At 30.2% G+C, this 59,352-nt stretch overlaps 1 pseudogene; it reads right to left on the bottom strand.

Annotated features, from left to right (window-relative positions):
- Positions 1-15,616: 15,616 nt before the first annotated feature.
- LOC128201706 (uncharacterized) lies at positions 15,617-41,588 on the bottom strand (annotated as a pseudogene).
- Between the last annotated feature and the right edge of the window lie 17,764 nt (positions 41,589-59,352).

The following is a 59,352-nucleotide window of genomic DNA, read 5'->3' as shown; positions in this document are numbered from 1 at the left end:
TATTTGTTTTTAAGTGAAAGGACTAATAAATACTTATCTGCCACACCTGTGTTCCCATACTGGTTCGATTTTGTTGAAATTTAAGTTATTTTAATTAAGCGCTCGGTTGGATATTTGGATATACTGGCAATAGAAAAACTATTAACTATAATCCTAAGATGGTGTATAATCGCGCAGATAATTTTATAATTTCAAAATATACATCCAAACTCAAATAATTGTGAAACCTCTTGTTTTCAGCTACTTATAATAATAATAAATCATTTATTCAGCTACAAAACAACAATAATAATTACAACTTTGTACATTAAAATAATAATTATGTGGTAGCAGCTGAAATGGTCCCTACTTAGCGTAAGCTGCAGCGTGGTGCTGCATCGCTGATTTTCAGTAGGGCCACCACTAGGTAACACTCGAGAAACAGGATTAAATTTATAACACACTCGACCTTATAGAAGATAACAACATTATATATGATTATATACTTAACCCTCTATCAGTTTTCAAAGCCTTTTAACAGGACAATAGAGAACAGTATCGTAGTATTATATTATCTGTGATTACAATATTAAGCTTTATACACACAAATATTTATGATAGTATTTATATAGACAATCTTACTGGTCGACCGCACTGTCACCTTTCGATGGTTGCAGTATAGTTGGTTGTACAATATAAACACAATTCATGAATGTAGCTATTTGTATTAGTCTGGAAATTTTCTATTTATATGAATGGTTTTAAATATATCTGGGCATCTATTTGTTTGTTAGATTAATACCGGTACTCTTTTTTTCAGGACCATTTTTATTATTTATTTTCTTCATCAATTTGGTTTATAAAAGTTAGTTATCTATATGTATTTTTTTTTCAACCTATTGTAAGTGTATTCATTAGATTATATTCGATTATTTTTATTCACTTTTGTTATTATGAACAATACAAATGTTTATTTTTTTTAGCTGACAAGCAATTCAATACAAACAATAACATACATGTTTAGACTTCGCAATAATCCAAATTGCTCCATGCAATTACTTTCTAAGCATTTAGACGTAGTCATCACACGAACAATGAACTCAAATAAACAACCGAAACGCTCTCAATTAGTGACATATTATACGTATTCGATTCAGTGGAAAACTCTCAATTTCAGTTATAAACTCCAGTAATGAAATGAAATAAATCAAAACATGATATAAGGGTACAAGGGTTCGGATATCTAATTTTAAGTTCGAGCAAAGGTCACCCGTACGTGAAGAGGGACTGAAAGTGAGGTTAGATATAGAGAATAATGTATTATCACGTTCTATATTCCGGTATCAATAACGCTAAATATTAGAAAGGAGTTATACCTATTTAACATATTTTAAAAATATAATTGGATATTATACGTGGCTCTCTCTAAAAACTTGAAAAACGAAATAAAATTTAAAATTCCAAGAATAATACGTTTTTAGAATTATTCGATAATAAAAGAAAGTAAGAGAGTCGCAAAAAAAATCGATTGTTAAAATTCATAAGTGTTTGACAGCTTGCCGGAAACAATTTTTTTTAATTAAAAAATGAATTATTGCCTCCTCTGCGCTATTTATATTGTATATGCTGGTGGGATACCAGTGAAGATAAAATCAGATCAATTAGGCCATCGTGACAGGTTCAGCAGGAATTGACTACTATAGTTTACAAAAAGAACTGCATAGAGGTCAAGATGAGCTATTATTATATCTTGTCTCCCTATGAACGCACGCATAACACAAAAACTTACAAAAATCTTTTAAGCTGTTTAGAGCATATTTTGCGTCAAATATCTGTAAACATATAACTGCTTAGGAAATTTTTTTTTTTTTTTCAGTTTAAAAAAATCTTTACCCAAAAAATATTACTTTAAATATTAATTAAATATTTATATTATGAGTCCGCATTTGATCTTACTTTACCTGATAGAAAGAGATAGCAACATCTAAGATGAAATCCGCTTATCCAGAAGATAGGTTTATGATAAGTTTAGGTTTGACTAAACAATTGCCAGTTCCTGGCAAATTACCCAAACGTTAAGATTAACATCACTACAATTAAGATCCAACAAGTAAGTCAAATTAGTGATGCAACATCTTTGCTAATTGATCTTTGGCTAATAAATCTCTGGAAGGGATTCAATGAAAAGCCGATATAATACACAATCAAACAAACTAACTGCGTAAATACCATTATATACGAATGCGATTGACTGAAATCCAATTTACGGTCTTTCAGAACCGTAGCATCTTGGATTCAAAATCGTTTAAACAAAATATACCAGTCAATGTTTACTATAACAGATCATTTTTAAAGTAGGTACCTATTTGCCAAAGTTGAGTATTATTTTTTGAAAGCGAGTGACATGGGTAATACGAGTATTTTCACCGTAATTCCCTGAAATCACAGTAACAAAAGAGTTATATTGATAGATTGATTGAAGTTTGACTTTTGATAAATAAATTAAATTCCTCTGATTGTTACTTAGTTTGATTATAATAGATTCAAAATTATTAAATTGATAAACTCAGTAACTGTTTAAATCGTATAAATAGCCATCTTAACTAGCTGTAACTTGCCTCTTAATTGCTTGAATTATGTAGAATATATGCTAATGAAATATATTCTTTCATCTATTTAGTATATTTTATTCAAATCTACCTAACTGTTAAAGTGTATTGAATAATTAAGTAATAAATATCTAAACATCTAAACACTTTGTATAAATAACCTTTAATATTTACAATATTAGCAGAATCATAAAAATTACAAATATTAAAAAGGTAGTATTCAGGTTATGTTAAAATATTTTCATACATAGTTGTCAGTTGAGTGGTCATAACTTTATCTGTTTTCCTATTGTAATTAGATTTTGTTGCAAATATCCGCGTCAAACTAGCTTACTTGTTTTTTTTTTTTTTTTATTTAAAATACTCAGAGCAAATAATAATAACAATTTAATTCAAATATCAAATATAAACATAAAATATATTTATCTTCTTAATTTCATTCATAAGACGGTAGTCTCCTGCACATACATGAAATTCAAATAAAAAGCTTTTAGCTTCTGGTACCTAGCATCTATATCTAATATATATATAGTCTTATATATTAAGATATAAATACCAAATAAAATCGTCATGTTTGAAAACCCTGTTCATGAATTTTGCTAACGTTGGTTTTATAACTATATTGATTCTATCTGAAGGTTTATTACTTCATTTCGAGGAAATGTCTGACTTTTACGTAAGTATTTTTCATAATCTTATTCGATAAGCCAATGTAACAGATTGTCGTAATAATTATATCTTTAGCCAGTGCTGATATCTCAGTCGAACATCGTTCTGTAACAGAATTTCTCCGTAATGTTAGGGAATGCGCTGATGAGAATTCTAACTCAACAGTTTGCCTGTGGAAGTATGCTTTGTCTCGAGTTAGTTACGTTCGGATCTTGCCGAAAATAGACAATCCAACATTTGCCATATTTTAATATCACATATTAACATAAAACAAAATTTAAATTAAAATAAAATATTTTTTAAAAGACATATTCTTTCGGCCCTGTAACAGTTCAAAATACATGCATACAAAGCGAACTTTTGATATATTGAATCCTTGACTGCATTACACACGAACAGTTACTTATTTGTTTGTGAAATATTAATTAACCCGTTTACTACATATTTATTTGTTATTTATCAACCATATTACAAAAGAAATGTCTGTAATAACAACATAATAAGTGCTACTGCTGTATATAGACATGCTGCTGTAGTAAAGTCAGGGGCTAATGTTTTCCGCCTCATGACGTCGCCAATTCTCCCTTTTGAAAGCATTTCAGCATCATTCAATAGAATGGTTGGTCAACGCATGAACATCCGCTTCCGAGATATAGTCTTCCACTTTGTCTTAAATTAGGTATATAAACGACTTATAGATAATTTATCCAAATCGATTTTAGGGAGTGGGGTTAGGAGATTTAGGGTCAGTTAATAACTTACTAGACCCATTACTAGTCAGATATCCTATTTACTTGATGATTTCCCCTAGAAACTACCAAGTTCAGTTCTTGTTGTTGTCACGATAATGGATGTACTGACCTATTTTCATCTTCATCCATCATCTCACACTGGTGCCCCGCCAGCGTATACCAATACCGCAGGCGAGATTACCATTCTATTTTTACCAATTAAAAAATTTCTTTTTTAGTAATATTTGTTAAGTCATACAGGTCTTGACTTTTCATTTAGAACACCATTTCTTCATATTTTATCTAGATTGTGTTTGTTTGATACTATCAAACTATATTTTATAATTTTAACAATTTTAACTAACTACCATACCTACCTATAAATTCAACCACCATGCAAAATTTTTGAGCACGGCTAGTCTTTAAATAATATATCAAAATCTTTTTTCTATTTTACGCCTTCTAAAATGGTTAATATTCCCAAAACTAAACTGTGGGTAGTACATTAATGCACAATGGGACCATAGTGATGGATTAAGATTCGCGACCTTTTGTTGAAGGCACGTCCCATGGCTTCTGCCCTATGGGACTACATAAAACTGTTACTAAACTAAATATTTATCGAAAATTATATGCTGATATACACAATGCATAAAAATATTATTTTTCTATATAAAAAATAATAATAAATTATTTGTTAAATCTAAAATAAATCGGTATAAAAACATAAAAGGTAACCAAAAACAATAAAAACAATGTTAATTTATAGTTAATTAATTATTTTTATAAAATTATAAAATGTAAATTAAATTATAAATTGTAAGTATAAAATGTAACTGTAAAAGTTAATTAAAAGAAACTCGTAACGTCCATTATACAGAACATACAATAGAATTGAAATCCCACTGCCTTATGGCATTGCTTAAAAACTGAATTAAAACTTGTCAAATTAATCTGAGACAATTAAAAAGAAAAACATCACTTTCTCAAGTAAAAATAAATAAAAAAGACAGTAACTAAGTTTTCCAATTAACTTCTAGCTAAATATTATTTCTATTTTATACGGTATCTACGAATAATTTATTCATCATATACGAATAGAAATCATTGATATTTTATTTGCCTACAGACTTAAGGGATTTTCATATGTTTACGGAAACTTTGTGTTAGTGGTTTTATCGCAGCCTCATGGGTATCATTTATCATTTTGCCTTCGTCTTAATGGGACAAGGCTATTACAAAAAAGATAAAACTTTTTGCAATACACACGCAACTTAACATTTACAAATTATATTATTTTACGAAGTACTCAGTATACTTGTATTACTACGATTATAGAAAATATACAACCTCAGTTACGAAAAACATAATATGGAGAATTAAAATAATAATCAGGAAATTGAACTATGATTCAAGTAATATTATAACCTGTTCGCCATTCTACGTTGCATAAAAAATAAACAAATACAAAGGCACATTTATTAGTATTAAGTTCTATTGTAATAATTATATTCTCTGTTGGTTCATACGTGAAAAATGGAATATTTCTTTCACGTCAAAACCTGTGTGATTTCTTTCAGTGTTATAATATAGGAGTCTAGAATAGTGTAGAGTACATTTTATTTCGCTATTATAACCAAATAAATTAAAAATAACACATATATATACAGATTTCGCAATTTCCTAAATGAGATTTTTAATGTAGAACAAAAACAACTGCATCTAAATACTTTATATTTAATTCTAAAGATAATATAACAGATTATACTCTTATAATAACGATTAGCACTATAAATGGGTGAAATCGAAATAATAATGCACTCTTTTAAAGGAATAAGTGACTAAAAAAATAATGAAAAAAAACAAATAATCTGTAACTAATGACGTACTTCGTCATATTGTGTGTAATGAAGCGTTGAAAGTCATTTAATATCTATACAAGCACTCGAAATTCTGTGTTAATCCCGTTATTAAAACTTTAGAACTCGTTAAACCTACACAGGTTGAGGGCAATTAGGCTATTTTCCCTAACTTTTGATGTTACTTAGATCATTATTACAGAACAGCGATTACAGCGATGAACATCCTTACTCAATATATTGTATAATCAATATATGCAATTTTAAATGGCAAACAAGCTGACGGCCTACCTAAGGAAGTTAGTAAACATCGTCTATAGTCATAAAGAGCATCATGGACATCAACAATTACAATATAATGTTGTCTTATGTAATTATTATAATGTTCTGTCTGTAATTTTACTGCCATACCCCACCTCTTCAACTGAAACACAGCTATACAAGAACAGCTACTTCGTGGCAGAAACACAAGCTGGAGAAAAATACCCAAGCGGAAAATTTTTGAATTGTCTCCTTCCTCACATTCATTAGGAATGTGAGTTTGTTTCTTTCGTCTTGGCGTCATAATAGTTCAATCAACCTTATGAATTAGGGTATGCACATAGTATTTTAAATGTACATTTTATACCATAAATAAATATATGCACTATTACGACTAGTATTCTACTACAAAAAAATGTGATTGACGTATTAATATTCATATCTAATTTGTTGACTGTAAAATTCATTTTTGTGTAATGGGGAGAAAATAAACAATCTTATTTTTTGAAAAAGGAATCCAAATTCATGATTTATAAAAAAATGGTATAGGAATTAATAATCTTAAATACGATCCAAGAATTAATAATTCCCTCTTTTTGAAGACGGTTGAAAAATATACTACCTGCTCCAGTAATTATAACGTTAATGATAAAATAATTAATCGAGTCTGGATTTATTCTTTATGAAAAGTAACTAAATCTATCCATAATCGCTGAAATGTCAGAGTCTATTTGCATTTTAATATCCATTAATCTTCTTTGTATTTAAGGCTTTATGAAGTTTAATTAGACTAAGGCTAGTATAAAACTTAATACTAAATAATACTTAATACTTTATTCTCTTGTTGTTTCAGCCCTTAACTGTCCACTGCAGAACATAGCCTACCCCATAAGGGAATGGTTTGCCAGTAGTTGCCACATTTAGCAGGCAGGTTGGCAATCGCAGTTTGGCTTATGATAATGTTTTAAGAAGGACGCTGCTGCCCCTCCAAAAGCTCTCTCCTCTAATGACACTCACGGGAAAGGAAAAGGTAATCTTTTCGATGCCAGGACCTACACGACTTAGAAAGAACCGACCTTTCCTTTCCACTATTCTCGTATTACTTACTTATTTTATAAAGTTAGTAGTGACTTTGTTTGTTGCGTATTGGTGCTTTAACGGTTTCACCAATCGTAACGAAATTTGGCAAACATAAAGGTACTAGTCAGAATGGACATGGATATTGACTACCTTTTCTCTTGGGCCGTCACCAAAATCCGATGACGTGGACAAATTTGAAGATTAAATCTAATAAATAATAATAATGTCCATTTATATATTATTCCCTGAAATATTAGCATATTATTTTATATTCCATTTTTCCGCACAGATTGACATAACAAAATATTTAATTAGGTAATTTATTTCATTATATAAATTTATACTAGTAGGTACTAGTGAACTCAACCATACTAATTTGTAAAATTGGAAGTAGGCGTATACGAGTACCTATTTACATGTAAAACACTAAATTTTACCTAACCATTTTAAGGTATTCAGACTCGAAACTCCATAAAGATCGGGTACTAAGGGAATTATGTTTTTAGTCGAAATAACATTTTGATTATTAAAAAGTGTTCAGAGATAACAAATAATTATTTTAGGTGTCATTATTTAAACGTTATTTAAATTTGAATTCTAAAATTAAATCAATTTATATTACTACTAGCGATGAGAACAACATTCGTTTTGAAATAAATCAACCTATTATTTTATTTAAATACTTGAATCTTCCCACAAAAAACTTGATCTTCTTTTCTTACTTTTAGGTATGTTTAAACATTTATTAGTAATTTTTTTATACCACGAAGGTGGCAAACAAGTATATAGCTCGTCTGATAGTAAACGGTCACGATAGTCTATAGATGCCTACAGCTTTAGGGTTATCACGTACGCATCGCCAACCCTGAAAAAATTTTAACAAGCCTTTTTGAAGAACCCCATACATCTCTAGGGTAAATTTCCGCAGGGAGCTCATTTCACAGCCTGAGCGTTTGCGGGAGGAAACTTCTATAAAACTACACGATACGTGATCCTTTAGGTTTTACCTTGTAAGAATAAATTATCTGTCAATGGCAAGCAGTGCAATGATAAAGAGTGGCTGTAGCATCATTTTAAACAATTCTTTATAATATAATACATTATTCAAGCGGTAAAACATATACGAGTAACATAGCCATTCATCATGATTGTCGAGCATGAAAAATATAATATTTATCAATATTTTTTTATAACATTGGGGGCAAACGAACATGCGGCTCACCTGATTGTAAGTGACTACCACTGTACATGGTCATACACAACACTATGTAATTTACAAAAACAGAAAAATTAGTTCATATTTTTTTTTATACAATGGCAAATAATTTGACGGTCTATCTGATGGAAAGTGGTAACCATCGCCTATAAACATGAGCAGTACCATGGACATAACAGAGTATACTGTTTCGCCCGTGATACCCCCCATGCGTTGCCATTCCTGAGGACTCAGGTGTTATTCCTGTGTACCCTGTAAATTAACGCCATATCCCACCCTTCAAACCGAAACACAGCCATGCAAACACAACTGCTTCACGGTAGAATTCCGAATGGGACAGAGGTACCCAAGCAATCGACTTTTGTACAAAGTCTCCCTCTGGTAATTGCAGAAAATATATAAATATCCTACGTGTTAAGTAAGAGACAGTCTAATTGTGTTCCAAATTACATTCGACATACCAACGAGTACATTCAATTAAGTACCAAACATTTACTTTACAAACTCATATTTATAATAATAGGATACAACAAAAAAGAATATACAAAGACTTGAAAACTCCTGATTTTTAATACATGTTACATACACACATACACATAAACCTGTGTATAAACTTTATTTGTGTATGTATACTATACATTGTATAGTCACAACCATGGATCATACTATTTCTATATAAAGTACCCTCAGAGAGGTTTAACTGAGATATTTCTAAATGTAAATTATCTAGAAACTCGTTATATTGTTCTCCAAATAAAAACAAAAAGGGGAACTCTCGTATTTTTTCATGCGAATTATTTTAATTGTAGATAGATAAATTATTTGTTTAAAGTTCTCACTTCATTGACTTAATCCAGATTTGTTAAATTGAAAACACTTTATTCAGCCAGTTTTTCTTAAAAATACGACAATGCCTTATTTCAGATACTTGTATAATAATGTTATTCATTACTTATCCTGTATAAAATTTTAATGATTTCGATTTGATGATGACGAGTGCCTACCCTTTTATCATTGTGCTATAAACCATCTCAATCAATGCTTCTTCAAACCAGTTCCGTAAATTTTCTTTAAAAATATTGTCAATACTCATTAAAATTCAAAGAATAAATTATATAGACTAAAAACTAAGTTTAAAATACCATACACATCCCTCACTAGTTGTATTCTACAGCTCAGCCTGCATGAAGTAGTACATAAAGTATTCTATGTTCTAAAGTAAGATATAATCTGCTCGTGTATCAAATTTAATGTAAATTCGTTCAGTAGTTAATACGTGAAAGATTAACAAATATCCATCCATTCATTACAAACTTTCGCAAAAGGCTTACTTAAGCATGTGTTTTTTTATTTCGTTGTATTTTTTCTTATGGTAAAAGAGGTCTATATTGAGTAGATAACAATGAATGGATAAAATAATGATGATTTATTATTTATTAACATGATATTCATCGCGACATATCACTGAATTACAAACAAACACGTAACTTATATTTTACCAACACTTTCGTCGGTACTTTGCATTTCTCAATATTCTCGCTGTGATCGTAATATTGTAGTGTGTATAAAGTAACAGATGTCGTAACCATAACGTAGTATAACGTGTAATTGTCCAAAGTTCAATAGAAGATAAAATTACACGAGTCATATCTCCAACTGGATGGAATGTGTTCATTAAAACGCCCATAAAGCAGTCTATTGCTCTACCAAGAACTGCAATAGATGATCTGCACTTCGATTGAAAAGAATTTCATTAATAATCTTCCACTGTTATCTTAAAAATACGACCAGAATGAGTGTTAAGAGTCCGGTTAAGAGTGTATGATTTAAGAGACATATTGGCTTTTCCTTTTTTATGCAACTTAGTATGGCAAAGTACTCATGTCGGCTCGTCTGATGGAAGGCAGTAACCGTTGCCCATACTTGTGAACAGTACTATGGATTGCACAAAATACATTGTGATGACGACGGTAACTTTTATGCATTGCCATCCCTGAAGGCTTGTTTATATAACAATAATAGCAAAAATAAAAACAGTCATTTGGGATAATGTTTGCCTACAGAAAACGAAATAAAAAAAACCTTTTCACGAAGGTAAATAAATTGAGCATTAGAGAAAACCATGAGACATCACTCACGCATTCCGGTGCAAAACATCCCAGCAATATGTTCCAGGGTGTACGGAATAATCCCGGATCACCGGTGCAATTTGTCCAGGATCTCTTGACGGCGACGTGTCTACAGTGAAACGACGGTTGCGCACCGAACGTGACCACGGTTTGGAGGACGTAACATAATAGTCTACATACACATCAACATAAGAAAAGGCTGTAATCACTTAAATACCTTTTAGGGTCCTGTACCATAAAAGATCAAAACGTAGTTCTTATAAAATTGTAGATTATATATTGTAAATAGTGTAATATATATTTATACACGTATTATTATGTACAAATGATTATCATTGTTGCTTATAGCGTCACATTAATAATGATTTGTTTTTTTATCTATAAAATTCTTTTCCAAGAACAGCTCAAATTATAAAACTGTAATTTGTAACTACTAAGGTCAAAGTTCTTATTATTACTACATTAAATTATCGTCCATTGCTGGTTATAGTCGTCTGGAATTACCATCAAGAATGGTCTTGAAATACTTGCATCTGGTTGATTTTTATTGAAACTAATATTTCCTTATGTAAGATTTTTTTTTTGATTAAGTTTACGTTTTACACGTATAAAAACACAAGATTATTATAACTTTAAGCTACATGTTGCGTAATTTAAGATTGTGTTTCACAAAAAAACCAACTTTAATTATAAATAAAGTAAAACCAGTTATTTTGATTTAAAACCTATACTACTAAATCGATTATATTAAAATTTGTATGAAACCAGTCTGAAAGCATATCCTTTTAGATAAAAAGAATTTTCTAAATCGGTTTATAACTGACGAAGTTATGAGGTTATATAGAGCATTAAAAAAAACATCGAGTTGACAATCTACTTTTTGAAATCGCTTAAAAAATCCGGACACTTTTTTTTCCAGTCGCGCAATAACAACGGTGATACTGTAACCCAATGTATCTGGAGGGTTAAAACCGTAGTGCCTTAAAATGGGATTTAAAGGCTTTGATCAATGGAGCTATCTTGATTTCTGTTGGAAGCGAAAAAACGTACTTTCTGAACGATAAATTATTTATTCATCCTGTTGAAGGATGTATTATTTATATTTATCAGAAACTTTACTCCTGATATACTCGTATTGATTATATTTATTTTATTCTAAGAAATATATATGTTGCAAGTTAATATAGTACCAAGAAACTGTCGTATATTTTACGACTTTTGATATCAACATATATTATTACAATCAGAAATTCGAACATTAGAATGTTAAGAATGTTCAAATTCATAACTTATTAACTTCACAAATTATAGAATAAACATGTTTAAGAATATACTTTTCGATTCAACGATATTGGATATTTAAATAGCACATTCTTAACGCTCATAAATGGTTTCTTTAGTAAAATGTTACAAGAATTCTAACTATCAGCACACATAATATAATACTATACTAGTACTATCGGTAAAGCACAGATTTACAAAGTTTCAATATTATGTATCCGTAACATTCCAGAAATAGTAGAGAAAATAAGGCAAATATAAACTTTATTTAGTTTTCATGAATTGACGACTCGTTCGAATTCATTTTATATGATACAAATTTATAAACATTTGCAAATCTCAAAGAGGTTAATACGATAACAATTCAGTATTCACAAAGGGTGTTTTTACACAATTCACTTTACTTGGATAATATTTATGTAACTTGTTTAAAAGATGATTGTAAAAGCCAGTAACATACCTGTAATTTTTCTGATGTTGCAGGCACTCGCCTATGGATGGCGCTAATCGCTTACCATTTTCTTTAATGGATGATAATGGAATGGTAATCCCGCCTGCGCTAACGGTATACCCTGGCGAGGCACCAGTGAGGGATGATAGGTAAAAATGAAAAGGCAAGTCAGGAATACATCTGGAATTCAGTACGATGGCCTCCAGGGAGGGTACTTACTAAACATACATACCACATGCTCGTTGACTCTTATATTATGAAATAATTAAAGATTGTGTAGCACAAAAAAAAAAAACAACTTCAATTTTCACAAAACCATTTATTTTGATATAACAACTAAACTATTTTGATAAAATTTCTATTGGATCAATTTCAAGTATATCTTTTAAGATAAAAAAAAAATTCCAAAAAGGTTCAGAGCTGGCTGTTATCAGTTAACAAACTTAAAAAATGCAACCGAATTGAGAACTTCCATTTTGAACTCAGTTGGAAAAAAATGCTATTTCTCTGTTTGTATAAAAAAGAGACAGAAGACAAATAGAGAGAACAACTGAAATTATGACAAAGATGTAAAACATGATTAATACACAATTCCATATTATTTTTTATTCGCTATTGTATTTTTATACTACAAAAATACTGTACTGAATTATTTCAATCCAGTGATTAAACATCGATTTTTTTACAGATGATGTTATGTTTTATTCAAAAAATATATTAATTGTAACATTTGTGCTCATACATTAACTAAAATATATGATATTTCGCAGTCTGAACGAAGCATAGCAATATATCGGACTCGCTATGAATCTATAAGGGCGAAGCTTGTGTTTAATAGGCATAACGTGCTGCTACGATCTTCAAGGAAGGAATAGTGGAAGTTTTAGATGAATAACCACTCAGGGAAACTAATCAATTTATTAATTTCACTTATCTATTACTGCATCTTATCTATTTTTTTAGGATATACATACATTTTAGGTAGTAAAAAATATAAGTTTATAATATTGTATTTGATAAGTAAGTAAGGAAACATGATACCTTTATTGTATCATGAATACAGTAGAATCCCGATTATCCCAATCAAATAAAACCAGGGGTATTCCGTATAATCGAAAATCAACACAATCGATTTTAAAGTCACATCAAACAATCATTAAATTTTATTATTTTTTTATTATGTAAAGGGTTTTATATACGTCATTTAGACAATACGATATAAAAATACAAGCCAATTAATACATAATACCATTTCTAAATCAGTAATTAGAGCTCTAAAGAATAAGTCCAGATAATCAAATAATAGGATAATCGAGATTCTACTGTAATATAAAAATAGCTCATTAACATTTGACTGCTGTCCGGTACTATACAAATCAGACAGGATTCATATATTATTCATGTCTTCTATTACCAAATATCCTGTGTAAATAAATCTAAGTCAAGACGAAAGAAAGCATGGATATAGAGTACCTAGCTACCTAATAAGATATTATAGGTACAACAACTACACTTTACTTGAGAAAGTTCTTTTTTTCATTATTTGCACCGATAGACTTCGTATGTATTCTGTCAAAGTCACTGTAACGATATGGGGGATAACTAAACTAAATCCAATAATATTAATAACTAACTCTGTACATCTATTTATAGTCTATAGTCTATTTATAGTATATAATCGATCTACGGTGATTCAGAGAACAAAAAAGAATTAATAATGAAAACACAGATCAAGAATTTATAGAAGCGTATTGGCTTAACTTGGTCATTAATTATTATAAATTATTAACGTATAGTTCACTCTCATACTTTGGTTTTCATATGGTGCGGTTTCAGCCAAACTTTCTGCCACGATCGATTAGTTTGCGGAACGAACTTTGAGATTTTCCTTGGAGACTGCATGGGATTTTTTAATATGTATGTCATTGAGTATCTTAATGGTCGGTGAGACGCGACATTATTAATATTATAAATAGAAATGGCACTTTGTTTGTTACCTTATAGCGTCTTAAGGGCATAATCAATCACTATGATTACAATTTAATATATATAAACTGTAAGAGATAGAAAACTCTTTTATCCCGGTCAGTAAACAAATCCCGATCACGCGAACGAAGACACGGGTAAATGTGTATACGCAATAAAATATTAACTCAGACTCTGCTTCTTTTGCAGAAGTCTAAAAATCATGTAGTGTCATGATACGATAAATTATAAAGTACTTGAATGTAGCGAAACAATAGCCACAGTTGGTACTTAAGTGGAGTTAGTCCTACTCATATAATATATAAAATTCTAACATACTAATAGCCACCTATATTAAAACGTTTTTAAATATTTTTTCTTATTTAAAATTTTATCTAAATTAATACTAAAACTATTTTAATCGTTTAGTTTAGCTTTGAATTTATTTCGCAACAAAATCTCGGAAGTAAAACGTTGTGACATAGACTCGGAATATTTTCTTGGAATACTTTCAATCAAAGTTTCACTGACTCAAAGATGAATAGGAACCTTTTTTTATGGACGATTTTCTGCTTGTTGACAAATTATATTTTCTTATTTGTTATTTTCTTTATTCTTTACCATTCGATGTAAACATATTGATTTAAGGGTGACCTCTTCCATAAAATGTTTGATACCTCACTACCTATTTTATCTTAGATAGATTTCATAACCTATGTATAACTTATATATATATATATATATATATATATATATATATATATTGCAGTATTTTATTTATGATTTTTATTTTGTTATAGTACTTCTCAGAAGAATAACAAATAATTATTGTGCGAGAATTTTTTCGTTAACTGGTATTAATTGACAATACGAAAATCATTTATGATAGTCATGTATGTACTGCTCTTTTACTTTACGAGTTACAATATACTTCAATATACAAATCTGTAATACGTAAATTTGAGTCAGGTTAGTTTTAATTGTTTGATTATAACTACTTAGAGCGTAGGAGATTATTGACTCGCCGAATGATTTGTATAAAGAGAGCAATACAGGGTAAGGCATATTATGTTTTATAATTGCGAAATTATAGTAGCTAGGATTGCACGCAGTTTGTCACATACATATTGTATAAGGACATTTCATGACAATCTATTGTTAATAATTAACCCAAGCAACAATCTTTTAACAACTTCTACAGCACTGCACCCACATGCACAAATATTTGTGTTAGTATGCAGACAACCGTGATTATGTGCAATTAGTTTTATTTGAAATATTTTTCTGTTTTGTCTAGTGCTTATATACATTATTTGAGTTTTAACAGGATTAAGTACTAACCCCTGGTCGTGAGACCATTTAATGACATAAAATGTTAAAATCTGCTTATAGTTTGTCGAGTGCTGACTTTATATCACCGTCGGCAGCGAGTAAGCAAGTATCATCTGCAAATTGATATACCTTACAGGACTTAATCGCAGTTATAACATTGTTTACATATATTATATTGTGCAGTGGCCCAAGTCCTGATCCCTAATCTGGTCCCATCTTAACTCAAACCTTGTCACTGATAGCTTCATCAACTTTAACATGGTAAGCTCTGTTTCACAGATAATCCTTACACCACTCCAGAAGTTGACCTCGGAATTCATTTTCTTCTAGACTGTCTCTCAGCTTGTCATGACAAAGCGTATCGAAAGCTTTGCTGTAGTCTATGAATATTACAAGAATATGTTATTTATTATTTAGATGTTTGTTTATGAATAATAGGAAAACAAAAGTCTGAAAAGATGTTTGTATGTTAATGTACTAAAGTTTGAACAGTCTTAATAGTAAATAGATGAATAAATACAATTGTTTATAGTAATTGAAGAGCTTAAAACTTGTTTAATCTCCTCCACTATGATAGTTCGCGTCGAAATCGTCATGTTGTGTGTGGAGATTTGCTGTGGATATGCCAGAGTTATCAACGGTATCAGGTGGCGACGATCATTCAGGTGAATTTGCACAATTTCATATTATTATTATTATTACATTATTCGCCACACTTTTACAGGTTTTAGTAATATTATAGTAATAGATTTTTGCAAGCTACTTCGTACGCGTTGATTCTAGACGTGGTACAGATGACAGAGAAAAACGACATGTTTATAAAATATTGCTGTGGCGTTTATTCATCTTACCAAGAATTCTTATATAATTTTTTCTTATATATCTTTTACGTACAAACATCGTCTAGTTGCAGTTATATATAGTTGATAATTATATAGTAGATAGTGACTCACCCGTGAATCTCAAACCGGGAAGGGAAGGTTAACGGTATTTATTCGCTTAAAAAGGAGCGGCAATGGCCACGGCCAAGATTTTTTGTACGAGGGTGACTGGTAAAGCGTTTGGATACTTCTGGAAAATACGGGCCACTAGCATGGCCCAGGAAACCCCACCCAAGAAGCCCAGGCTATTCGAATAGATTCCTCGACCTGTGAATATGTATAACAGCATTTAATTGGTTTGTTACGTAGTCGTTCCATTATTATTTACTCATTCCAGACTGTATTTCTAACTTGACCGATTGAATTCTTGTTTTCTTATTGTTGGTGGTAAATACACGGTTTATACATGTATGTATATGGATCTCTTTACTCCATTCTAATTTGTAAATGCCTGAACAAATTTGGATGTATTGGGAATCGTTAGAATTTTAGAAATCGAGGTTGACCAGTAGATGACGCCACTTTTCATGGTATCAAGTTTGCCTGTTACATTGTATATAAAATAAATAAATAAATATTCCTTACGTTTTGTCTACAATTTTAAGGCTTTGAGCATGAACCTGAAGATTTAAATATTGGGCACTAGGTGCAGAATTTCATCTGTAACTCGGCAACCGTTGAGAGACTTTACGCACCTCGGGTACAAAATGTTTAAGTAACATGTCATTCTGGAGGTCTAATGAGTCTGAAATGTGAGAACAAGTGTCACACAACTATACCAATTACCTAATCGTAAAGCTAGAGTACTCTACGTTATGAATTAGTATCGTAAGTGTATCGGATATGTGGTGTGTTATAAGAAACCAACCAGTTATTATTAATAAAGAGTATTTTTATATACCTATTATAATAAACATCAAAAGGTAGCTTACCAGGTATTTCTTTGAATACGAGCCTCGTGAAGAGTAAACCTATTTCGATTTCATCGAAACTCATCTTTATGACTGGGACGTAGGCATCCTTGATGGCGCGTACATCACTTACCTACAAGAATATACTTATCATTGTATTATATTTTTCAGGTGAAGTAGATTGAGTGTATTCAGGTATTATAGCTGATTATTTAGCAGAGTGGCTCGAGTGGCTAGCGAAATTTTTTATCCAGCATTGCAGTTAAAATGGTTGAAAATAATTTACTATTATTCTTTTATTAACAAACTTTTTGTAAATTCCTTTTCTGTTTAATTATAATGGTAAAATTATAGAGTACTTAGGAATGGCAATGCATGAAGCATCATGGATATTGAGTTTTTTTTTCATACTGATTATTCTATATTAATATATTCTTGATAATCAATATATAAATATATACTGATTACCAAGAGCAAAACTGCGGGAAATAGTACTGTACTATATCCTGTAATATATCCAAACAACTTATCATAAATGTAAACTGAGAATATTATTTTGTGTTTAGCAACTCATGTAATAATTACCAGCTCCCGCATTGGCAACGTCCCAGTTCTCATTAATACAAGTGAGTAGTGCGTTAAACTTACGTTACATATAAGCTGTCAACACGGGAAGTTCCTAAGGGGCTGCCAACGACCATACGCCTGCAAACATTTACTACAAGAACGTGATACTACTAGCAAAGGCCCATTTACACCAAACGAGTTTCTTGTAAATGTAAACATCATCCGACAACGCTTGTAAAATATGCGAGACCGGTTCATCCGGCCGGGATGAATATTTCAAGCACAAGCCATTTGTTAGCAGGAGGTTCAATAAAGGCATGTAAAAAAGTAAAATTGTGTGAGCCCTTGATTATCTCGAGCTCTTGAGTTACCCATTATTATTTTACTTAACTTTTTTGTTTAGCCAAATGGACTCTAACCACGGTTATGTATGCTACAGATAACGTAATAACTCTTCAGATTTTTTTTTATTTTAGGCGCTAAGCTCAACGCTCCTGTACGTTAGTAGAGTAGGATGCACGATTTTATTGTATGCATTCATATTCTGAATTGTAACAAAAATTAGATTAGTTTATTTTTTTATTTTGTTAGTAAATACATACATCTATATCTGTCATGCCTGTCTCCCATTAGGGTAGACATAAAGTAAACAGTTCAAACATTAAAATTTATTTATTAATAACTACTTTTACAACATATATAAGTTACAAGTTCTAGTTATAGTAAACAATATCAAAATTTATTCCAAATTTGAAATTGATAGCATAAAAGGTTAACAGTTTATAGGTTTTCTTATACCTTTTTGGTACGGAACCTAAAAAAGGCCTATATAGGTATAATAAGTAGGCATACCACATACATGAATAATCAAGCTGAATGACTCGTCTATGGTTCGAGGCTAATTGATTAATGGTGTATCCTACATTCTAACAATTCATAGGACCTATTCCACAGTCCTTGTGAGTTATTAATCAAAATAAAATGAGTATGTAACTAAATTGCTATTGTATTGCTAATGTATAATCATATGTGTTATTGATGCAACACACTGTTTTAAATCCTTGAATTATTCTTATACACTGTAACTACGAGCAGCGTCCATAACTTCAATTACTAGCCGTATCCCTTGGCTTCACCCGCGTGATTAAAATATCCTATGTTCCAAATTATGATATAGCCGTTTACCGAATTTCTGTCCAATCCATTTTGTAGTTTTTGCGTGAAAGAACCATCCATCCATCGTCACAAACTTATACATATATAATACTAACTATATGCTACGATTACATGAAGTATCCTTTGTGTTAAGATATAAATTATCCGTGTACCAAATTTCATTTAAATTTGTACAATAGTTTTTGCCTGACAAAGTAATAAATGAGATAAACATCCATGCATCCGTTATTACAAACTTGTATTTCTAATATTAGTAAGATTAGCAGGATTTTATCAAAATTATTATACAAAATTTTGAGGTGAGTAATTATTCATCACTAAATTCTGAATTTGTATTTATTCGTTTCTAGTATAACAAAGCTTGATATAAAGTACTTGTAATTTAATATAATTAGTTAGTGGATGCAATATCAAGGAATGGGAAGGTTGGGCTTACATTACAGCTTATTTATGAATTTTTTTATGAAATTGGTTCATTTAAGTTCACTTGATTATTTCTAGCATATTGGACTATTCTAATTTGTTGGACTTCTAAATTGTCTTATTATTTATATTCGCTTTTATTTACAGAAAATCCGTAGAATGTCCTTAACAAATAAAACTCAGTACATATTTTTATTACAAATATAACATAAATATTTTTAACTTGTAGATGGTCTTAACTTATTCCCTGTGTAGATGCATGCAATAGAGGAAAATATATTTCCCATCTACCTAATAAGCTTCCTTATTTGAAGATTAACTGAAGCGGCTACAACAACTATATATGTAACAAGCATAGTACTATGTTTAGAACCAGTTGCATCCTGCAATTTGGTCCACTTGAATGAAGAAAAAATATGTTGTGTATATATATATATATATATATATATATATATATATCATATATTCCATTTATATGTATCAAATATCATTAAAATTTTTAGCTTTTTGTGAATAATTGAGTAATAAACATTCAAACATTTTTACATACTTTCACGTTTATATCTACGATTGGTCATTAGTTAATAGAGATGGATAATATACAGCAATATCTATATATTTAGATATTTTACAAATGCCTATTATCCAAAAATAATATTGGATGCAGATTTTAACGTATTCGAAAATAGATATCCGATCGATATGGGCGATATCAATACGGGTGATGACCTTTTTTCCGCCGTCAATGTTCATAGGCATCGGATCTGTATCCATATTACCTGTGTCTATTAATTATTAAGATTTTGGTGGATATCCCAGCTGTGTTTATAATTTAACTTCTTTAATATCTTTGGTTACATAAAATTTGTTTAAATTAAAATAATATACTAATTTATTTAATATAACTCATTTAAATATTTTACTTAGTGAAGGAAAAACGGGAATGGACCTTTAACTTACTGGATCACTTTTAATCCAAATTTTAAAGAGTGGTACAATTTTACTAAATTAAATTAGGAAACTTACCGTCAAAGTCTAACAAAAAGACTATGTTCTTCTCTTTTTTTTTACGCAACATCAAATTTCATAACGATTAGTTAAACTATTAAAGTGTGAAGTGGCTACAAAAAAAAAAACAATGTGATTATCATTATTTTTTGTTGCTTTCTTAATTATTATATCATTATTCATTACTTATATTTTTATAATTATAATAAGTTAAGATTAAGATAAATTGAAAACCTACTTTTTTCTGAACTCTTTCTTCCTCCTACTCTTTTCTTAACTAATGCCAGAGTAGCGAAGCGCGTATACAAAGGACGTCAAGTTATGAGAACATCAACACTAAAAAATGTAGACAAAGCTGTAATGAGTACGTAGTCGACTATACAAACTATGTCTTGAGACAGCAATCTGTCTTCTCTACACAAAGAGGGCGATGGCATCTTTTAAACCAGTTTGGCGAATTTTATGTAACCAAAGATATTAAAGAAGTTAAATTATAAACACAGCTGGGATATCCACCAAAATCTTAATAATTAATAGACACAGGTAATATGGATACAGATCCGATGCCTATGAACATTGACGGCGGAAAAAAGGTCATCACCCGTATTGATATCGCCCATATCGATCGGATATCTATTTTCGAATACGTTAAAATCTGCATCCAATATTATTTTTGGATAATAGGCATTTGTAAAATATCTAAATATATAGATATTGCTGTATATTATCCATCTCTATTAACTAATGACCAATCGTAGATATAAACGTGAAAGTATGTAAAAATGTTTGAATGTTTATTACTCAATTATTCACAAAAAGCTAAAAATTTTAATGATATTTGATACATATAAATGGAATATATGATATATATATATATATATATATATATATATATATATATATATATATATATATATATATATATATATATATTGGATGCAGATTTTAACGTATTCGAAAATAGATATCCGATCGATATGGGCGATATCAATACGGGTGATGACCTTTTTTCCGCCGTCAATGTTCATAGGCATCGGATCTGTATCCATATTACCTATGTCTATTAATTATTAAGATTTTGGTGGATATCCCAGCTGTGTTTATAATTTAACTTCTTTAATATCTTTGGTTACATAAAATTCGCCAAACTGGTTTAAAAGATGCCATCGCCCTCTTTGTGTAGAGAAGACAGATTGCTGTCTCAAGACATAGTTTGTATAGTCGACTACGTACTCATTACAGCTTTGTCTACATTTTTTAGTGTTGATGTTCTCATAACTTGACGTCCTTTGTATACGCGCTTCGCTACTCTGGCATTAGTTAAGAAAAGAGTAGGAGGAAGAAAGAGTTCAGAAAAAAGTAGGTTTTCAATTTATCTTAATCTTAACTTATTATAATTATAAAAATATAAGTAATGAATAATGATATAATAATTAAGAAAGCAACAAAAAATAATGATAATCACATTGTTTTTTTTTTTGTAGCCACTTCACACTTTAATAGTTTAACTTATCGTTATGAAATTTGATGTTGCGTAAAAAAAAAGAGAAGAACATAGTCTTTTTGTTAGACTTTGACGGTAAGTTTCCTAATTTAATTTAGTAAAATTGTACCACTCTTTAAAATTTGGATTAAAAGTGATCCAGTAAGTTAAAGGTCCATTCCCGTTTTTCCTTCACTAAGTAAAATATTTAAATGAGTTATATTAAATAAATTAGTATATTATTTTAATTTAAACAAATTTATATATAACAGTAAATTTAATATTTCTGAAGGGCGATCAAAAACAGAAGCAGGCGCGGAGTTACTAAAACATATTTTGACTACCGGGGAAAATATAATGGATGCGATTGGCGTTTTCTGTCATATATTTAAAACCTTTGATCGTGTTGATGATGATACACTGTATAAAAAACTGTATATTTATTGTACCAATTTTAATGCTTTAAACTTGATCATATTATATTTATCAAATTGATTTCAAAAAGTCAATATAAATGGATATCTTGTGCGAATGGTTTTACCTCATGAGCCTATTCTTGAGGCCTAATTTTAATTTATATAATTGATCTCTAATTTGCCATACAGGATTGACGTAGCATAGTATTGTTTACAGGTGATACTTCTTTGATTTTTAATGTTGAGAGAATGATTAAAAATGATGACGATGATGCTGTGCTGCTAATAATCTAATGTTGAACGCTAAAAAAACAAAAAGTGCACCATTCACTCTTTTTAAAATTCCTAACTCTTATTCTTTTGTTTTTTCGTATGGTCCCGACATAGAGTGGGCCACCTTTTCCTTTCCCGTAGCTGTTATAAGAGGTGAGTAAGGGAAATTATTGATCGAAGGATGGGTAGCAGCATCCTTCTTAAAACATCACCAAAGCCTAACTGCGATTGCAAACCTGCCTACCAAGCATGGCAACTCTCCTCTTATGGGAGAGGCCTATGTTCAGCAGTAGACAGTTAACAACTGATATGATGATGATTATATTGTAAAATTGAATAACCAAGCTCTTAATGTTATAAGTTCCATTACCTTTCTTAGAAACGTTTTAGAAAATAAAACTCAATAAGGTTCTCATATTCAAAACCTTGCCACCAAATTTCAGCGGCGTGAGCTGTACGCAGGATTAAACAGTATACTAGTCTTGAGACTGGCAGATTATTTTAGTTATTTTCATTGTTTACTATCCTATTAATATCCTGTGTGGAATATTATTATGGAGTAAAGCAGCCGACATCTAATGAATATTTGTTTTACAAAAACACACTATTCGTGCAATATATTCTATGTGAGGTCATGTATCATTAGGTGAGAAGTTTTAAGTGTTAGTCAATCATGCATGGATTTTTTTAATAACCATTTAATTATAGATACAGTGCTTTTGTATACGCATTATGTTAATAGAGATTTAAATTTAAATTTCTTACGAGTTGTTCTGAGTAGATATTAACATTTCAAACTCTGCAGCAGATTCATAAAAAATTACGATTTAAAAGTGCTTGTAAATGTCTATTTGAATAAAGACGAAATTTGATAACTAGAAATAAGTGAATAATTTTATATAGCTTATAAACCGATCATTATAGTAATTTTAGTAATTTAATATTAAAGTGTTCACCTATCATTTATTAATATTCTACATAATATAAGTAATTATAGCATCTAATAAAACTACCATCTATACTATAGTATTGTATTGTGTATATACCAGGTTGTCTGTAAGAGATTGCTTGTAGCGATAAGGCCGCCTTTTGTATATGCACGTTCTGTATAAATACTCCTTGTATACATCTTTACTGTGCGCAATAAAGAGTTTATTATTATTATTATTATTATAGTATTATTGGCATATTAGTTGTACACGAAAGTCTCAAAAGTGACGCACTAGTGGACTATTTGTATTTACGTTGTATACTCGAACGGAAGCATGACGCAGAATAATGCGTAGAAATAAAACGCTACTATGGGTATTATTTTTACCGACTTAAAAAAAGGAGATGTTCAATTCGATTATATTTTTTTATTATTTAATTTTATTGCCTCACAACTCCGTCATTAATCAATCAATTTGGAAAATTCTTTTTTTTTTATTATCATAATCATTTTAGTAGTTTAATTTTTTAGTCAAATTAACTGCTTTTGCTTTCATTGAAATAGGTTTTTATTTTTATGGAACAAGATCTACTTGTTAATCTATTAACAAATAATGTATTAATTTATAAAGCAAAATTTTTTACAAAAGTCACCTGCTTGGATACCTCTACCTAACTCATGTTTCTGTCGTGAAGCTACTATATTTGCATTGCTTGCTATGTTTAGCTTTAAAGTGTAGGGTATGACATTATAATTACAGGGTACGAAAGCATAACGTCATAGTCTTTATAATGTCTATAGACGACTGTTGCTACTTTCTATCTAGTTGGCCATCAACTCATTAACAAATTTAAAATCCATAAAAAATATATATTAGGAAAGATTCTTGAAAGTTTTTCAATTCACTTTTATTTCAGTTCTTGCTGTATGCTCTTTTTTGGATGACGCAACTGCACCTTTATATAATATATACCTTTGTTGTATACAAAACTTTCAAATACGACTCATTAAACAATTCTATTCCCTATATCCCAATCTCTAACTAAGGCATGAAGCGAATGTTATGCAATGTAAAGAACATTAACTTTTATTATATATGTTCGTTCCCCGTTTAGTGTAACTACACCTTTACCTGACATGGCATTTTCTTTGTACACGGAAGTCTCGACAATGACTTATCGAATGACTATTCATGATTACTTGCCCAGTATCAAACCTATGAGTATATCATTGTGTTCATAAATAAAATAATAATATTTTAAAAGGCTTTTATTAAATTACTAACAATCTGATCCGGTTTCGAAAGGCTAAATTGAATTTTCGAAAATACATAAGTAGCATATCACTAATAATCAATCACTGATAACGTAGCTTTCTATAGATATTTTTTTTAAAATGGGCAACGTAGTTTTTTGTTTATCCATTACAAACAAACAAACAAGTCTTTCCTCTTTATAATGTTGATATAGATATAGTCGTATTATTCTACAATAAGGTATCTAACGTTGGAAATGTAATTATTGATACTTATTTCCATTTCAATAATTTATATATTTTACTACATATGTGTATTTTTATTTAAAAAAGAGAACAAACTCAAAGATATTGCATAATATCCATACTAAAAATATTGTTAAATTGAGAACCTTCTCCTTTTAAGGTTACTTAAAAATGTTTTGCAGAATAATCTGATACTGGGTCTAGAAATATAAAAGCGACATCTCAATTGATATTATCTTATGTAGACTGTACCTATTAGTTTCCTCGCTAGGTGAGTAGAATTAGTCTGCTATTAAATTATTGAATTACCATCGTTTCTTTATACAACATATTAAAGACTATACAATTACAAAGTCAGCTACACACATCCCTTATCACTGAACAACTTCCATACAGCCACTTAAATGTTATAGAACCAATTAATATGCAAAGTATGCATTTAAGAGAATTTGATTATGTTTTATCAATTGAATATTCTGCACATTCACATGCAAAACACGTTCTAAACAGTTCAGTTAAGGAGCTTTATATTTGAGAGATTCCAGTAGAGTAAACATTTCGACAATAATGTTTCGATACTGAAGCGATCATATTATATAACCATTGAGTCTGTTTCGTGCAACGTAATCTGATTGACGAACAAAATTGTGTAATTTGTATGAGTAGCTATGTAGTTTTTCGCGAATAAATATTTTAAATTTAAAGAAATAACTATGATCACCAAGTATGTCTGAAACATATATAGACAAAATAGACTTTTATATTTGCAGTTTGAACGAACTTTATAAGCTATTAATAATATTATCACAACGAATCGAACAAGGTCCATAAACAAGACTGCTGTCAGTTGTTAATAAGGTTGATAGATTGTTTCATTTGCTTTTCTAATAAAGTTAATTGTTTATTACATTAATATTTAATTATGTATGTTTATATTACTCCAATTATATGTTTATAATATATGAGTATTAAGTACTCCATGCTTCCTCAATTCAATAATACACCGCCTACTTATTTCTTAGTTTTTCCAATGGTTGACTGGAAGAGAACACCGCCCGGTGTTAAGACCGTCAAATGTATATAGAATTTCACTATTAAAGTTTAAATAAATTAATAAAATAAATATAATTTAAATAAGAAAAATTAAAAATATTAAAGAACGTAATGAAAATATATATTTATCCAGTCTAATACAATATCACACGTAAATCAAGCAAATAAAAGTTTCAGTATGAGGAAAATACAAGTACAAACAAGTACAGTTTGGTCCACAAAAAATAAACATTAATTTCAATCATGACACACCGACGAACGACGTCATGTTTCGTAGAAATGTTGTTTTTACAAAACATGTCGTTGTTGTTGTTATTTCGTAGAAAGATTGAAACTGTTTAAATTTAGAACAGTAACAGAACATGTATCTAATAAGTACTTTTTGATTTGCAAAGAGAAGGGTTTTGCTCCGCAAACAAAAACAGTAGCTACAATCATCTAACTAAAAATGAATAAAAGTTCAACATGATATTACACCCGATTACAACCAAAAAAAATTAGATGAATTTACAACTTTTCCTTTTAGAAGTTACTTAAAAATTTATCTTTTCCTTTGGGAATATAAATAGGAGGGGATAAAACATAATGAACATTCAATAATGATAAATAAAGTATCGAGCCCTGTTTATAGGAACGATGGGTTCAGCAAAATGGACAAAGGCTTTGATAATAAATTACTTAATCTATCCGAGGTGGTAATTTGGTGAATGTGCTCCTAACCGATCATTCCGGCCCTTAATAATAGCTGGCATTCATTGGGAGGGGAACAACGGATATAAATAGCTTTATGTCACTACTAATTTAGTTACTTAAAATTACATATTATACACGTGATGACTTAGGCAATAAGGAAAACAAATAAAAGTATGTCAATGAGAAATAAGAAACTCGAAATTACATATATACACCGTACATGTGCCTGTATTAACCTACCTGATGGACGTAGCATCATCTTTCATAATCATTTCAGCCATAATCCTTCCAATAATGGACATAGACCTCCCCCACAGACGACCATAAGGAACGGTCCTGAGTCACCTGTATCCACTAACTCCTTGCAATACATTTTAGATCGTCATAGGGGGTGGTCTTGCACTGCGTTTACCCGTACAATGTCGCCATTCAAGATCCTTCCTTCTTCTTCGAGCTACGTCGGTTACTTTAAATCTTTTGCGGATATCCTCGTTTCGGATTCTATCACGCAAAGAAATTCCGAGCATAGTCAGAGGGCTCTCCATAGCCCGCTGAGTAATTTGAAATTATTGCATACGGGCAATCGTATAGGACCATGTTTCGGTTCCATAAGTCATCACTGGCAACACGCACTGATTAAAGACATTCGTCTTCAAACTGTGAAATATTTTGGATGAAAAGATGTGGCGTAATTTTCCAAACGCAGCCCATACATAGCATGCATGGTAGTAATAGGCTAATATCTGATAGAGAGAGTTAACATCCTGTAACTGGATACAGACCTCTTCCCATGCGGAAGATGTTAACAAAGTGTTATGATAATATACATATATGTACAATAAGATATTCTAGTTGTAAACCCATATAACAAGCAGTAGATAAACTTATTCATTTTTATTTATTTGATATTTAATATTTCTATATAATATATAATAGGTGCATTGGGAGACTATTTATAATTAGTTGTTAGTATTATTATTTAAGAAGTCATATAAATTTAAATTATTATATATTAATTATAATGTGTACAGAAACATAAATGAAGTAGGTACAAAAAAAAATAACATATTTTTTATTTATTTATAATAGTTCACATCTTTTTAGTTTACCATTTTAATGTATATATAATCAATATATGTAACATATATAATGAAATTTGCAGGTATATTATACCTGACAAATATATAATAGATTTACAGAACGCTATTGCTACAAACTACATTATTGTCACGAAAGAAAATATATTTACTTATTGGTCTTCCACCACATATATTATTTATTTATATTCATTTAGTAAATTATGGTAAAAATAGAAAGCCATTTATTACTATAAGCTATAGAAAAGATAATTTGCAAATACTATAAAAGAAACCTTTAAGGAATATTTATAGGTACTACTCGGAAAACCTAGATCTGATATCATATAAAAAGTTAATTCCCTAAATTGATCCGACAGAGAAAAGAATAGAATATACCTGCTCAGATAGATACTAATATAATTCATTTAGACGAACATACAGGTTATCAAACATTTAGCATGATACGAAATTTATTTGCGGTTTGACCTATGTACGTAAGTCAACTTATTCCTAATCTATACTAATTCTATGAGATAATAATGCCTTCATTAATTGACTCATCATTAATCAATTACGATAAGCCAAATGACCTGATTTCATCCTCACCTCTCACTCTTTAGTTTTTCCCTACCAATATGCACCGGTAGTGCGGGTGGGATTACCATTCCATTTCCATCCATTTAAAAAATGGATTTATGTATACAGGATACTACTAATAAAAACTATTTATTTAATAATAAAAGTTATCTACTAAAAGAGTAAAAATGTATACAAAAGCTTATGTATTTTAGAATTAGCTTTTACCGACGACTTCGTTCGGGTGACATTGAATGACCGGGATAAATAGTAACCTATACACTTCTCCATCCCAAATACTAGTTCAGTGAGCGAAAATGGCATGGTAACCCTGCCTGCGTTATCGGTATACACTACATCGGTATACATGCATATCGGCGGAGTACCCGTGAGAGGTGATAGGTGAGGATGAAAAGGCAGGTCAGTTAGCCTATCGTAACGAATTCAATTATAAATTCCAGGGGGAACTGCTTGGAGGTCAACCTGATAGGGTATATTGATAGCAATGGGGACTAACCTTCTCATTACTAACAATCTCTTCCCCCCCAAATACTAGTAGTACGTGTATCCTTTTCGTGACGATTGATTAAGCCCTTAAGGCGTCAAGAGAAGCAAGTAAACAAACTCACTTTTACATTTATAATATTAGTAAGGATTTGAAAGTTATAATTTATGATTTTGCTTCGCAAACAGAAACGGCAACTTCAATCGCGACAAAATTAAATACGGCATCAATACGAGAGTAAACCCCATCGATTTTATGGCAAGTTATTAAAATTTGTCCCGAATTGATCGCGAAATCGTTTAGCATAAATAAAAAACGAATTGAGGATCTCCATCTTTTAAAATAATTTAAACATTTATTACAATTAGTATTTGAATAAAGTATATCAATAACAATAATTAATAAAATTTACATATAATTTATTAATTTGAAAGTAAATATATTGGAAAAATAGATTAATATTCTTTCTACACTACTCAGCAAATTGTTTTTTAGGTTTTATCTAAGCTAGCACAAATTTCAAGCGACAAAGATCCTAAGAAGCTGACCAGCCATTGTGCTAGTATAAAACACTAAAGCTACTTTGGCACGTCTGCACTTTTATTTATGCTGGCCAACATTTTCTTCGGTTTCCTTTCGTACAAGTTCTTAGTTCATCTCGGGCCATTGAGCCCTAACGTAATGGGATAGTCGTAGCCAATTGTCTGGCTACTATTCGGCTGGCTATTGCAAATCGTGTTTTTTTTTTATTAAATTACTATTTATGCCTGCAATCGTTCACATTACTAAGATAAAAAATAGCCTGTGTCCTTCTCTATAGGACGTAAGTTGTTGAAACACAAAAACAAAAAAAAATTAACTACTCATTTATATTTACAAAAAATAGTAAAAATGGGGCTCTCTTTTTATTTACGAGTTTCCTTTTGTCGGTGCAACTAATTCATGCATTTTCTTTCAGTCAGCTCTATCCCATACCATATCTTCGACCTCCCTATACGACATGACACCTAGTGTTTCCTTTATCTGTCCCATGTTGTTATACCTCAGTCTTCCCCTCCCTCTTTTGCTCTCTATTTTTCCTTTGACTGTGCTCTTTAAGAATCACAATGTCGTATAAGGTGGCCCAACATTTTCTCTTTTCTATTTTCTATTATTTTTATTATTGTTCTTTTCTCATTCACCCTTTTCAGGACTTTTTTTCCGTTCTGTCCAGCTTATTCTTTCCATTCTCCTCCATGTCCATACTTCAAATGCCTCAAGCATCTTTCTTTTTCCTTTGTAATATTATAAGAAAGATAAATTTTATTTTTTGTTTCTAATCAATAAACTAAAAATAAACTAATTATAAATGTTTTCACTTATAGGCAGTTCCATTATTAGCAAATACACGGACTTTATTTTATCAAAAAAAAAAGCGTGTAAAACTAGAGCGGGTCGCTAGTACATCAGAAATGTCAGAAACAAGCATACAGCCCGTCTGAACGAATATAGTAAACAGCTACCATATCCTACGTACGATGCAATACCAGGGGTAACACGGACGCATTGCCTTCAGCTGAATAAACCTTAATACGCCCTTTTTAAAGTACCCCATGTTGTATTCTCTAGAGAAAACCTTGGCAGGGACCTATTTACATAGCCATTTTGTGTAGTTTTTCTGAAATCACTCTATATGACTATTTAGATTCTAGCACTTTTTATATAAAACTAAAGATAGCTTTTTTCATTAAAAAAATAATAGAAAATTTTTATTAGTAAATCTGAACATGTTAGCACACATTGTCATCTAATTTTAAAAGATGATTTTAATAAATATATTTAATTGCTATAATAATAATACTAGCAACTGATTCCGAACAATACCATCAATCAATACATCAACATACCGTTTACATAAATAAAAAAATCTGTTAAAATTTAATACAAGCAGTTTAAGATCAAGGGAGATTCCTGTCACATTCCTTTTTATGTACAAATAATCCTACATCCTGTAGTGCGATACACTCATGGTACTTTTCTAGAATATTAATATTTTAGAGTCATGTCGTAAGTCTATTCTTTATAAAATACTATATAGCGATTCTAAGAAATTGTGTTCATAAATTTATTCACAAGAAATATAAATATAATACGGTGATATATTGGATAATAATTGATATATTAAAAAATGAACGCAATGAAAGTTTCACTATAGGTAAAATTATCCATTATGTTATTTTATGACTTCAGAAATATAAAAATTATGCATGTTTACCATATATTTAATAAGCAACTATGTCAATCTTATATAATTTCTAAGGAACTTTAAAATTTAATAAGCAAAAGAGAGGAGAAGCAAGAAGGAAGCAATTATTATATTTGCAACTCAATATTTTCACCAATTTTAACCACTTTTGGCTTGATTTCATTAAATTTAGATGTAATAAAGTCCCTGTTTTTCATTCGCTGAGCAAAATCTTCTTGTAATTTTATAGTTGCGGTCTGCTTTAACATGATTAATATGTCCAATGAGATATTTTCAATGAAGGCTTGGGACAGGGAACATAAATTATACCACGTTTTACCTAAACGTTTTGAAATAGTCTGGTCATGCTAACCGACGCGAAATTTGGGTGATAGATTACTTTCACCCTGAACTTGTTTAAAAATAAATAAAATAATTATACCAATTTTGTTTTGTTTTATGTAATTAATATTTGACATATTTTTCAGACATATATTGTTTATTGCTATTTCGCAATTACCTGCATTGAATTGAACAGAATGATTATAATGTATCAAACTTACTTTGCACACCCCTGATACTTCTAAAAATCTGTAGATTACTGTTATATAAATACAAAACTTTTGTGTCCACACAAAATAATACACATAATTTTATGCATATGCTTTATGTATCTATATATAACTAAGGGGTATAGACGGGGTTGGGTGTGGTGTATCAGAAGTTTAGTGCTTAGTTCAAAGTAATTACATTTCTGTATTTACTAACATAATTATGTAAATTTAATATTTGTACAGATTATAACTAGTTACTTACGTAATACTATACACAGACGCTTACTTAACTACTTTTGTATTTTTTTGTAAAACTACGTGGCATCAAGCTACTACTGCAACAAATTGAATGCAGTTTTCACATTTGTGTTCTTGCATATCTAACTTAAAATCGGTATATGTCTTATCGTATTATACCATCCAGGAGTGATCTTTTTCATTCATTTTTCTAATTCTAAAATCCACGTATACAAAGTAGCGGTCAAAAAACGTATACGCGTATACAAAAAAGCTAGAATAGCATAAATTTGATGCGTTGGATTCTAAAGAATTATATTAAATTGTTTGCGGAGCGAGATTTATAATTTACCATTAAATAATTTTTTCAACACCCTACAAACTATGTTTATAATACTCATAATGTTTATAATACTTATTTATAAACTTCACATGTTTTGTGTTTATAATAGGTATACCAACTAATCTCATTTGTAACATTAAGTTTATTGAAAATTTCGACGAAATCCCATATTGACAAGGACACAAGACAACCTACGCTATTTCCTCCCACATTATTTATATTTATTATTATTTATATTTATATTATTGCCTTGTAGCTCATTGTATATTATCTGGGATATTTTGGGTCATAATATTTTTTCAATGTGTTTTTTATACAATTTGGAATAGTAAATATGCTATTGACCCGTTCGACAAAGGTTGGTAATGGACACATATAGACATGAACAATCCCATGTATAATATATATATATATTATATATATATATATATATATATATATATATATATATATATATATATATATATATATATATACAATACAATATAATACGTAACAATATCTATATTGTGATATGTAAAAAATAATATTTTGGTAGAAGAGAATTTATTTCGTAATGCTGCGTACTTGTGTAGACAAAACGTCATTTTCCATATTCTATCGGGTATATTAAATAAGTTGATGACTCGCCCAATGAAACTTGATAATCATTACATCGTACTCGTAAACATCATGATAGATATTACAATTACATGCATACAAATACATATACATAAAACGGTCAGTAAACAACTATAGCTCTACCGTGAGTCAAGAATCTATTACCGATGCTGTGGAATAGAAATAAAAACTTAAGTAGGAATGGTGAGGTATTGTGAATTGTCTGTTAGGGCAGGCCATCAAAAGACAAGAAAATCTTAATAGCAACTTGTACATTATTAACAGCGCCATCTAGTACTTGATTTACAAACTAAAATTTTTATATTAAAATACATTTCCTTAACCAGTCCGTATTATAATAATATAACACTATTTTAACAAAACTTATCACACTTACCTCTGTACAATTTAATCGATAAATAAATATAGACAAATATTTATATCATGTTTCATGAGCACACGTTATTAGTACTGTCTCATTCATGTAACTTTTTAATAAAGATGTTTTAGCGTTAATACTCTCGAGAAATTATAAGTCTACTTTCATTACTCGTGAGAAGTTCCACACGTGATCGCTTCGGTTTGGACTATTGGCTTAAACTTCAGTACGAATTAACTTGCTCAACTTTATTTATGTATTTTGTAGATATATATGTATACCTATTTATTTGTTATATTTATATCTTAAATTTTATATTAGAACTAGCTGGCCCACCAAACATTTTGCTCCTTACCATCACCTACTGGGTTTATTTTCGTTTATCAGGATAAAAACTTTCCTATCTCTTAAGTTCAAGTCAACAATGCACATTTACAAAATTTAACTGAACGGTTAAACGGTTTCGGATATTCGAGTAAATCATGATGCGAATTTTTATATATTAAATTCTACCTGCAACTTCTATGTAACCGGAATATACTCATATTTATTGACCAAAATAAAAAGCCCTCCATCTCCATCCCAAATATCACATGTAAATATTCTGAATATTATATCACTTGGTTAAGAGGTAACAAACAAACAAATAAATCACACAATATTAGCGAGAATTCTATATTAGTAAGTTCTACTTACAAAAACTTAAAGTTGAAAATTTTACCTTTGTTTTAAAAGAGTATCAACTGAGCCTCTTATCTGTTAATCTAAGCTAAAATCACTTTTCATTTTGAGTGATAAATTAGAAAAAAGAGTCTTTAAAATTATGCGTATGAATAGACACTTATTTAAATTTGTCTAAGTCATTTCCCAAAATAAATTACTGTTATTTACTTCATTTATTGAATTTATTATAAGCTTTTACCTGCGTCTTAGCACGATACATTTTGAAATTAAATAACTATAATTCATAGATAGTGTAACGACATAAAAGTAAAAAATACACCACTGTTTAATTTGTTTCAAGATTGATGAATGTGGAAGAAGCGAAAAAGGTTTGTTTGAATCGAAGCATTTGGCGTTCTATTGTTTCTGCCTATCCTAATGGGAGACAGGCGTGACAGATATGTATGTATGTATGTATGTTTAATTTCGCACTTTAGAAACATAACTATGACAATTGCATCATTTTTAGTACAGTAATTTTTGCGTGATTCCAGAACAAATATACAGATATTATCTGTTAATTTACTATTATTAACATTCGATTCATAAATTATACTATAAGTTAAAACCTTTACTTGATACTAATTAAACTGACTAATATGGGACCCATGCCATAAATTTGTTGCAAAACGGTACCTACGGAGTAGTTTAGGTCACTTAGCTAGGTTTCGTTTAAGTAACAACTCTAGAAATTTAATTCAATATATGAGTCGACTCTTGAAGTCATTTAGGGACTAGGATAATTAATTTATTATACATACTTCTCCCATTTCAATGTTATTAGATATTTAATTTATCTTAAAATTTAAGACGAATGATAAGACTAGCTCTGTGCGTGATTTTATTCACGTATTAGATTGATAAAATGTCCCAAGAACGTGTAAGATTAAAAGAGTTTTATATACTATTTTTGACTTGTTTGTTTAGATTGTCTAACAAAAATATTTTGAAGCTTCGAAAATATTTTGCCTTTTGTCTTTTGCCTCAATCTTCATTAAGTAAAAGGAAGTGAATGCAATACATATCTATTTTTGGACAACTGTGGGTGTATCTCACAATTAACAGTTAATAACAATCAGTACTAATAGCCTGCTAGTATTATTAATGTGTAAGTTCTAAAGATGTTACAAGTTTGTCACTCATTCTCGCCTAAACGGCTGATTGGAATTCAATGAAAATTTGTCAATAGATGCCTTTTTTTTATACAACTTAGAATGGCAAACAAGCTGACGGCCCACCTGATGGAAAGTGGTAACCGTCGCCTATAGACATGAGCAGTACCATGGACATGACAGAGTATACTGTTTCGCCCATGATACTCCCCATGCGTTGCCATTCCTCAGAACCCAGGTGTTATTCCTTTGTACCCAGTAAATTCACGCCATATCCCACCCTTCAAGCCGAAACACAGCCATGCAAACACAACTGCTTCACGGTTGAAACACGAATGGGACAGAGGTACCCAAGCAATCGACTTTTGTACAATATTTTTCTATTATAATTAAATCATATCATACTTTATATATTTATAGTAACCTATATGTTAGTTAAAAATAGTAGATTTATACGAGCAAAGTCACAGAAAAGAGCTAATGATCAATATTTATTTACTAGTGCATAAAGAGATTCTATGTACAGGTGCTGACCTGTATTCTCATATTCAAAATTCGATTCTGCATATCGAAACATTGTATCCATGTTCTAATTTATGCGCATTCATTTGACGGGTGCTTGCACGTTAATTCAATTTGCATTCACATAAGCATGGCCAATTTTCCAGTGTGTACTTGGATTTATTTATTTTTTTACACGACGAAGGTGGCAACACTCTGGCTGATGGTAAACGATCATCTAATAGCCTACAAGTATAGATACCTGCTACACCAAAAATGTCACGTGCAGTTTGCCGAAACTGAAGAAACCATAATACACCCCTTTTGAAGAACCCCATACTGTAGTCCATTATTAAATGGCTATTAATAATAAAAGGAATTATTAAGCAGTTCACGTGGACGGAAGATTACGTCGTCCATTTGCTATTAAAGAATATTTCCAAGGGAAAGACTTTTTGTTTGAAGTAAAATATGTTTTAGTAATCAAGATAAAAATCCATAATATTTTCTTCGCTGCGCACAGAAGAACAAGATACTGAATATTGCTATTTCATTCTATCTCATACATAATATAGTGATAATGTATTTATCAATACATTTGTGTATTATTAATATACAGTATAAGGAGAAGGAAAAGTTTTATGGATATTTCATATTTGCTAAAAAAAATTAAAAATAATTGTAACAACCTATCCATTTATTGTGACGAAATAAATACATTTCATTTTTCCCCTTTTTTTCAATAATTGTGATATTAATGAGAATTATAATAAACAACAAAATGGTAAACAACATCAAATAAAACCAAAAAAAAAAGTAAATATATGTGAGAATATTTTTGTCCTACTTATTATGTCCGCATAAATAGGGCCGTCTTAGGCAACATTCACACTTCTTACATTTAACATATACTTACTCTCTACATCCATTAAAAAATAGAATAATTTGGTTTATATATAGGTATATTTTTTATAATAAACTTCTGCTGCTATAATACGAAGTTGACAGAGCACTTTTCAATGATAAACTATGTATAGAAAAGGTACTCCTTTACTAAAAAGTACTTACAAAAGAAATATTGTAGTTCTTTTACGGAATAAGTTAAAAGCTTTTTTATATTTCAAATAGATACATCCGTGGTGATTGAAAAAAAAAGTTCTTGGTTGCCTTAATGTATCATCATTATTTTTATAGATTTTAGTAGGTACTTAAATATGGATCGGTGTTTTTGAAAGGTTATAAATTGGACCATAAAATTTAAAATCCAATACTAGATTGTATTGTAAATTTTAGAGTATGTAACGAAAATCAATTTTAGTGATTAAATAACGATTATGGACAATTATTTGGTATTAAACATTGTCAAATGTATGTGTGTGTATATATTTAGATATATTGTTTATAGGAATTTCAACAATGTATTATTATTTAATTTTACTACATAAATCGTATGTATTAATATTACGTCAATTACAGGTATTTATAATGTAAATATTACTGTGAGTTTATTCAGAGAAAAACAAAGTGGTTATAGGTTCAAAATAGTCATACCTACATATTTTTGCAATATATTATTCTCAAAATAATCTGGTACTGAAAAAGAACATGAGATATAAAGAGAATAATTCTAATTATTATTGCTTTTGAATGAATAAAAATACACGTACAATTATTTAACATAGAAAATGTTATCAAATATGATTGTAAAAGAAAAGTATAAAAAAACCCTACGTAAAATTTCGTCGTTCATAGATATTATATTATGGTAATTGAACAAAAACAAAGGTCTTATTATTATAAGGAAATATAAGGCACAATTATCTCAATGCTAAAGCGTTTGAGACTATTGTAGTACGGTTACTTGAGAAGATGGTTTTGCGTAGTAACATTTGTAAAGCGTGCTTCCTTGAAAATGTAACGAAGTAGAAAGATAATGGATAGAGAAAAGTTTGAATCTGCAGTTGTGGATACAGCAAGACTTGTTTTCTCATTGTAAAAGAAAAATAATGATATTATGTTCGCTTGGATATTTTTTAAGTTATATAATGAGTATTTTTTATTAAATGCACCCTACATAAACTTATTTAAAATGTATGAACGTAATATTAATGTTATATAATATTCAGGCGCTGTACTTTGGGTATTACAATTCCAACTTATGCAAGGAGTCCTTTACCCTCTTTAGAACACCATTAGACGTCACTTGCTTATGCGACCCTATTTCTTCAATTTCTGCAATGGGTTCCTAATCTCTTTTCCACTTGTACTTTTATCGTTAGTTAATTGACGATAAAAATGCTTATATGAGCAGGTTTCAGTTTGAAGAGGAATAATATTAATTTAACGGCATAAAGTAATAGTCAATTTATTTGACATTCCAAGTCATAAACGTAAAAAACCTGTATTATATGTCATAGCTTGACATATAATACAGGTTTTTTACCCAAAGGTTTTAATAACCTTTGGGTAAAAGACATGAAAAAAAGCATATCATTGCCATAATTTAATAGGCATAATGGTAAAGACATTAAGGATTTTCGCATTAAGTTGCTTAAAAGATTACTAAATAAATTAGTTGATAGTCAACTCGGTATGATTGCATAATTATAATTATGAATAAATAACAAAGATTTATTTAGGACAAAATGGAATTTCGTAGAGTCGCAGCAAACGTACGGTGTAATTTTGTTGCTGAGGCGGAGAGCGGAATGATTTACTCCGACCATAATTAAACGCGACCCCTGCTAAACTTTGCGATTTACAGGTGAAGCGTTGGGTTAACGACTTTGGAAAACATTTATGTGACAAAAGATAAAAGATATTTGTATCACTTTTTTTTTCTACACAATTTTATTTTTATTTCACTGTTAGAGATAAGCCAAGAGAGTAGCCTCTTAAAAGAGCATTTAACTGTCCACTGCTTGACATTAGCTTTCCCCTTAGAAGTATTGCCAATAGTTGCCATACTTGGCAGGTGGATTGGCAACTGCAGTTAGGCTTAGGAGATATTTTATGAAGGACACTGCTGTTCATCACACGCTCTCCCTTATTTGCCCCTTACGACACCCACGGAAAAAGAAGGGGTAGCCTATTGTATGCGAGGACCACACGGCCAATTATAAGAATAAAAGCCATCTAAGTTAAAAAATATTAGTTATATAAAGTACCTATTAAAAGTATATAGTATTATTTTTTTAATAGTATAGTAATATAAAAGTGAGTATAGGTCAGATTCGAAATCTCAAACATTGGTTATTTTTGAGTAAAGACACACTGTACTCTCAATCATAAATTTTACTACTCGTATTTGCAATATTTGTATATATTCGGCATTATATATATAATATAAAAATCTGGTATAGAACGCATTCAATATAAACGTAATACCACAATGTTTCAAACTTATTTCAATAACTTCTAATTAGTTCAATAGAAAGTTACATGAAACCAATACTGCCAAGATTGGTTTCTCAATGTGACGCCTCAGAAACACTCGTGAACAAATTAACTCTGGTTTGGGTGAAAGCCAACTGATGGTTCTATATCATTATATATATATATTCATTCATTTCAGCCATTATCTGTCCACTGCTGAGCATGAGCCTCCCCCATAGACTAGTCGGTTCGCCACTCCGTCTAGTGTAGGGTCGTCCTACACTGCGTTTACCCGTTCATGGTCGTCACTCAAGAACCTTTCTTCCCCATTGGTGGTCGGTTCTTCGAGCTATGTGATCATCCCATTGCCACTTCAGCTTGCTTATCCTTCGGACTATGTCGGTTATTTTAGTTCTTTTGCGGATATCCTTGTTTCGGATTCCATCACGCAAAAAGACTCTGAACATAGCCCTCTCCATAGCCCGCTGAGTAACTTGTAGCTTTTGCATACGGGCAATCATGTAGGACCACGTTTCGGTTCCGTAAGTCATCACTGACAACACGCACTGATTAAAAACCTTCGTCTTCAAATTCTAAGGTATTTTGGATGAAAAGATGTGGCGTAGTTTCCCGAACGCTGCTGAGCCGAGTTGGATTCATCGGTTGACCTCTCGGTCGAAGTTGGACTTATTCATTTGAATAATTTGTCCCAGGTATGCATACTTATCGACAACTTCAAGTGTAGTGTTCTCAATCGTAACCGGTATAGGTGTGACTTGAACGTTAGACATGATCATAGTCTTGTCCGTGTTCATCTTAAGACCTACCTGTTGAGAAACACTATCGAAGTCATTGAGCAAAGTATTCAGATCCTCTAGGGATTCCCCCATAATTACTATGTCATCGGCAAATCAAATGTGAGTGATGTATTCGCCATTGATATTTATACCATATCCTTTTCAGTTCAAGAGTCTGAAAACATCTTTCAATGCAGCTGTGAAGAGTTTCAGGGATATGACGTCACTCTGTCTTACATTTTTCTGCACTGGGACTTGTTTCGTACTCTGGTTTTGTACTTTGATAGACATCGTGGCCATACTGTACATACACTTCAATACTTTGATATACCGTCAATTTGGCACTGCGAAGAGACTGTAGTACCGCCCATGTCTCGACTAATAGTTCTAATATTTTATATTTTAGGACTATATAATACCTATAGCTTTAATTTTAAATATCAAAGAACATAAAAATTTATCTATTTAAGTTAAACAAATATTTCAAGTGAACATTTAATTCGAGTACAATAAAATTTAGAACCATCTCCATCTTCTAAGTCGGTTAATTAAATTGTCTTCTAGAGAGAAAACAAATATATTTACATTGCTTTGTGTCTCTTCCGAAAATTTACTCAACAACAACAACCCAAATTGGAAATCACCGGAATAACGAAATGTCTCTGCTACAAACTCATCGGTTCCTTATTGTTGCCGTTACGTAACAAAACGAACAACATTGTTCTCGGCTGTACACAAAAAAAAGTTTTTCATTACCTTATATTGCACATTGAACGATTGAAACAAATGCTAGTTTCGTCCAGATTGTTTTCAAACATTGCGGACGGACATATTTGGTCAATCTCGTATATATTGGTCAAATATGTTTAAAGGAGAACAAACTTGTACAACATATCAAAAGTACGGACTAAGAAAATACTTGTCGACCTTTCCGGCCAATAGAAAGTAAAACGTTGGGTTGTGTTAACGAAGCGAACCTTTTGCTATCGGCAAAAGATTTGTAACAGTATCAACAGAAAACCCCAATTGCATTCATAACAGAAACCCAGATTAGGTATTTTATTTTCAACAAAACGGAATCTCTAGCCGTAATATTTTTACGCTTTTCCTTGTTGTTCATTTTCATTTTAAATCACCATAAAGTAAATATTATATTTACTGCATTTCTTGTTTTCTTCTTAACTTTTAGAGATTTAGATATCTTGTAGCCCAGATCTTCTCCACCAGATTATTATAGGTGCTAATAACCTAATCCCTTATCCTTGTTATAATTTAACTACAAGTTTCATATTGTAACCTATATGTATTACATAATTATATTATTATATTAAGTTCATTTTATTTTTCAATTATATTATCATACGTATATTAGTTATTTACAACAACCTATCCTAAAAACAAAGAAAATAAGATGTTCAGATGTGAAAGTGGTTATACATATTATATTTTTTTTTTCATAAAACATGCAAAAGCTTTTCATCGTCATGGGTAGCAACAAGGGTTGTTTCTGTATATCTCAATCATCACAGAACAACCTGCGAGTGCTATATTCCATCGCATTACTTGTCGTCAACATGTTTACCATTTTTAGCAGTATAAATAAAACTGAGAGGCGGAAGGCGAGACACGCCGAATAATGAGACCCGTACCAATCTAGAAAAGTCCATATCGTAAATTTTCCTTTTTGAAAAGAACGAGAGCTTCATGCTTTAAGGTTAACTATATAGCTACGTAATGACGCTTATCCTGATATATATATATATATATATATTATGCAACTTAGAATGGTAAACAAGCTGACCTGTTTGGCCCATGATACCTCGCTTGTTTTACCATTCTAAGGCCTCTATACCCTGTAAATTCTAAATTAATGTTATTATAAAAATGATAAGCTGGCCGCTAATGCCATGCTTTCCAACTGTATTGATTTTGACTGGAAGATATCTCTGTTAAAGATTAGTTCACCCTTACTCACAATATTTATAAATGCATTAACAATGTAATTTATAAGAGCAGTAAATAAAATATATATAATATATAAAGGTTTTATATGTATAGAACAATCCTTGTATTTTTTTAATAAATGGTAATGTCGTCATTAAAAAAAAGTTTAGGACCATTTTTATACTTTATTCGAACTGTAAGTATTATCTATTATACTCATCTTCGTGTATTATATAGTGTATTCTATATAAATGTAAGTATATTTGTTATTTGTTTATATATCTTAAAACATCACCGAAGGCTAACTTCAGTTGACAAACCTGCCTGCCAGTCGTAGCAAAACCCCTCAATAGGGAGAGGCCTATGTTTAGCAGTGGACAGTAACAGTTGATATAATCATCAGCATCATCATTTATTAGTATATGTAAATTTTAGTATGTACATATATCAATTATTGCTAGTACCACATTCAAGTATTCTATCACTTCCCTAAGATTGACTGGGAGATAATGCTTTTAGCTTTAAGCCCGTCTTGTACACATACATGTACTAATGAATAAATGAATAAAAATAAATAAATAATGAAATGGTAATCCCGCTTGCGCTATCGGTATACGCTAGCGGAGCACTAGTGAGAGTTGATAGATGAGGACGAAAGCAAATCGGTTAGCCCATCATAATGAATTCCACAAGAATTAACCACGATAGTTCCCATGGTGAACGGAGTGGAGGCTAACCTGATAGGGTATATTGCTTGCGATGGGGCTGTTCGATCCTTTTTACTAACAATGTCTTTCCCTCCTTTTATTAGTTTAGAACACTTGTCTACCAATTTTTATTTAAAATACTAGTCTTAACTCGCAACTCCATCCGCTTACAGGATTATGTTGATTGATCGAATAACAGTGATCTATGTCCTTATCCATTCCAAATATAACGTAGGCAACAAATTTATTTATTTATTTAGGAACACCATACAATATACATAAATGTAACATATCATTTTGTATAATTCTAGTAAACTTAATCTATATATGTATATAACAGTGAATTAAAATTCTTATTTGATGTCTTTTTTTTTACAACGCAGGGGGCAAACGAGCATACGGCTTACCTGATGGTAAGTGACTATCACCCACAACACCAGCGGCATTGCAGGTGTGCTGCCGGTCTTTTAAAAAGGAATATACTCTTTTCTTGAAGGTTATGTTGTCGTATCGTTTCGGAATTACTGCTGTTATTATTCCAAAAGAAAGACTGTTCATGTCTATAGGCGACGATTACCGCTTTCCATCAGATGGGCCGTCAGCTTGTTTGCCATTCTAAGATGCATACAAAAAATATAATTAAGTAATATATTATTTGTAGGATAAACTAGATAAATTTTGACTAATTTATAAAGTATGTCGAAGACTACCCACTTACAAATAAAAAATATCCAAGTACTTCTTTTTGTACTCGAATAACTTACTAGCTTTTTGCCCACTACTTCTTACGCGTGAATTTAAAAAACAGGAAAATTAATTAAATAGGCTACTTCTAGATAACGTATCAAGATAAAATATAGATTTAAGTTAGACATTCAGAAATACGACTGTGAAAATCGCATCCAATTTAACCGCCGTAATTTAGTAGGCCGTCAGCTTGTTTGCCATTCTAAGTTGTATAAAAAAACATTAGTTTTTTGCGTGATATCGGAACAAACAATAGACAAACAGACAAAATTTTGACTTCTATTGATCTTATTAAGATCCCGCGTATCAATTTTTGTTAATTATCTCCTATGTATAGATATTATTTAGTTACAATACTTAATAATTTAATTAATAAGATTATACATACGACACATACATATACATAAATACGAACATTATACGAAGCATTAATGCTACAAAAAGAAATATTAAAACGAAAATGATTTCCATTGTGTTGATCTTCAAAACGGTTTAAAAAACTGGTCGCGATAACTACCTAAGCCGTTAAAGCGCCTAGAAATAACAAACAAACATACTTACTGTTACATTTATAATATTTGTAAGTAGTTTCAAGGCAAAACTTTCCAACCTAATATTTTTAGAACAATAAATTCCACCCCCGAGTTTGCGTGATTGCGACATATCGATTTATCCGATATAAATATCTTATTTCCTCCTCCATGCTAGATACTAGGTATATGCCAAATTTCATGATGATTGAACAAGAAGTAATAAACAAGCTACTATCACATTAATTTGGAAGGAAATAAGAATTTAGGTATCTTACTGAACTAGTTGTTATCTTGCGGAAGTCTATATCACTGGATATTTGATTAGAATTATTGTGTTTAATTTCGCTACCATTAGTATATATGCATAAAAGCCAACATTAGAAGATTAACCACTGCTATTACTACTAAAAGTTCCATAATCTTCCATATTCATCATCATTCGCCATCAGTCTCCGACTGCCATTTTGTTCACTCACGTTTTGCGACACGTGTTTCACCTTTAGGCGAGGCATCTTTATATAGTAAAATTATTTAATAAGGCAAATTATTAAATAATTTTATTATATAAGTAAGATACTGAATTTAGACAGTTGTATAATCTTTACATAGTAATATACAATCAGATAGTATTTAACAATTTACTATAGCTTAGAATAGTATATTATTATTGACGTGTTACAATTTAAAGCCAAAATGTCCAAATTAAATAGATCCTCATCAAAATTCAAGTCAAAACTCTATTCATAATTCGAAAGGGCGAATTGAATTTCAAATAGCTACAATACTGTCCCTGGGATGCTAAATTAATATCTTGTTTGTACTGTATTTGGATGTTGGAGAAAATTACAATCCAGCTAAATTGCATATCGTCAGTTAATTCCATACAGTCGTAGAGGTGTATTGTGTTTGGAGTGTCGTAATATTACAGTTTATAGTTAAATATAATCTGGTAGCGTTGTTTAGTACATGTAAGAAAGACCTAACTTAACGAATTCATTCCACCAAATGAGAATAAACTATTCATTTTGCACGCATATCATTAGTCATTCAATCGTCTACTAGTAAATTTACTGACTTGAATACACTGATTGACGGCAGTGGCACATGCTGAGTAATTGACTCACTGCCTAAATATTAACCTATCAATATTACCGATTAAAGATCGATTAAGGGCTGCTATTATAGAACAGCTTAGCATATAAAACAAAAGAACATATCTACATAATACCTATATATTTTAATTTCAGTACCTGCATTCACTGTAGACACATTTTTTTTTTATATTAGTGAATTCAATCATTCGGTTATTGTATAGAGGAAATAGTATTAACTCTACTAGTCTTAAAATATACTTCGATTTCCACATAGTTTGGTTAACAATATTAATAGAAAACTAAATGACCGGGCTTATACATTACATGAACTGAACTGATACGAAACGCTTTGCAAAGTGACAATAATTAGAAATAGTAAGTAACCACTATGAATGAAAACTATGTCATGTTGGCAATGTCATTTAGTTCCATTTGTTTTACCTAAAATACGATAATTACATTAAAACTAATTTATTATATATATAAAATATAAGATAAAAGAAATAATTTCAATTACTTCTAAGGGTCTGTTAATCGGTTAGTGATCTTTTGGTTTATTTAATACACCGATGGACAGTGGCGATCGAGAATAAGGGAGAGGCCTTAGCTGTTAGTTTGGATATTGCGAAAGCCTTTGATCGGATGTGGCATAGGGCGCTATTTCTAATTTCAAAACTACCATCGTTTGGGTTGCCTGCGAGATTATGCAGTTAGGAGCATGCTCTGACTTAAAACCTGTGAATGCTGGTGTCCCACAAGGCTGTGTACTATCTCCGACACAGTTTCTTCTGCATATCAATGATATGTTACAGATCAGTAATATTCGTTGTTATGCAGACGACAGTACAGGAGATGCATTATACACCGGTCATGCAAAGATTTTGCTGGCACATACTGATGAGCTCCGGAACAGACTTGTGTCTGAAATCGAAACTTCACTCGATGAACTTTCAAAATGGGGCGAACGCAATCTAGTACACTTCAACCCTAAGAAGACACAAGTCTGCGCGTTCACCGCAAAAAAGATGCCATTTGTCGTATCTCCTTACTTTCAGGGCACTTTCCTCGATAATAAGTCGAGTCTGGGGATTCTTGGCATCGATATATCTAGCGACGTCCAGTTTTTATGTCATCTGGAGGACAAAGCTAAGATAGCTTCCAAAAATTTGGGGGTGCTCAATAGGGTGAGGCGGTATTTCACGCCGGAACTCCGCCTGAAACTGTATAAAGCTCAAGTGAGGCCACACATGGAATACTGTTCTCACCCGTGGGCAGGAGCGCCACAGTACCAACTCCTTCCGTTAGACCGCATTCAAAGTCGGGCAGCAGTCGAATTGTTGATGATCGGCGTCTTACTGTCCGACTCGACCCACTGAAAATGCGTAGAGATGTTGCATCTCTGTGTATCTTCTACCGAATTTATCATGGGGAGTGCTCTGAAGAATTGTTCGGATTGATACCTGCTGCAGATTTTCACCATCGTACAACCCGCCATAAACTAAAATTTCATCCCAAACATCTGGACGAGTGGCGATCCTCTACCGTGCGTTTTTCAAGACACTTTCTCCCATGCACAACCACTCTTTGGAATCAACTTCCAACAGCAGTATTTCCGAACCTATACGACAACATAACCTTCAAGAAAAAAGCATATTCCTTTTTAAAAGGTCGGCAGTACACCTGCAATGCCGTAGGTATCGTGGGTGACCATGGGCGGCGGTAGTCATTTACCATCAGGTGAGCCGCATACTCGAAATTATAGTATATGATAAAATACATATATTTTACAGTATTGTATTACCATTTTAGAATAAAGAGTTAACGTAATTTTTGTACATAAAGTTAAATTAACATTGCCAAAAAGTAACATCTTTAGTTCGTAGATAATTTGGTCGCACTATAACTAATTCAACCTACAATAATAGCTTACCTAAATGGAAATTGCACTGTGACGAACATAAAACCAAATTTAATAAATTTGACTTTGAAGGTCATCTACGCAAGCGAGATAGAAAACAACACGAAAGATCATAACGAGTTCATTAATATTTATTCATTAATCTGCAGTTAATAGAAGTTATTAGTTTTAAACTTCTTACTGTGTAATTTTATTACTTAAATAAATGTAAATCACTTCTATCACTTCTCATTAAAATTAACTGTATTTATTATTTTATAAATCGATGCAATAATGGGTAAAATACATATATAAATGTACATATTCTCTCGTAACTTTCAATAAATATCAAGTTTCAATTAAAGCTGATTATACGCTGAAAAGCATGTTTCAGACGAAGCTTCAATTCAGGTCTCCTTCTCGCGCCCGAATGTGAAACAGAAATTCGAGTACATTTAAGTACCTATAGTTTGCAAACTGTTTTGTCTTAAGGCTTGGTAATATGAACCCTAACGATTTACTTCTTGAATAATGTGTATACTGTTATAGAAAAGCCAGAAATGTAACATCGAATACAGATTCCAAATAGGATATAGATATAAAAAAGAGTATAAAAAATATAAAAAGGTTGACTGGCTAAGTTGCCAGTAACCGGTCCACCATAACATAAATTTACTAATTAAGGAGATAAGTAAACAGATAATAAAATAAGAGACTTTCAAAAGGAAGAAGTTTCCTGTTCATCTGTATTTTTAACTCCGCCAATTTTAAATTGAATTTAACAATTTGATAATGTAATCAATAGCCGTTACGGTTACTCCCATGTTAGGTCCATATTAATTTTGTCACAAATTAAGTCCCTGTTTATTTTTTACGAAGTAGAATTCCGTTTGTTCTGTTTACGTATTTTGTACAAAAAGTGTCTGTCTTAATTTACATTTTTATTGTGTATATCACGAACTGTGAAAGCAACTACGTATTGTGGTTATTTTCCAAGAACGATTATTGTGTTAAAGAATAAAGTAAATTGTTTATAACCAGCAAGCATATTCTTTTACATATACTATTATGTACACACTTATTATTATTAGATTTAAAATTAGAATTTTTTTAACATGCATTGTGGTAAATACCTATAAATAAAATCATATAAATCGTAGTTTAAATATATGTAAAACAGAACAAATGTTTGGGATGTTGTAAAAAACGAAGTATGGAATTAAAGATAAAAATATTTAAGATATACATAATTGGTCATCGTCTCATAGATTAAATTGTTGTTATTCTGTAATGTATTAATGAACAAGTATCATTAGAGTGTAATATATACACTTTTGGTTCGCCTTTTAAATAAATACTCGTTATAACAATTAGTACCCAAACTAATAAATATATTCATTTACATAGGTACAGTACTTGATAGTATCTACTTTCTTAGGGTTATGACGATATGTGGGTAAGATCTATGGGGGTCCTAGGTAAGTTGAAGTTATGATTATCGTAAATTCTTCTCTATAGTTTGCTCAAGTTATATATTCCTTTATAATCTTATTAATATAATAAAATTGCAACTACACTGTATATGTATATGGGAGATGTTTAATAAAAATGAATATATAGGGTCTTAATAAATGCCAGAAAAGAAGCAAATTTTTTTTAAATTTGCCTTTATATATTTCTGTAGGTTTGTTCCAATATCATGCAACAACTATTGCACTAAATTAAATTCGATTTTCATAATTGTATTACTGAAGATTTAGCTTAAAATCTGGTATATGTTTTATCTTGATACACCGTATAGAAGTTGTCTGTTTCATTGTGAAATCCAAGCGTACAAAATAGCAGGCAAAAAGCTTCTATAAATATTATAATATTATTTCTTTATAAAAGAATATAGTACTTATATAAATAACTATACAATTTAAATAACTAATAGCGTGTATATCAGTGATGTCTAAATATTTAATTTCATTTCTCAAATTAGGGAAAATCCAAGAAGCTAAACGTGAAATATCTATAATTTTATTATCGGGTTGACAATTTAAATTAGATCAAACATTAATTCTAGAGTTCTAGACATAAATAAATAATACTCGATACCTCTATATTTAGTTAAACGCCACATGTATCTAAACAGTAGGATGTTAAGATAAATAACAGTAGTGTTCAAACTATAAACATGTTTGCACAATAATATTGTGAATATTTGAGTCATTGATTTATCGACTAATTTAACAAAGACAATAATGAATAATCGACAGGTAATTATATAAATATACAATATAATGCTAATCAAATATGCTTATGAAGTCTGCAGTAGTTATATATCAGAAACTCATAGGGATCAGTGTTGATTCTTTTCGTTACACCGTCGCCCCTGTCTTCGCCCACTAGTCATCTCCCGTTCCCGTAGAACCTTAAGAAATCTTTCATTAATGCTAATCTTCCTGACATACAGCTTCTAAAATATTATGTTATAATATTAGTATAATATAGAGTAAAATATAATGCATGCTAGACCTACAGATATAAACTAAACAATTTAAGTACACGTATTTTGGCATAGATCATTAATTTAGATTAGATTAGTTATAAAAATAATTACCGAGTATAGGAAGAAATGGAAAGGTAACGGTGACCACTTACTATTAGGTGGGCTGTATGCTTGTTTGCCATCTCAGTAGTATAAAAAAAAAATAAAAAAAAACAATTACAAAAGTAAAAAGATACTAGTAAGAAACATAAAATTTTGTTTCACAAAAAACTGAAATATGTGAAAAAAAAAATGAGAAGCATGAGTATCAATATTAAAAAAATATATCAAAAGTAGATAATTAGCTAAATAATAGCGTAATAATAATAGTGTAGTACTTACTCAGTATTAATCTAGGATTTAGTTTATCACTCATTACATAATAATTTATTTATATCCGACTAGCTTTTACCCACGACTTCGTCCGCGTGACCGGGATATATTCATTAGCTGGAATAAAAAGCAATCAATATCCTTCTCCATCACGGTGTATGCGCCGGCATAGAATGAGCTACCCTTACCTTTTCTGTGGGTATCGTAAAATGTGACTAACGAAGGACGAGGGATGGGCATTAGCGCCCTTCTTAAAACATCTCTAAAAGCCTAACTGCGGTTATCAATTCGCCTGCCAAGCATGGCAACTACTGACGAAACTCCCCTTATGGGGATGGCTTATGTCCAGCAGTGGATAATTAACAGTTGAAATAATAATAATAAAAATCCTTTTCCATCCCATGTTGTACACACGTGTATACTAAATTTTATAGTGAAGATAGATAGATAGATAGATCTTACTTTACTTTTTTACTCTTGATTGTTTCCTCCGAAAGATTACAATAGTAAACTTATTATGAATATAAATAATTACAAGAAATAATCACAATGAGAAAATAATGGGCGGCCTTATCGCTAAAAACGATCTCTTCCAGGCTTTAAACAATTTGGTGGGAGGCACGATGAAAAATTCTGTTAGTTTTTAATATGGGAGATGAGATACATATAATAATATAAATATTATCTCTACTACCCTACACACACAAACCAAAAACAAACTCTTTCACATTAATAATATTATAATAAGGATTAACAGACATTCCAAAATATTCAAAATCCAGTGTCTATTTGTACAAGATCGATGTAATTGGTAGTGTATTATTTGTTATAATTGAGTTATAATTCAATTACCGCATTGACGTTGAAATTCATATACATACCTAATTATTATGGCGAATAGGAAGTATTACTAGGAAACATTTTACGCCGATCTCAAATTTGAATTTTGCTAATAGGCCACGCTGTTCAGACAAGTGCTTAATTAACAAGCTCCCGAGGCTTAAAATTGTTATTCAAAACATCTTCATTGAAATAGGTACAGGTTTAAAACAAAATCAATAATACCTTTAATAGTATTATATTTAAATGCGTCCGTGTTATAAAGAAGTACTTGAATACTGAAATACTTTGATTGATTGCAATAAAAAAATTGCCTGTATCGTTTTCCATTCCAAATACTAGCTACTAAATGTACACCGATACGTAACAAGAAAATTGTTTTTTATTTTTGTAAAACTAATAAACATTTAATTTAGTAATAAAATTTATTAATAAAATAAAAAATAAAAATAGATATACATAAATTTAATACGTGAAGTGAAAAATATAATTACATTTTCTTAAAATATAACAAAGCTCACACAAACACATCTAATCACTGGTCGGGAAGTTCAGTAAATATTTTACTGTTAATCTTAAGCACTTCTGCAACTTATTTATTACTTTTGTGTTTACTTATTCAAGTATCCATTGATCTTCTCAGAATATGTTTTTATTTTTTCCTCATTTAAATCTATATATACTGTAAATAACTTCAAAAAGTTATTTCCTTTTAATCATGGAAAGTAATTCAATAAGAATAAAAAATATTATGGTTTTTTAATTACAGCCTTAATATAAGAACAGAATGTCTCCGGCTACGTGATTCTTTTGGGAAAATTCGTGGGAGATTAATTACATTTTTTCTTTATTAAGGATCCGTCGTATAACACGTGTCATTATATGTCTTGGAGTATTTTATAATATTAATTGTTAAATCGTGTTTAACGACACAAATTAAACAATATAATTATTTCTTTTATATTTATCATATATACATTATTTTTTTTATATACATTATTCCATTTATAATTCGAAATCAATGTTTTCTTAGTGTAAATAAATCCTCAAATTGTAACATAATGTCACGATTTCGAGGGACGTATTATTAAAGCTGTTACTCGTATATGGATGGCACCCACTAAAGGCAAAAGTTTATGGGCCACCTTCGTTTTGTAAGACCTTTGACGTGGCTTGCAGGATGATGGCTTTACGTACCCTCTGAAGCATGAAGCAATTGACAATCCAATTTAACAATCTAAACATGAGTGGATGTAGCTATAAAGACTAACTTAAATGAGATATACGCTATGTAAATAAATATCCATCGTTCTGTTGAAGTTAGGAAATTATTGTTACTTGGTGTAACTTGAAATTTATGTATATAAATAAGAAAAATTTTACATTTTTATTATATATATATATATATATATATATATATATATATATATATATATATATACATTCAATAGATTCAGGGGCATTTATAAAATTAAAAAAAATAATTCTCATGTAGACGGTGTGACAGGGTCAGTTCTTTACGCAGTGCGAACGCTAAAATTATATAACATTACACTGTTCCTATTTTATAAATGAAAATTTACGACTTCCATTAAAACCCACGCGCTCAACAAAACATGTCAAGCAAACCAATTTATCTAAATCGAAGGGAACATGTATGTATTTATTTATTCCTTTTCAGAATGGACAAAGGCCTACTCACTAATTTTGAATATTATGAACGTTTACCTACCCAGTATACTCGTAAACCGCTGTCTAATCTACTCTACAGGTTATGTATAAGTTAAAGATTATGTAAATAAATCCTAAACTAATATTAATTAAAGTCTCTGTTTTACCAAGGACAACATTTAAAGTGCTGATAATTATCTAAAATAAAATCTAACGTACAGACTGAAATATATTTTCACATTGTAATGTCATTAACCTACATTAAAAGTATGGTATAAACATATATGTATATGGAGGGGAGTTATTAAATTATTTCTTTCATGCGTGAAAACGAATACAGCTACGGGATTAATATTAGATATTGGATCAATTTAATTGATTGATTGAATTAATTGCATTTTATTTTCTCCTTCAAACGGGACAATTTCCAAAACTAGTATAAAAATAGTAGAAGTTTGCCACTATGATAAATACCTAAAAGTCGTGACTGTTAATAACTTTACTACCTACATTCGATTTTGGCCAAGTAAAAAGGACAAAATTTATTTTGTATATTAAACGAGGATATAATCTATGTATAGTTTTTTTTTTGTTTATTCAACTATTTACTACATCAATACAGGGAATAAAAATAAAAATAAAATATATTTATATTCTGTTAAAAAAGAAAATGTAGTACAATATGTCCAGTCAATATTATTCGATCGCCATTGATTTATTTATAATCTTTACTATTTATTTAGTATTATACTAATTAATGTACTAAATAAAAAATTATAGCAAGTATATACAATACTGAAAAAAAAAATATATTGGTTGTATTTAAAATAACGCATAGAAGTTTTATTTTAATTTTATTTTAATTTAAATACTCAAAGTGTAATAAAATAACTCAAATTCAATCAAATATATATATACATACATATATATATATATATATATATATATATATATATATATATATATATATATATATATATATATATATATATATATATATATATATACAGAACTTACTTTATGATTCTTAAACAATTTTAATTTCAACACTACGCTGAATAAAATACTGCAGTTGATACAGTGGTGTATTAAACAAAATATGCCATTCCCTAAAGACTCCAATTGACAATGCAGCCAGATAATTATAATAGAGTGTATATAGTAGCCATCATAATATGGAGGTATAATTTATACATCCATTACGTACATCTAGCTACTCGAATGAGACAGTAAAATATTTATAGTTAGTGAACATACTTCGTACAAAACTTTATATGGAAAGGAAATATTAAAATACCTATTTTTCTTTTCACGGTGACTAGATGCATTCAAATTACAACTACAGTATTCATACTGAGGGAGCACTGTACAATAGTTGTCTGCATGAATAAATACATCTGTCCTACTCATGTTCCTCTCGCCAAGCTTGTAGTTGTACAAGTAGCTGTGCTTGTAGGACTGCATCTCGATTTAAAGATTATACAGGGATATAATTTTCTAGTCCTGAATTAACAAAAAAAATTAGAGATAGATGCAATAATGAAATATGCTGCGTCAGTGTCACATTTCTATTACAATTATATTTATGATGATACTGTTTACGAATAGGTTTAAATGCGACTTTCTACTAGATAGACCAAATTATATTTAAAAATTCAGACATTCTGGTTAATAAAGATATATAAAAATATCAAATTAGAATTTCCTGTTTACTATTCATGTATGACAGTAAAATGAAAATCAATATATTATGAAGGAGAGCACATGGTTTTAAAAGACAATTGTCTTAGAAAATAAAGCTTTATATGTATATAAATATATAGAACCAAAGCTTATATCTCAAAATTAAATCAATTATAAGTATTATTGTAACAACACTAACTGGGATTACATATAAATTCCTTAAAGACAAATACTTTATTACTCTCTTACAATATGAAATTATTTAAAAATTTTCAACACAAAATATACTTAATAGATGCAATATATATATATATATATATATATATATATATATATATATATATATATATATATATATATATATATATATATTATTTATATTGATAAGTACTTAAAAAGCTTTTTATAATTGCATTAGAGCTAACGTTCACTAAGACGAACGTGACTTGGAAATCTTGGCTTTGCACCAAATCTTACAACTAGAATACGTTCTTTATCGCATGCAACTGTTACTACATATTAAATTTTTCTTAAATATTAGGCCCCATTTTTCAATAAGATTTATGGAAATGAAAAGGAATTTATTTTGAAAAACTCGTATAGACAGATAATTCGGTTATGAGTTACATGAGGCCACTTATTAGGTTATTTTTCACTAATAGTAAAAGTTGGCATCTGTCTCATTGTGGTATTACTACAACTCGTACTTACACTGTAGTGTGATATCACAGTTATACATTTCTGTCAGCCCACCAGGTAGCTTTGATTCTCTGAAGGTATCTAGGAATATTTCCGACACTTTTCATTTCTGTATTTTTCAATATATCTATTAAGTTTTTACCTATTGTGTTTACCTATTGTACACTGTTCCCGTAAACTACATATGCTCTATCTATCCATAATAGAGTCTATTATCGTCCGGTATCTCTGTTCTTTTATTTTTGGATTATCTATCTTTTGACTTTTAAACATTCTTCGTTTTATTTTAACAGAATACTGAAGCTTCTCATTTCATGTCAATTGGTTGCGCCGTTAAAATGCCAAAAAATAGCCAACAAACATCTACATATTCTATAGTTGGAATGACATTCTTACATTATGCTCGAGCCAACATAGCATGCAATTTTTACTACAATAATTTAAATATATAATCCAGATAATTCTTAAATATTTATGTCCTAATTTACGTTTATATTTTTCCACTAATGGAAATAATACCTACACCCCCAGACATATAAATTGTACACGACAAAATCTAATACGATGACGTGAAAATAAAATATGTTCTATTATGTTTTGTATTCTGTCTTTGCAATCCCGATCTTAAATCATCGATTCCATTGTTGTTTGTATTCCTTGAGAGTCCGAAACAATACAAGAGAAAATCTTTTCCGTTGATTAATAGTATCCACTTATTATAGTTTATACAATAAAGTATTTTGATTTTCGCTGGAAAAGCGTAAACTTATTCGTTTCATTCTCGTTTGTTTTGGTGTTATATAAATTGTTTGCATTTAATATTTTTAAAATCCTACAAATTCAGACAATACAACTTTCTATCAAATATGCTGTTAGCTTGTTTACTGTTCCAATACATATATACAAATAATATATCTCAAACTATAATATAAACGGAAAAAGACATTTTTTTAATATAAATATTTAAAATCAAGCAAAAACCAATACTGGTGAACTTACACAAGAGAAAATCTTTTCCGTTGATTAATAGTATCCACTTATTATAGTTTATACAATAAAGTATTTTGATTTTCGCTGGAAAAGCGTAAACTTATTCGTTTCATTCTCGTTTGTTTTGGTGTTATATAAATTGTTTGCATTTAATATTTTTAAAATCCTACAAATTCAGACAATACAACTTTCTATCAAATATGCTGTTAGCTTGTTTACTGTTCCAATACATATATACAAATAATATATCTCAAACTATAATATAAACGGAAAAAGACATTTTTTTAATATAAATATTTAAAATCAAGCAAAAACCAATACTGGTGAACTTGCACAGTTTTTTTATAACGTACTTATAAGGGGCAAACGAGCATGCTGCTCACCTAATAGTAAGTGATCGCCAATGTTTATAGACACTGGCAACATCATAGAAATTGAAGATGTAGTGCCGGCCTTTCAAAAAGGAGTATGCTCTTCTTGAAGGATTCAAATGTCTATAGAAACGGACAGTGGAGGGTCGCCCTTCATCCACTTTAATTATGTAGGTACAGATAGAATATAAAAAGACTTCCCTTAACTTATTGAGATAATTCTATTTCTAATTTCTATTATTAGTCTATATTTTATATACTTAGTGAAATTATCGTAGAAAAAAAAATGAATCTAATGAAATTTCTAGTTTTGTCTACTACGTTTTGTCGCTATCACATCATCATACAGAAAAACATATTATAAACAATGTAAGCGCAAAAAATGTGTTTATTTACGACATCACATTAGAAACCTCTAAATTATAATTAAATTATCTAAGTGTTTCTCTACAATATTATGCATGTGTTATACATATAAACCTTCCTCTTGAATCACTCTATCTATTAAAAAAACCCACTTCAAAATCTACTGCGTATTTTCAAAGATTTAAGCATACATAGGGACGGACAGACAGCGACAACGACTTTGATGATAGTGATTGATATGTTATAGATATATTATTAAACATCATATATTTAAATATATATTTTTTCAATTGTGTGACAATTTTTTTAAAAGAACGTAGTTAGAAACCAATCATACTATTCCATTGCAATGTGGTCCCACCATAGAATGGGTCGCCCCTTCCTTCAAAATCTACTGCGTATTTTCAAAGATTTAAGCATACATAGGGACGGACAGACAGCGACAACGACTTTGATGATAGTGATTGATATGTTATAGATATATTATTAAACATCATATATTTAAATATATATTTTTTCAATTGTGTGACATTTTTTTTAAAAGAACGTAGTTAGAAACCAATCATACTATTCCATTGCAATGTGGTCCCACCATAGAATGGGTCGCCCCTTCCTTTCCTGGTAAGGAAATATAGTGGTCAAGAGAGAGAGAAGTAACAGCGTCCCTCTAAAACATCACAGTAGCGTAACTGCGGTTACCAGTCCGCCTGCTAAGCGTGACAACTACTGGCAAAACTCCCCAAATAGGAAAAGCCGTGTTTTGTTCAGCAGTGGACAATTAACAGCTGATATGGTATGTATGTATGATATACTATTCCATACAGGACCAGTATATCTACAATAAATACTAGTCTATTCTACAATTACTAACTGAAATTCAAATAAACAAACATCTTTACAAATTTTCAAGAACAGTTAAGAAATCGTTTTACTTTTGTAAAGAAGGTTTTAGTATTGGACAATTTAATCATAAGACATTTATTGCGTTATTGTTTGCACTTTGAAAGATCGATGGTTGTTATTTATACAAGTTAGAATTATTATGGTTAACGAGCCTTTAAAGTATCTCGTTATATATTTTGATAACTGGAATTCATTGAGACTAAAATAATATTTGAAATAAGCCTCGGTAGTTACCATGAAATAACAACGGATAAATTAAATGGGTATTTCGGTGTTATTTTTTTAATACTCTGTCGTTAAATAGTTAAAATATAATATTATTAAATTGTTCTTTATGCAACATAAAAAAGGCAAACGATGACAATACATTTGACAAAGTAAAATAAGTAACCTAAGTAAATCACCATGAAAGTGGTAACCGTCGCTTATAGACTCAAACAATACCTAGATAAGGTTATTATTTGATTGATACTAATAACTTAATTATCATCCATTTATTTAAGTTACTCGTATATTATAATATTAAACAGAAGAAAAAAAAATTCGTTTTTATGTTAATAGAAAAAACAATAGGAACACACCTACGTGTTAATAAATCTTAATACTAGAAAGCGCTACATATAAACCAACAAATAATATAAGATTCTTTCCTACGTATATATGTTGCAATCAAAACTCTTAACTAGTCAAATGTACTATTGCCTAGCAAAATCAGTGAAAAGGTTTTTGACTGAACAAGTTGGTCAAAAGTGGCTTTGACTGAAAATTATTGGTTATTAGTACTTTTGGCTGACGCTCTTCGTCAAAAGTAGTTTTAACTGCAATAAAGCATCAGTCAAAAGCACTAATAACTCGTTAGATGAAAAAAAAAAAGGTATTTATAAAATGTGAAAACGTTTATTACGTAAAATTTGGCATTACAATCAATACAAAGAAAACATACTAATTTAAGTAAATTAATACTAATAACTAATTAATTATCAATTAATTAATAGTAATACTAATTTAAGTAAATTAGGTTAGGTTAGGTTAGGACTTTTTTAAGATTTTTGACTGATACAACCAGTTAAAACCACTTTTGACGGAATCACTTAGTCAAAAAAACTTTTAACCAGCTCCATTGAGCAAAAGTACTTTTAACTGTTATTTTAGTCAAAATTATTATTGACTAAAGCATACGGTTAAAAGTACTTTTGACTGATTTTGCTAGTCAATAGTATTTTTTACTAGTTAAGAGTTTCGACTGCAACATGTACACTTATTTCATAAGTTGACTTTATTTTCTGTACAGTATTTGAGTTTCATTCATATATAATAGACTTATTGATTTATATCCATATTTAAAAGACGTCATGTATGTCAATATATTATGGAATGTCGAGACATAATAACAATATAATCGTCGACAAAATTACATTCATATCTCGAAAGATGTATGTAATGTCCTATTTTAGTTCATCATATATAAATAGGTCATTTATTGTCTGGCACATTTATATGTATTACTACTTTTTAGGTTTGCTCTAAGAATATATATAAGTGCTAAGAAAAAAGCATAATAAAAATAAAAAAAAGCCCTTTACAATTTACGGATTCTATTAATTTATACTGATATATCATTTTATTAAACATGTTTCCTTTCTCTATGTAATAATACAATTTGTTTTATGTACGTTGAAAACTTTATGTAGGTAATCAGTTATTACATTTTTATATAATATTTTTTCTACTTGTTGCGCTTAGTAACATTCTCCTGTCTTTCAAGAATTTATGAATAATTTAACATAAAATAATAAGTTTTAATTAAATAATTGTATTAAAACCTAATGGATTGTTAGATATTACAGAAAATTAGTACTTCATTACTTATACTTCGAATATTACATTAATCATATATTAGAATTTGTTGATATATTTTTAAAATCGATTTTAATTTTTAGCATCTAAAATTATTTCCTATTAAAATTTATTTATTAGCCGACAGTCGTATGAATTATTTCATTATATTATAATATAATAAAGTGATTAAACAACCCATAACTGGTAAGGAAGAAAGGTCCCCAACAATAAATTTACATATTGCAAACGTAGGGAGACTTTGTACAAAAGTCGATTGGGTACCTCTGTCCCATTTGTGTTTCAACCGTGAAGCAGCTGTG

Source organism: Galleria mellonella, unplaced genomic scaffold, assembly GCF_026898425.1.
Source record: "Galleria mellonella isolate WM207_F2 unplaced genomic scaffold, CSIRO_AGI_GalMel_v1 utg57, whole genome shotgun sequence".
Taxonomy (NCBI): Eukaryota; Metazoa; Arthropoda; class Insecta; order Lepidoptera; family Pyralidae; genus Galleria; species Galleria mellonella.
Note: the sequence above shows the minus strand (reverse complement) of the source record. Positions and strands in the feature narration are given on the sequence as shown.